General features: G+C 32.6%; 4 protein-coding genes and 2 long non-coding RNA genes across 9 annotated transcripts; 3 read left to right on the forward strand and 3 right to left on the reverse strand.

Annotated features, from left to right (window-relative positions):
• The first annotated feature begins 8,826 nt into the window (after nucleotides 1–8,826).
• On the forward strand, nucleotides 8,827–9,287 carry LOC120176799. Its single transcript, XR_005521352.1, has 3 exons — nucleotides 8,827–8,846; nucleotides 9,032–9,065; nucleotides 9,160–9,287. It is a non-coding gene; the product is annotated as an uncharacterized LOC120176799 (long non-coding RNA).
• A 17,556-nt stretch (nucleotides 9,288–26,843) lies between these two features.
• On the reverse strand, nucleotides 26,844–48,855 carry LOC120176800. The gene is made up of 3 exons (XR_005521353.1): nucleotides 48,727–48,855; nucleotides 33,458–33,467; nucleotides 26,844–26,855 (listed from the first exon to the last, which is right to left on the reverse strand). It is a non-coding gene; the product is annotated as an uncharacterized LOC120176800 (long non-coding RNA).
• Nucleotides 27,344–30,268, forward strand: LOC120176798 (esterase CG5412-like). Its single transcript, XM_039183131.1, has 6 exons — nucleotides 27,344–27,651; nucleotides 27,763–27,861; nucleotides 27,972–28,013; nucleotides 28,280–28,409; nucleotides 29,474–29,575; nucleotides 30,089–30,268. Exons 1-6 carry the CDS (start codon nucleotides 27,427–27,429, stop codon nucleotides 30,112–30,114), a joined length of 624 nt encoding a protein of 207 aa, XP_039039062.1. The 5' UTR covers nucleotides 27,344–27,426; the 3' UTR covers nucleotides 30,115–30,268.
• On the forward strand, nucleotides 46,090–52,504 carry LOC120176797 (pyridoxine/pyridoxamine 5'-phosphate oxidase 1, chloroplastic-like). The gene is made up of 14 exons (XM_039183130.1): nucleotides 46,090–46,240; nucleotides 46,330–46,512; nucleotides 46,623–46,661; nucleotides 47,100–47,267; nucleotides 47,362–47,467; nucleotides 47,920–48,086; nucleotides 48,199–48,441; nucleotides 48,569–48,657; nucleotides 49,736–49,786; nucleotides 49,873–49,963; nucleotides 51,165–51,269; nucleotides 51,406–51,476; nucleotides 51,747–51,842; nucleotides 52,276–52,504. Exons 1-14 carry the CDS (start codon nucleotides 46,115–46,117, stop codon nucleotides 52,340–52,342), a joined length of 1,602 nt encoding a protein of 533 aa, XP_039039061.1. The 5' UTR covers nucleotides 46,090–46,114; the 3' UTR covers nucleotides 52,343–52,504.
• Nucleotides 52,505–54,419: 1,915 nt separating this feature from the next.
• On the reverse strand, nucleotides 54,420–57,832 carry LOC120176773 (transcription factor bHLH145-like). Of its 2 annotated transcripts, none has more exons than XM_039183119.1 (4): nucleotides 57,689–57,832; nucleotides 56,741–57,316; nucleotides 56,428–56,580; nucleotides 54,420–56,340 (listed from the first exon to the last, which is right to left on the reverse strand). In XM_039183119.1, the coding sequence occupies exon 4, from the start codon at nucleotides 56,321–56,323 to the stop codon at nucleotides 55,262–55,264; it is 1,062 nt and encodes a 353-aa protein (XP_039039050.1). In that variant the 5' UTR covers nucleotides 56,324–56,340; nucleotides 56,428–56,580; nucleotides 56,741–57,316; nucleotides 57,689–57,832; the 3' UTR covers nucleotides 54,420–55,261. The 2 variants fall into 2 exon arrangements, with proteins under 2 accessions (XP_039039050.1, XP_039039049.1); XM_039183118.1 differs by lacking the exon at nucleotides 57,689–57,832 and adding an exon at nucleotides 57,495–57,528.
• A 4,094-nt stretch (nucleotides 57,833–61,926) lies between these two features.
• Nucleotides 61,927–65,523, reverse strand: LOC120176777. Of its 3 annotated transcripts, none has more exons than XM_039183125.1 (6): nucleotides 65,237–65,523; nucleotides 63,486–63,576; nucleotides 63,154–63,314; nucleotides 62,731–62,758; nucleotides 62,397–62,533; nucleotides 61,927–62,233 (listed from the first exon to the last, which is right to left on the reverse strand). In XM_039183125.1, exons 1-5 carry the CDS (start codon nucleotides 65,504–65,506, stop codon nucleotides 62,421–62,423), a joined length of 663 nt encoding a protein of 220 aa, XP_039039056.1. In that variant the 5' UTR covers nucleotides 65,507–65,523; the 3' UTR covers nucleotides 61,927–62,233; nucleotides 62,397–62,420. The 3 variants fall into 3 exon arrangements, with proteins under 3 accessions (XP_039039056.1, XP_039039055.1, XP_039039054.1); XM_039183124.1 differs by having other exon boundaries at nucleotides 61,928–62,235; nucleotides 62,427–62,533; nucleotides 63,154–63,311; XM_039183123.1 differs by having other exon boundaries at nucleotides 61,928–62,235; nucleotides 62,427–62,533.
• Between the last annotated feature and the right edge of the window lie 6,566 nt (nucleotides 65,524–72,089).

Consider the following 72,089-nt stretch of genomic DNA (forward strand, 5'->3'; position numbering starts at 1 on the left):
TGTTTTGCTAATAGAATGATATGTTTATTCTTATTAGATGTCCGGACATAATAGTTCTCGAAGTGAAGCGGGAGATGATAGGCCCACTGAAAGCAGTAATTCACCTACCCTGGCTAGGCAAGGTGAAGAACATGAACCTTCTGGAGTGCCTATAACCAATCAAGTTGTGTTCTTTAGAATGTTAGATGCGGTATTGACACATTTTCAACATCCTGCTACTTAAACTCCGAGAATGAATGTTGCGAAGGAGTTGAAAGGATTAGGAGCTTCAGATTTCAAAGGTGAAGCCGATGAAGGTCATGTTGCTGCGGACCTTTGGCTCAATGATGTAAAAATCATATTAGAAGGACTCCACTATTCTAATGTGGAGAAATTAGACGGAGTCATCTCCTTGCTTCGCGGGCAAGCGAGAATTTGGTGGACTAATGTTAATGAGGATGACCAATGATCAAGTAACATGGTCTTTGTTTCTTGAAGAATTTAAGAACAAGTATATATGAGACCAGTTTATCAGGCAAATGAAGCAAGAATTCTTGAATCTGAAACAGATGAATCGCACAGTGTATGAGTATGAGTGCGAGTTTAATAAGTTAAGTCGTTTTGAGTCTGAGTTGATTCCAACAAAGAAGGATGTGTGTGAGTGGCTTGTAGAGGGCTTGCGCCCAAGGTTAAAGGAAATGTTGATAGTGTTGAACTTGTCCTCATTTCAAGAGGTAGTAAATCGTGCTAAAGCTCTGGAGAGAGCTCGGAATGAAAGGTTTGTGGATCAAAGAACTCAACCATCTAAAAGAACTGGGGCTTCATCAAATTTTACACCACCTAAGAGAGGTAGAGATTCTAGTTTTCAATCTCAAGCACAGTCAGAGTCGATGGCATCCTTCGCTAGAGAACCAAATCAGATGAGAATTAGACCGACCCAATCTGTAGGGTCTGGTGTTGGGCGAATACAGCAAGATCAAATTAGACAATGTCCACTTTGTCGAACAAGCCATAGTGGAATATGTAGAGTGGTTACTGGAGCTTGTTTTAGATGTGGAGAAACAGGGCATTACATGAGGGATTGTCCGTTGAGGACCGGAGAGCCTATGCCTACACCGTCAGAGCAGTCCGCTTCAATGTCTCAGAGAGGTTGTGGTAGAGGAAGAGGTAGAAATCAACATGAACCTCTACTCAACAGGAAATACACTCCACTGCTTCGAGTGTATAATATTAATACCAATGAAGATTTTGATGATCCAGAGATAATAACAGGTACCTTTCTACTGTATAATAAATATGTTATGATATTGATTGATATGGGCTTGCATATTCATATATTAGTAGTAAATTGGTGAGAGAATTGAGAATTGAGAATAAAATATATTCTACTGTTCACGGTACTGCTCATACAGTATAAAACTATTCATATCGTATACTACTATTCATAGAAACATTTTTGCCTTAAATTTGTTATAATGAAACATAATTCAACGGTATATTATCGTATTTTCTTAATATAAGTCCAAATGTTTTGTTATTTTATAAGAATATTGTTTTAAAAAGTCAATGTGACATCTCGAACTCGTATCCGGGTCGAGTACGGGTTGGGTGTTACAATATATTTTTTAAAATATCTTAACTTGAAATATATTTAAATATTTTACTATTAATTTAAAATAAATATATATATATATATATTACTCTCATTTTTATTTAAAAATATACATAATATTTTATTCTTATCTTTACTTAAAAATATATTTTATTCTTATTTTAAATTAAAATATATTTTATTATTATCTTAAATTTTAAAAATATATTAAAATATTATATATGTTTTAATTTAAAAAAAGAGTAAAATATATATTTTTATATTAAATTAATAGTACAATATTTAAATATATTTCAAGTAAAGATATTTAACAAAATATATTTTTACGTGATGATAAAGATAATATATATATATATATTTATATCAAAATAAAAATAAACTATATTTAATAAATTAAGACAAAAATAAAAATATTTAATAAGTTAAAACAAAAATAAAGAGATAATTTTAAATTTTAAGATATATAACATATTATTAATTTTGAGTAAAGCATTTACATACTAATATACAATATATATACCATTTGTTGTCCAAAATATGTCAAATGGTTATCTTGGCTCAATGGTTTGACTTGCATTATTTCACTTACTTAAAAATATATTTTATTTTATTTTAAATTAAAATATATTTTATTATTATCTTAAATTTTAAAAATATATTAAAATATTATATATTTTTTAATTTAAAATAAGAGTAAAATATATATTTTATATTAAATTAATAGTACAATATTTAAATATATTCAAGTAAAGATATTTAACAAATATATTTTTACGTGATGATAAAGATATATATATATATATATATATATATATATTATATCAAAATAAAAATAAACTATATTTAATAAATTAAGACAAAAAAAAATATTTAATAAGTTAAAACAAAAATAAAGAGATAATTTTAATTTTAAGATATATAACATATTATTAATTTTGAGTAAAGAATTTACATACTAATATACAAGATATATACCATTTGTTGTCCAAAATATGTCAAATGGTTATCTTGGCTCAATGGTTTGACTTGCATTATTTCACTCAAGGGTCCCTATGTTTGAATCCCCCATTTTCTTTTTTGTTGCTTTATTTTCTTCACCCTCTTATTGGTAGAAATAAATATATTAAATTAAAAATAAATTAAAATAAATTTAGTCTTCCAATCAAATGATAACACGTGTCGTGACAAGGGTGTAACCAATGACACATGACACCTCTTGATTCGTAGGTAAATTTATTTTAATTTATTAAAACTAGGTTCAAATTGAAATAATATATAAATAACATGGAATATTTGTGTAATTATACCATTCAGATAAGTCTGTTAACGGATGTTAACAGTCCACGTGTGTTTTCAGTCATGCCTATTAACAGTGATTGAATAATTTATAACAAATGATAACGTTTGTGACTGATTTATGACTATTGACACATCAACGGTGAAAACAAAAACATACCCAAACATTAGTGACCATTGGAGTAGTTTACCCTTACATAAACTATACCAAATATCATTAAATTATTTTTCCTTTTTTTAACCATCTATCTTTTAATTTTGTTAATCAGACAATATAATTATTTAATTTTTGTTAATAAAATCACTTTTCTTTGATATTTAACAAATTAGGTGATGTGATAATTAAATATTTTAATATAATTATACATTTAGTTTTTAATATTTATATATTCTCTCAATTTAGTCTTATTTTTAATAAATTAAAATAAATTTAATCCTCAAATCCATTGAGTCGAGTTTTTTTAATAAAAAAATCAGGTTTGAATCAAGTCAGTTGAATTTTTTAGAGTATATGTTCGGGTCGATCTAGGTCTAGGGTGAAAAATACTTGACCCAACCCGACTTGAAAAATAATATAATTATACCTTATATATTTAAGTGTAATTACAATAATACTCATATTTATATTTTTTATTTTCAATTAAGTCTCTTTTTTATTGAATAAAATTAATAATTTTATATTATTTCAGGTGGATCAGGTCTTATCTAAAAAGTCGAGTTGGATTTCGAGTCAGGTAGCAAAATACCATAGAAAATTGTATAAAACATTTACAGAACAAAATACCGCTAATACATATATATCAAGACGGTACCAAATATAACAGAAAGGTATATAAAAATATGCAGTGGTACAAAATTAGGAGAAGTCGACCCTCCTGATGCCAAGTCTGCTAGCCTATTATGCTATTATCTGAAAATGTTAAAATTTACGGAATGATCTAAAAAGCTCAATGTTCTCCTTACGGTGTATAAAAACATACATATAAAATATTTCAGTAAAATCGGTTTATCAAACATGTTTTAAAAACATGAACATTATCTCCGTCTGATCACCAGAATGTGTAGGTTCCCCATAACCATACACCTATGTTGAAAACATTTTGATGTTTCGATGTAATAAATTAAGATAAATGAATTTTAATATTTTAAATATGATTTTCTAAATATATTTGATACAATTATTCGAATATTAAAATATTACTCCAAATCTTTCAAAGTTCAATTTCAATCCTTACTAAAGTATAAAATTGTGTTTTAATCTTAAAATATTTTTGAAATGATTTTCACAAAGCCTAATATCAATTTTTCAAAGTAGTGTATCGATGCACTATCTAATACATCGATGCACCCTTAAATAAATTGAATTTCGAATGTATTTTGTGTACCGATGCACAAGGCATGCATCGATGCACTCCTAAATAATTTGAACATCGAATGCATTTTATGCATCGATGCACTCAAGGCTTGTTTGAAACATCGAATGTATTTTATGCATCGATGCACCCCTAGTGTACCGATGCACTAAGTCTTCCAATAGTCTAAATATTTGAATTTTATACAAAGTGTATCGATGCACATTGTCTATGCATCGATGCACCATACGCTCCCAACTATTTTATTAATTGTTTTCACACAATAACGACTCTATTGACTTCACTAATAATCCCCAACGTTCAGAAGTGATCCAAGGTGTATTTAAACAAGCTTAGGAGCCATTGATCAATAACAATCATCAAGAATCAAGAGAGAATCAAAGAGAAAGCATCAAACCTCAAGTTTGAGCATTTTAAGCCTATTTCATTCAATATTCATTTTTCTTTCAAGAACACTTATTGTGCTCAATTGTATTATTCTTGAGAGTTCTTTCTTTGTTATAGAATTGTGCAAACATCTTGTCTTATGAGGATTTTCTTGTAAGTTTGCAAAATTTGTATTGTTCTCTTTGGGAGAGAGTGTTCTCAAGAATTTGGGGTATAATTCTTGAGGGATTTGTAAGGTTACTCTTTGTCCTCAAAAGAAAGACAAATTAGTGAATTTATGGAAAATCCTTAGTGTGGATAGATAAGGTAGTGGACGTAGACTTGGATTGAGAAAGTCGAACCACTCTAAATCGATGTGCAAATATTTTCAATTTTCTACAAAAGCTTCCACCAAATTTTTTTATTGCCAATTCACCCTCTCTTGGCATATTTCGTCAATCAATTAACTCAACAATTGGTATCAGAGCCTCACTCATTTGAAGGTTTAATCGTCTCTTGAGTAGATTCGGGAAGAGTTACATTGATAATCCAGTCAACAATGGCCTCTACTTCAAACTCCGACTTCGGTCTTGATTCATTGCCCGTCAACAAACCTCCTTTCTTCAATGGAGCTAATTATGCTTATTGGAAGAATAGAATGATGTATTTCATTCAAGCAAGTGACATGGGAGCATGAAATATCATAGAAGACGGATATATCAAACATTCCACTCATCTAAGATTGTGGAGTAAAGGAGAGATAAGAATGTCCCAGCTCAACTCCAAAGCTATCCATATTATTTTTTGTGCTCTTGGACCGGATGAATACGTGAGAGTTTCATCTTGTACAACCGCCAAGTAAATATGGAATAAACTACAAGTCACTCATGAAGGCACAAATGAGGTAAAAGAATATAAAATTAATCTTCTAACTCATAGCTATGAAAATTTCAGGATAAAACCAGATGAAGTTATCAAAGCTATGACAGATAGATTTTCCACGATTGTCAATGGTCTCAAATCATTTGGAGAAATCATTCCAAATGAGAAGCTTGTGAGGAAGTTAGTTTGCTCTCTTCCAAAATCTTGGCAATCAAAGAAGAAGACGATTATCGTGGCTAAGAACTTAAAATCCTTAACTCTCAATGAGCTAATAGGTTCTCTCCTCACTTATGAAATGATGCTTCAAGATGAGGTAGACCTCGAAAAGACAGATGAGATAAAGAAAGAGACAAAAGATAAGAAGAACGTGGGAGTTTCTCTCAAATCCACAAGAGATGAGAGTGATTCGGATGAAGATGACGAGGAAATGGCATTATTTGTCAAACGGTTCAGAAAATTAATGAGGCCCATCCGAGGAAGAAAAATCAAACGAAATAAATGAACCAAAAGAGAAGAAACTGATCATTTGCTACGAATGCAAAAAGCCAGGGCATGTCAAATATGATTGCCCACAATTAAAAAAGAAGGGTCAATCAATAAGTACAAGGCTCATGTGGCTACATGGAGCGATGAAGAAGGCTCTGATGAAAAGGAACAAGAAGTTGCAAACTTGTGCTTAATGGCTATCGGGGAAAATTCTCAGGTAACCTCTAACTCATTTGATTTAGATGATTTATCTTATGATGAGTTATTAGAGGATTATAATGGTTTGGTTTCGGATTATAAGACTTTATTTTCAAAATATAAAAATGATATTTCAAAATTGAAAAAAGAAAATAGTCTTATGTCCAAAACCAACAATGATCTTGAAAGTAAGATCAAAGAATTACAAATCAAATTAGATGAATTTGAAAAGAAAAATATTGATTTGTATAACTTACTTTCAAGAGTAAATGGCGATCATCAAAAGAAAATTGATGATCTTAAAGCTTCTTTTAATAAAGTTGATCCAAAACATTTTGAAAATGGAGAAAGTTCAAAAATCAACTTTGTTAGAAAAAGTTTTAAAATCTACAATCATAGAGGTCCCAAAGAATCTCAAATGGTAAAATCATTAGAAGTATATGGGTTCCTAAAGGACTCATTACTACTAAAGATAAGGATATCCTACAAAAATGGATACCCAAGAGGACTAGGATTTTGGAAACTAATGAATATGGACCTAAAAGAGTTTGGGTACCAAGAATTAGAAATTAATCTATGTTTGTAGGAAAAGGAGCATTGCTACAAGGCAAGGGAAACAAATTCAAATTCATGGTACCTTGATAGTGGATACTCAAGACACGTGACCGGAGATAAAAGCCGGTTCATAGAGCTTAACACCAAAAATGGAGGAGATGTGACTTTTGGTGATAATTCAAAATGTCACATTGAATGTATAGGTACTATAGGTAATACCTCTTCCATACAAATTAAGAATGTTTTATATGTGACTGGATTAAAGCATAATCTATTGAGTGTTAGTGAATTATGCGATAAGGGATTCAATGTCATGTTTGAAACTAATGGTTGTAAAGTCACTGACATTGCATCTAATCGGATTATGCTTGTTGGTCATAGAATAGGAAACATATACATGGTGCATTTAGTTGGTTATGGCATAGGAGTCTAGGACATGCTAGTATGAGTGTTTTGCAACGGTTAATTCAAGGGTTGCCTAAGCTAAAATTTGATAATGATAAAATGTGATGCTTGTGCGAAAGGAAAACATAGAAAAGCTTCTTTTAAGTCCATTAATGATGTATCAACTAGTAGAGTATTACAATTGATCCATATAGATCTTTTTGGGCCATCTAGGACTACTAGCTTGGGTGGAAAACAATATGCACACTACAAGAAAATATACCTTTAATGAAACACGAACAATGACACACGCTAATTTATGACTTGCAAAAAACGTGTGTCATAAAAAAATGTCATGTTTTTTAAAATCTGAACGATTTATGACTTACAATAATGTGTGTCATATTTAAGTCATAATCCAAAAAATTTATCAAAACACGGAGTACACTTTTAATTGTGTGTCATCTATAAAAGTCGTCTTTTAATTTTTTCCATATTATTTTCATCATTTCCCGCTTCTAGTCCTGGCCTCCTCGATAATCAATTCATGCACGCATATGTTTCCCCTTCTCTCTTTTTCCCTCCTAGATGGTGAGAAGAAAAAGAATGAAAAAAGGTTCAACATGGATAACATACAAATAAATTATGATCAGTTCACACACGCATATGGCTCTCTCACTCGAGTCTGGACAAAACTCGGCCTAACTTTGGAGAAAATTTTGGATCTGAAACAGAGAGAGTATGAATCGCCACCATGATCCAAACCCTTTCAATGAAGAAGAAGTTAATCCATTTTCAGTACTCCATTCCTCTTTTCATTTTATAGTTTTCCTCTTTTGTCCATTTCAGATTTGGATTCTTTCTATTTTAAGTGTGCGGTAGTCGGTTTCTTGACTTTCGAGGGTGGTTTGGGAATAATTTTTTGAGAATATTGGATCTAAGAACAATGCTCGCTAACATTTCGGTGATGAAAGGGCTTCTGATTGTGGATTTTTTTTCATTTTGTTGTAATTAATGAAAAACTTAGGATTTTGCAGCCGAGACTTTCAGTGTGTAGTTTTTTTAGATGGATTTCATTTTTGAACCTTAAAATGTAATATATATTAAAATGTTAATACTTATTTTTCATATATTGACTATAGGTTATAAATTGGTTATATGATTTGGAAATTTATGGACCATATAAGTTCAATATAATCTGAATGTGAGTCTATTTCTTCGTTATTAACCATGAGATCATCTATGTAATAACCTTGATACACTCTAGTCATGTTTATAGTTTATGCCATGTTAAGTGTTGTGATTTGGATAATTAATGCTTTATTTGGTATGGTTCATGTCTCTTGGTATGGATGTTGCTCTTGTCGTACTTGGTTGTGTTTAGTTTTTTAGGTGTGCATTAAATTTAAATATATTATACTGGTGTTATTTATTGTTACTTATTTTAGAGTCATTGCAGAATGGTGGTGGTGTTGCTCCTGCAAGACCACTGGCATCTTAACCTCTGGGTTTTGGACAGAAACATGATGCTATTTTAGATATACCCCTGGATACAATGGATGTAATGAAGTTTATGTTTCCTTTACATTTCTTTAAGATGAACACTCAAGGGATGGCTGATTACTTTAGTTTATTGATATTGATAATGGCAGGATTCTAAGAAAAGAGAAAAGGAGCTTGCTACTTGGGAGGATGGTCTTAAGAGGAGGGAAAAGGTTATTTTTAACTTAGAGCTTGTTTAGAAGCATAAATGACTTGCTTTCCTTTTCCCTTAAGTAAAGGCTTGTTCACTTGATTATATTCTGTGATGCCTCCTTTCTCGTGCTTTGAATTAATTGTTCTTATGATTTGACTTTCTATTTAACTTGTATTTCTCTATTTTTTTCATTTTTATTTTCAGGATATAAAACGAAGGGAAGATGTTGTTTCCCAATGTAAGAGAACTGGAGCACAAGCAATTGTTTACCTTTACTTTCTTCTCAAGTGGTTTTATAGAGTGCTAAATCCTCCCTTTTTTTGGTATATCAGCTGGTGTTTCCACAGATGATAAAAATTGGCCGCCAATTTTCCCAATTATACATCATGATATAGCTAATGAGATATCGGTTCATGCTCAGAGGCTGCAATATCTTGCATTCGCAAGTTGGCTTGGTGTGTAGGTTTTTTTTTAGCTTCTTATTGGATTTTTCTATACTATCTTCATCCTGTCTTTTTAATGTAAATTGTTACGTAAAAGATAACTTATAAACTTTATTGAATTTAAGTTTTTGCACTTAATTTTATTGTTATATTAGGTGCAGTTTGATAAAGTGAAAAATTAAGTGCTAAAAAGCTAAGTATTGAACTGTATTGCAACTGTGGTGTTTTCTTTTATGTTAAATGCTTTAAATAAAGATTGTGAACGCTAAGCTAAGCTTCCTCCCATTAATTTAGTTCATTTGTTTTTGTTGGAGCCTGACTTCTAGTGCTTAGTTGACGTTAAGTATAGAAGAAAGAAAGAAAGATAACAACTATATGACAGAAGTGAAAAAACATTGAAGGGGTATTACACTTTGATGTAAAATCTACTGAATTATAATTCAAAGATTGAATAGTTTCTTGCACAATTGTGCCGCTATTAGCATTAAAATATATATCCCATATATTATATTTAGCTTTAATTTACTAAGAATAATCATATGTTTTATAATGTGTTATCTGATTATCTTTGTTATTATTAGATCCTGATATTTGGTATTTATAATTGTCAGTGTTATATAGCATTATAGTAAGAAATCTAAGAAGTTGGACGAGGGGAAAATAATTCATGCTACACATACTAGTTTTTAGTTAATACTTAGTTGAGAAAACATGAACTGAGCATTACTAGTTTACAACTGTATTTGTATACCAGTTTATACATGAAAGTAGTGATGGAGAGTTTTGATTTTTCAATTATTAATTGAATCTGTCATTTATTTTATTCTCTAGTCCTTAAAGTTTTCCTGATTTAGCAAGCATTTAGGAAGAGGTTTTCCCCATTTTTTTGCTTAGTTTTTGTGTTAGTCATGTTGTTGATGAGCCAAATTTTTTTGAAATGTCCTCCTTTTAAGTTCTAGATAAAGATTAAGTGACTTTTTTTGGGCTGGTGGTATTTCAAGGACTCGAAAATTATAGAACAGATTGACCGAGATGTGAAACGCACTCATCCAGACATTAACTTCTTTTCTGGAAACTCGTAGCTTGCAAAGTCTAACCGGGTATGCATTTTCTTTCTTGTGATTTTGTTGTTTAACCCTTTGGACTCAAGTTTTGATATGAGAAACAAAGCCATTTCCGACTTATACCTTGCTCATTTAGGATGCATTGAAGGACATATTAATTGTATTTGCCAAGTTAAATCCAGGTATAAGATATGTTCAAGGGATGAATGAAATTTTGGTACCTCTATTTTATGTATTCAGAAATGATCCCACTGAAGAAATGGCAGTAAAGATCTCATTGTCTTTCATATCTAGTCTATATTATTTGTTTTAATGTTTTTCTTCACGTGAAACTTGTTGGTGCAACCAAAAAAGTGTTTTCTGCTTATGGAACCTTCCACTTTTTTTAGCTTTGAGATTTACATTTTGTTTATCGTTTGTGTTCTTGTCAAACCTGTCTTTGCCCATTTCTATCTGCAACACTATTGCCACCAACTCCCACTTTTTTCTTGTCTCAAACAACATGATGAAGAAAATTTTCATTTACTTAGTTGACACTTGCTTAAACTCTTTATTCTTCTTGAAACACCTATATTTAACGTATATAGAGACATGGGTTTGAACTTAGGAGATATCACCCTACAAGGTGTATCCAAATACTACTTGATTTTTTTTAATTTAACACACCCATTTCAGATACATATTCGCATGTGACATGACATCATATTTGAGTCTTGAGTAACAAAATGATGCATACAAGCCATACATTTTTATATGCTCCAAAATTGATGCATATATTTCCGTATTGAACTCTTATATGCCGCTGCAGAAGTTGACTCATTCTTTTGTTTTGCTGAGTTACTGAGTGGATTCCTTGATCATTTCTTCAAGCAACTTAACAACAGCAATGTTGGAATTTGTGCCGCAATTACCCGGTTGTCACAATTTTTGAAAGAATATGATGAAGAGCTTTGGCGTCATCTAGAGATCACAACTAAAGTAAGATATCATTGCAAAATCCAAACATCTTGTTTTATTGCTTAGATTTTATCTTTTCATACATTTCTTGTCATCTTCTGTATCTGGGTCATGCTTACCTATTACAATAACCCCACCTAGGGGGACAATTAAGCCAATTTGAACTGTAAAAGCTCGAGAGCTCTACTTAAAACTCCAGACCTCGAATGTGAATATATTGTATGCAAATGAATTGCTTATATATAATATGATATATATATATTTAGTATTATGAGGCATTAAATATAATTTAGTTTGATTATTTGTCAATATACAATATATATATATATATAATTTACGAAATACAATCACGACACACGAATGAGTGTCATCTTTTTTAATGACGTGTGCTTCAATGACACGTAATGTAAGTCATACATGCGTGTCATAAATTTATGACACACAAATGTGTGTCATCTTCATTTATGACGGGGGCTTCAATGACGCTCAATGCGCGTCATAAATACGCGTCATAAATATGTGTCATAAATGTGTGACATAGATTTATGACACACAATTGCGTTATCTGATATTTATGTCGGTGGCTTCAATGACCCGAAATTGTGTGTCATCTGCACCCATAGATGACGCGCAATGCGCGTCATTAAAGGGGTTTTTTCTAGTAGTGGCATTTGTCTTGGTAGATGACCATTCTAGATATACTTGAGTTCTATTCCTAAGTACTAAAGATGAAGCATTAGAAAAATTCATCACGTTTTCAAAAGTAATCCAAAATGAAAAAGGATACTCCATAACTAGTGTTAGGAGTGATCATGGCACTGAATTTGAAAATCTTGGATTTACTGAGTTTTGTAATTCTAATGGTATTAGCCATAATTTTTCAGCACCTAGAACCCCTCAATAAAATGGAGTTGTTGAGAGGAAAAATCGAACTTTAGAATAAATGGCTAGAACCATGCTTTGTGAAAACAATTTGCCAAAATATTTTTGGGCGGAAGCCACAAATACCGCTTGTTATGTTATTAATCGAGTAATGATTAGGCCTATTTTGAAGAAAACTCCATATGAACTTTTCAAAAATAAAAAGCCTAAAATTAGTTATTTTCATCCTTTTGGATGTAAATGTTTTGTTTTAAACAACGGTAAATAAAATCTTGGCAAATTTGATGTTAAAAGTGATGAAGGAATTTTTCTGGGTTATTCCTTAAATTCTAAAGCTTATCGAGTATTTAATAAAATAACTTTAGTTGTAGAAGACTCTATACATGTTGTTTTCGACGATAATCCCCTTCGAGGAAGGATTCTTGTGTGAATGATGATGTATGTATTATAAATACAAATGACGTTAGACATGATGTTGGAGAACCATCATCAAAGAAAGAAACGAAATATGAGGAAACTCAAGATCCTCTCGAGAATCCAACTATTGAAGAAAGGGAAGTCTCTTACCCAAGGGAATACAACTATGTCAAGGATGGTGAAATAATAGGTGATCCATCCAAAGGGGAAACAACTCGATCTTCTCTTAAAAATATATGTAATTATGTTGCATTTATTTCATGCATAGAGCCTAAGAATATTAAAGAAGAATTAAATGATGAACATTGTATTATGGCTATGCAAGAAGAGTTAAATCAATTTAAGAGAAGTAGAGTATGAACATTAGTTGAAAGGCCTAGTAATAAATCTACTGTAGGTACTAGATGGGTATTTAGGAATAAGCTTGATGAAAGTGGTAATATAGTGAGAAACAAGGCTAGACTTGTTGCTCAAGGGTATACTCAAGAAGAAGGCATAGACTATGATGAAACATACGCTCCGTAGCTAGGATGGAAGCAATTAGAATGTTATTAGCATTTGCATGTTTCAATGAATTTAAATTATATCAAATGGATGTTAGAAGTGTATTTTTAAATTATATCAATGTTATTAGCATTTGCATGTTTTTAAAGCATAAAGGTACAGATTTATTAGTAGTTCAAAATTATGTTGATGATATAATATTTGGTTCTACTAATGATGTTCTTTGCCAAGAATTTTCTAAGCTAATGCAGAGTAAATTTGAGATGAGCATGATGGGGGAGCTCTCATTTTTCTTGGGACTCCAAATCAAGCAAAGAAAAGATGGCATCTTCATTAATCAAGCTAAGTACGTCAAGGATATGCTCAAGAGGTTTGGACTAGAAAATGGGAAACCTCACACCACTCCAATGAGCTCATCAACAAAGATTGACAAAGATGAAGGAGGTAAATGTGTGGATATTAAATTGTATAGGTCAATGATTGGCTCTTTGCTCTATCTAATCGTAAATAGAATGGACAATATATTTAGGGTTTGCTTACATGCTAGATTTTAATCATGCCCTAAGGAATTACATTTACTAGCTGTTAAGAGGATCTTTAGATACCTTAAGGATACTCCTAGTTTAGGACTTTGGTATCCTATAGACTCTAGCCTTAGCTTGCATGCCTTCTCTGATGCGGATTATGGAGGATGCAAAATAGATAGGAAAAGTACCTTCGGTACTTACCAATTCCTAGGAAATATGCTGATTTCTTGGTTTTCAAAGAAACAAAATTGTTGCATTATCTACTACTGAAGCGGAATACATTTCAACCAGTAGTTGTTGTGCACAAGTTTTATGGATGAAACAACAACTTTTTGATTATGAAATTGAAGTAGGTATCATACCTATCAAGTGTGACAATACTAGTGTTATTTGTCTCACTAAAAATCTCATCCAACACTCTAGAACTAAGCACATTGAAATTAGACATCATTTCATTAGAGATCATGTCGCTAAAGAAGATATGGTTCTAGAATATGATGATACTTTGCACCAATTAGCGGATATCTTTACAAAACCTTTAGATAAAGAAAGATTTTGGACACTTATGAGAGAATTAGGTTTGACCAACCTACCTTGACTTAGTGTTTAAAATAAGTTTAGCACTTTTAATTAGTTTTGGAAAAAGCTTATAAAAATAATACTTTTTGATTGCATTCTTTGCTATTAGTTAGGGGGTTTTTATGATTCTTAATGAGAATTAATTATATGTTCAAATATAGTTTAAGAATATGATTTGATTGATTAAACATAGTTAATTTTCAATATATTAGTTTCCAATACCACTAGAGCCAATTAATTTAGCATTTTTAAGTGTTTATAACGGATTTTTGACATTTTTGTGCTTAATGCATCGATACACTAGTTAGTGCATAGATGCATCCCTTGAATGTTCATCGATTCACGTTGAAGGTGTATCGATTCACCTTGAAGGTGCACCGATGCACGCCTTAATTGTGCATCAATGCACTCTACTGTGCATCAATGCACTCTGCTGTGCATCGATACACCAGTCGGGTTTTTGGGTTTAAAATGCTTATTTTCTTCATTCCTTCAAAATCCCAAAACCTCTCAATCTCACACCGTTCGACCCTCTTTCACCCTAATCTCAAATTTACTTCAAAATCAACGTTCTAAAGTCAGAATCCAATGGTTCTTCAACTCCTAATCCTGCATATATCATTAAAATCGTGCAAACAACATCTCATTCTCACAAATTCTGAATTTTCAAGGTAATATTTCAAAAACCTCTATTTTTTATTGATTTTTGAACTTAGGACTATTTTTAATTAGTTCTAGGTTGAACAAATTATCGGGCATTAATTGTTTAATGTTTAGAAACTAGATTTTACAACCAATTTCATCAAAAACACATACTTTTTCAAACTTTATTTGAATTTTGAAAAACAAATTGAAATTTATTGATTTAATTAATGTTTTTGATTAAATTATGTTGTTTTCATAAAAACTATATGTATTATAATCTTTAAACATTATTTTTCAAATATTTTTCAAAACTTTGCCCATTAGGATTCGGTTTAGAGAACTTTGACTATTGCGGACTCAATTGAGTTTTGGGATTGATTATATTGAATACATGTTCTTAAATTGCAGGTTACCTATTCCATTCCGATTCTTAAACCATGTCTAATCCTAAACGACCTAGGACATTGTCTAGTTGCTCAAGCCAAAACCGACCTCCTATTCCTCCACCTAATCCAAATCCAAATCCAAATGACCCAAATATGACCATTCTGAACTCATGTTTCAACATACCTGGTCGTAGACAGGATCTCTACCATATGTACCATACTTGTTTTGAGTCATACAAAATCCGGGAAGAGCGTATCCCTTCAATCCAAGCTATGGAAGATATGAATTTTCAATATCTTCCTACTTTTAAATCCTTTAAGTTTGATAATCTCTTTAAACTCAAACCTATTGTTTATCAACAATTAGTCTGCATATTCTATTCCAATGCGGTATGTGTCCAAAACGAACATCGATCCAAAACCATAGGTATTTGTTCCAAGGATAATTCATTTTTATTGACTCCAACACATTTGCTACCCATTTTGGATTAGATAGCTTAGGTTTATATAATAAAAAGGAGACTGTGGAATTACCCTATAAGTCTAAGGATAGCGTTAGTACCTTACCATCTCATCACAATCGATTTCTACATTTGTTGATCTCTTGGTGGTTTCGACCATCCGGAGGTAGGTACTCCTCCCTTAGGAAAATAGATATATGGTGGATACATTGTATCCAACATAATAAGAATATTAATCTGCTACAGATCATCTTTAGTGAGTTAGTAGATACCATAAACATTGTTCCTTCCAAAAATATTAAAGCATTGGTTTATGGTTGTCTCTTAGTAACTTGTTTATCAAACTCGGTATTATGGTCAATCTTGATATTCCAATCCCTCTCCAAAACCAAATCAATTACACTTCCTTAAAGAAAGCGGGATGGAAACAAGATAAGGAAACTAGCCAATGGGTTTATCGACCTACTGAGCAAACAATGGGAGCAAGCTCTTCACGAGCTCCACCTCCTCCGGCACTGACAGCGGACGACGATCCGGAGCTTCAGCAACTCATGCAAGATATTGACGATATTGATGATGAAGCACCCGAGGACACATCGGCACAGCAAGAGGATCAAGTACCCCCATACTTTCGATCATTCTTGGGGAGATGCGTGAATGTATGGATGATCTCACACTTGAAGTGCAAGAACATTATCCTCCTCCTCCGATCCTCCTATGGACGACTAGACCTATCTTGACTTAGTTTACTTAAATTGAACCCCGAACTCCAAACTTTGAATTATGAAACATTTTGATGTTCATGGATTATTTTTATTTTAGATGTTTGAATTTGTTGGATGATTGGATGTTTGAACTAAATATTTGGTATGTTTGAATTTTCTTTTTGAGCTTAATGTTTATTTTTTCATATTTCCATATTAGTTGCATTATGACCAATTTTGTCATTTCACATTTATTTATGAATATTGACTTATGAAACTAATGGCTAACATTTCTCTTGATTGTGATCTTAGAAGCTTAAGCTATATCTATAAGTATCAATTCGCTATGTTTTTTAAAAACCTTATTTAAAAACGTTTTATAGAGTCTTTTTGATTTAACAAAAAGGGGGAGAATAGAGTAAGGGGGAGATTTCAAAAATTATTTTATTAAAATTACTCAAATGTTTTGTTATATCAAAAAGGGAGAGATTGTTAAAAACATTTTGATGTTTCGATATAACAAATTAAGATATATGAATTTTAAGATTTTACAAATGATTTTCTAAATATTTTCGATACAATTATTCTAATATTAAAATATTACTCCAAATCTTTCAAAGTTCAATTTCAATCCTTACTAAAGTGTAAAATTGTGTTTTAATCTTAAAATATTTTTGAAATGATTTTCACAAAGTATTTCGAATAAAAAATGAGCCCAATATCAATTCTCAAAGTAGTGTACCGATGCACTATCTAATGCATCGATGCACCCTTGAATAAATTGAATTTTGAATGTATTTAGGAGTGCATCAATGCACAATCTTAAAATATTTTTGAAATGATTTTCACAAAGTATTTCAAATAAAAAACGAGCCCAATATCAATTTTCAAAGTAATGTACCAATGCACTATCTAATGCATCGATGCACCCTTGAATAAATTAAATTTCGAATGTATTTTGTGTACTGATGCACAAGGCATGCATCGATGCACTCCTAAATAATTTGAACATCGAATGCATTTTATGCATCGATGCACTCAAGGCTTGTTTGAAACATCGAATGTATTTTATACATCGATGCACCCGTAGTGTACCAATGCATTAAGTCTTCCAACGGTCTAAATATTTGAATTTTACACATAGTGTACAATGCACATTGCCTATGCATCGATGCACCATACGCTTCTAATTATTTTATTAATTGTTTTCACACAATAACGGCTTTATTGACTCCACTAATGATCCCCAACGTTCAGAAGTGATCCAAGGTGTATTTAAACAAGCTTAGGAGCCATTGATCAATAACAATCATCAAGAATCAAGAGAGAATCAAAGAGAAAGCATCAAACCTCAAGTTTGAGCATTTTTAAACCTATTTCATTCAATATTCATTTTTACTTTCAAGAACACTTATTGTGCTCAATTGTATTATTCTTGAGTGTTCTTTCTTTGTTATAGAATTGTGCAAACATCTTGCCTTATGAGGATTTTCTTGTAAGTTTGCAAAATTTGTATTGTTCTCTTTGGGAGAGAGTGTTCTCAAGAATTTGGGGTATAATTCTTGAGGGATTTGTAAGGTTACTCTTTGTCCTCAAAAGAAAGACAAATTAGTGAATTTGTGGAAAATCCTTAGTGTGGATAGCAAAGGTAGTGGACATAGACTTTGGTTGAGAAAGTTGAACCACTCTAAATCGATGTGCAAATATTTTTCCATTTTATGCAAAAGCTTCCACTAAATTTTTTATTTCCATTCACCCCCTCTTGGCCTATTTTGTCGATCGATTAACTCAAAAACCCACCTGTACACCCAGTAAGGGCATACCCTGTGCATAAAGCGGATAAGCTTGCGGGAAGGTCTTAACATGTGCACAAAGCATAGGAGCCTGCAGTAAAGACTTACCTTGAGCACAAAGTCAAGGAGCATGCGGTAAGGACTTACCCTGAGCACAAAGCCGAGGAGCTTGCGGAAAGCAGTAAGGTCTTACAAGTCATATACTAGGCCTGAGATACTTCTTCCAATAAGACCCCAATGACAGAAATAACATGTATATAGTCAAATGAAAATGATAGTTTAATTCATTAAAACATGAAAATATTTCATTTTCAGAAATCAGATACAAAAATACGATAATCCAGAGATCATATCAAAATATACAGTAAATCAAATATCAGATAAACTGTGTTCAGAAAATCAGGTATTGTGTCGTAAAAATATTCAATATTATCAAAAATCTCAAACAATTCAGACATATAGTTGAAAATATTAATGTAACACCAACAGGAAACACACATGTATCGGTCTGAGTAGTCTGATAGGGAAGCCTACTATTGAGTCTGTCGATCACGATCAGCAACAACACTAGATCTATGAATCAAAAAATCTATATCGGAATCCTAATATGAATAATATTAACCTTTATTTAAATAATTTATGGAAATCTATGGGTAACTCTCGTAGAACGCGAATTGATCGTATCTGACGGACAAAAAACACAGGATCTAATTGACCCTCGGTCAGGTAAAACACGAGTACCTTTATAAAAATATCTTCTTGTATCAATTCCATAACCAAATCTCAAATAAATAAGCAAAAATGCTAAAACAATACTAAGCATTTTTGGGTTAATGAGCTCGATTCGGGGCTTTTGGTTTAGAATTTGGCAAAACAGACTTCGGAATCAGACTCAAAACGTGAAAAAACATTAAATATGATTTTTCAATAAAATTGAATTTTTGGTTAAAGTCAACGGTCAATAGTCAACGGTCGGATTGGGTCGAGCAAGAGGGTCGGGTCAGCGGGTCGAGTTGGATCGGTCTATTTCCAAGCAGTCCACCAAGTGGTGGACTTTCCCCACGCGTAGGGGTGGCTTGTGGGGGCGCGTGCGGGGCTTTACAGGGTATGGAAAATTAAAAAAAATTCTTAAGTGTGTTTTAAGGGGTTTTGAGATACTTATCAAACTCAGTTCACAACGGTGAACGGCGGAGAGGTCGATTTCGAAACGTCGAAAACTTGATATCCTCACCCCCTCACACACCGACAACAACAGATATAAAAAGGACATCGGTAGACTCGGACGACGCAAGGAACACGATGGTATGGGAAGTGTCGAAAAAGAAGCAACGATCGACGACGAAACAATGATCAAAGATTTGTTTCTAAAAGAGGAAAAATATTAAACTGAGAGAAAATAAAATAAATAAATAAATTTCCTGATTTTGGGTTATATAAACCCAAAAAAGTAAATGGAAAATCATGCCATAGGTTTTTCATCTTTAGTTGCTTTCTGAATTTGGATCCAAATCTAATCAAAATTTCACTTTGATCCCCGAATTAAATCAAAAGTCAATTTAGTCCTCGAAATTTTTTTAAGAGAATTTTAGGCCTTATTTTGGGATGCGTCAACTCTCCCCCTTAAAAGAAAATTTTTCCTCGAAATTTACTTGATGTAAACAGATGCAGAAATTGAGCCTTCATTGACTGCAATGTCTCCCAAGTAGCTTATGAGGGTCCACGGTTACTCCATTGAACATTTACCATCGGAATATACCTATTCCGATGTATACTCTTATCCCGATCTAAAATCTGAATGGGCTCCTCCTCATAGGACAAATCAGGTATCAAATCTACCTCCTCAACCTGAATAATGTGACCAGGATCTGGACGGTATCGCCTCAACATGGAGGTAACTCAAGCTAATAAGCAACAGGTCTGACTTTCTTCAGAATACGATACGGTCCAATAAACCTCAGACTCAATTTACCCTTACGTCCAAATCTCAACACTTTCTTCCACGAAAATACCTTGAGAAAAACTTGATCCCCAACCTCAAACTTGATATCCTTCTAGCACTGATATGCGTATGATTTCTACCTATCAAATGCCTCTTTCAGGCAATCACATATCAATCGGACAATATCCTCATTCTCTTGAACTAACTCTAGACCAAAGTCTTTCTATCTTGTAACTCTGTCCAATATATAGGAGTATGACATTTACGTCCCTACAGAGCCCCGTACGGTGCCATGCGAATACTTGTCTGGTAACTGTTATTGTAAGAAAACTCGGCTAAGGACAAGAAATCTTTCCAACTACCATAAAAGTCAATCACACAACCCCATAACATATCCTCCAGCATCTGGATCACTCACTCAAACTGGCCATCAGCCTGTGGGTGAAAAGTTGTATTGAAATTCAAACGAGTACTCAGAGCCTCGTGCAAAGCCTTCCAGAACCTGGAAGTGAACCCTGAATCCCAATCAGATATGATATACAACCGAACACCAAAAAGTCTAACGATCTCATAAATGTACAATCTAGTCAGCTTGTCCAAAGAATAATTAACCAAACAGGGATAAAGTGAGCTGACTTGGTAAGTCGATCAACAATCACCCAAATATAATCTTTTTTGGAATGAGTCAGAGGAAGACCAGTAACGAAGTCCATCGTAATGCACTCTCATTTTCACTCAGGAATCTTAATTAATTGTAATAATCCAAATGGATGTTGGTGCTCTGCCTTAACCTGATGACAAGTCAGACACCTCGCCACAAAATTTGAATTATTCTTCTTCATGCTAGTCCAAAAGCAGCGCTCCTTGAGATTTTTGTACATTTTATCCCCGCCAGGATGTATAGTATAAGGACTATTATGAGCCTCCTGAAGAATAAGTCGTCTCAACTCTTTATCTTTAGGGGCATAGTAATGACCGTGAAAGCACAAACTACCATCATGATCCAAATTATACTATGAACTCGATCCCTGCTCAACTTGTTCAATAATGGGAAGCAAAGAGCCATCCATGAGCTGTTTGGCCTTAATTTCCTCAGCCAAAGTGGGTTTAACTTTCAACTCTTCTAACAGACTATGTTATCAAATAAACTCAAGCTGACGAACAAGGATCTCAGATCGGATATCGTCCTACGGCTCAAGGCGTCGGCCACCACATTAGTCTTCCCTAGATGATACTCTATCTCACAATCATAGTCCTTTAGAAGCTCCAACCAGTGACGTTGTCTCAAATTCAACTCTTTCTGAGTAAGAAAATACTTCAAACTCTTATGATCGGTATAGATATAACACTTTTCTCTGTAGAGAAAGTGTCTCCAGATCTTCAAAGAAAAAATCACGGAAGCTAACTCCAGATTGTGAGTGGGATAGTTACACTCATGCAACTTTAACTGATGTAATGTATAAACGACAACCTTCTCATCTTGCATCAAAACACATCCTAATCAAGAGTGAGAAACATCACTGTAAACAGAAAAATCTTTCCCAGACTCAGGCTGAATCAGCACTAGGGCTTGAGTTAGAACAATCTTAGTTTCTCAAAGCTAGCTTGTTGGTTCTAAGACCAGGTAAATGGAACATCTTTCCTCAATAGTTTCATTAGAGGAGCTGCCATAATGGATAACGCCTTAACAAAACGACGAAAGTAACCATCTAAGCCCAAGAAACTATGGATCTTAGAGACGTTATTGGGTTGCTTCCAGTTCAGAATATACTTCACTTTACTCGGATCTACCAGGATACCCTTAGTAGAAACGATATGTCCAAGAAAAGTCACTTCGTTGAGCCAGAACTCACACTTACTCAATTTGGCATATAATTTATTTTCCCTTAGAGTCTGTAGAACAATCCTTAAATGTTCATCATGTTCTACTTCAGTTCGAGAATACACTAGTATATCATCAATGAACACAACTACAAACTGGTCCAAGTAAGGTCGAAACACCTGATTCATCAGTTCCATAAAAGTAGCAGGGGCATTAGTTAACCCGAATGACATCACTAAAAACTCATAATGCCTATACTGAGTACGGAAAGTAGTGTTTGGGATATCAGAATCTTTCACCTTGAGTTGATGATAACCAAACCTCAAGTCTATCTTTGAAAAGATAAAGCCTCTCAAAATTGGTCAAACATATCATCGATCCTGGGCAGAGGATATTTGTTTTTAACCATGAGCTTGTTCAGTTTCCTATAATCAATATAGAGTCTCAATGTCCCATCTTTCTTCTTGACAAAGAGAACTGGGGCTCTCCACGGTGATACACTGGGTCGAATAAATCTTATATCTAACAACTCATGGAGTTGGACTTTCAGTTCCTTAAGCTCTTTTGGGGCCATACGGTAATGAGCCACCGAAACTGGGGTGGAATCAGAATATACTTCAATCTTAAACTCAACTTCTCTATCCGTGGTAATCCATGCAACTCTTCAGGAAAAACATCAGGAAATTCCTTAACAATCCATACGCCTTCAATGTTAGATCGGGAACTCCTAGTGTCCAAAATATAAGCAATAAATACCTCGGAACCCTTCATGATCATCCTCTCAGCTACCAATGACAACACAACATTCGTCCAAAATCCACGACGTTCCCCGATCATTACAATCTTTCGATTATTCAAAGTCTTCAGAACACTCTCTTGGTCTCACAATCGAGATTAACCCGATGCTTGTTCAACCAATCCGTGTTAAGTTAAACTCCTCCAAAGGTAACTCCATTAGGACGACCAAAAATATTTTCCCATGGATCTCTATAGGACACCCTTTATAAATACGATCTAACTCTATGTACTGACTTACGAAACTCTAAACTGTCACCAAACTCTTAATATTATAAACCATGATATTAAGACCCTCAAAAACGAAACTACTCCAATAGCTACCAAAAACTTCAAAATCTTAACAACAGACATATTACCAGGGACTCTAACAGCTCTCCTAAACATGCAAAAGACAACCCTATTAATGGCATCCTCATCCATATTAGTTTCCTTGTCCTCAGTGACAATAGCGTCTCTCGCAGAGTAACCGGATCATCTCTAGAAATAGACGGATATATATATGAGACAGAATGATCTCTAGGTGAAATAGGATCATCTATCAATAGAATATCGAGTCACTCACCCTTGACCACGGCCACAACTTGGCCTACGACCTCTAGTTGCACTCATCGAATAAATATATAAGACTATACATAAAGATTTTGAACATAAGTTAGACTAGCATCAGGGATTTCGAATATATTTAAAACTCTTAAATAAGGTGACACGGTTTTCTAAAAATATCATAAAAATTCAGATTTTTGGACTCATTCACAGTCCGAGTGTTTAAAACCGAAAGCTCTGATACCACCAAGTGTAACCCCTAGACCAAACCTGGACTTTAGCTAAGCAGTCACATATCGCATTCAAAATTTTATTTCATATTTAAAACAACGTTAAAATCTATAAGAAATATTCATATGATAAACATATATGTATACATATGTTAGAAAATTATATAAAACATATACATATCAAATTACAGCAGAAAACTATATAAAACATTTACGAAACAAATATCGGTAATACAGATATATGAAGATGGTAGCAAAACACATGTTACAAAAATATAACCGAAAAGTATATAGAAATTTACAGTGGTACAAAATTAGGAGAAGTCAGCCATCATGATGCGAAGTCTGCTATTTTCTGAAAATGTTAAAATTTACGGAATGAGCTAAAAATCTCAGTGTGCTCCTTACGGTGTATAAAAACATATAGATAAAATATTTCACTATAATCAGTTTATCAAACATGTTTTAAAAACATGAACACTACCCCCGTCCGATCACCAAAATGTGCAGGTTCTCCAGAACCATACACCCACATGTACACCCAGTAAGGGCTTACCCTGTGCAAAAAGCAAATGAGCTTTCTATAAGGTATTATCCTGTGCACAAAGCAAAGGAGCCTGCAGTAAGGACTTACCCTGAGCACAAAGTCAAAGAGCCTGCGGTAAGGACTTACCCTGAGTACAATGTCGAGGAGCCTACGGAAAGAGGTAAGCTCTTACAAGTCATAGACTAGGCTTGAGATACTTCCTCCAATAAAACTCCCAATGATAGAAATAACATGTATGTAGTCGAATGAAAATTGTAGTTTAATCCATTAAAACATGAAAAATATTTCATTTTCAAAAATAAAATACGAAAATACGGTAATCCAGAGGTCATAGAAATATAAAGTAAATCAGATATCAGATAAAATGTGTTCAGAAAATCAGGTATTGTGTAGTAAAAATATTTAATATTATCAGAAATCTCAAATAGTTCAGACAAATAGTTGAAAATAGTAATCTAACACCAACAAGAAACACACTTGTATCGGTCTGAGTAGTCTAATAGGGAAGTCTACTACTGAGTCTGTCAATCACGATCAGCGGCAGCGCTAGATCTTACGAATCAGAAAATCCCTATCGGAATCCTACGGAAACCTACGGGTAACTCTCGTAGAACACGAATCGAGTAGGTCTGATGGACGAAAAACACCGAATCTAACTGACCCTCAGTCAGGTGAAACACGAGTACCTTCATAAAAATAGATTCTTGGATCAATTTCATAACAAAATCTCAAATAAATAAGCAAAAATGCTAAAAATACTAAGTATTTTTGGGTTAATGAGCTCGATTCGGGGCTTTCGAGTCAGAATTTGGCTAAATGGACTTCGGAATCGGACTTAAAACATCGAAAAACATTAAATATGACTTTTTGAAAATTTTGACTTTTTGGTTAAAGTCAATGGTCAGTCAATGGTCAATGGAAGGACCGAGTTAGATTGGGTTGGGCAGGAGGGTCTGGTTAGACACGGGTCGGGTCAGATTGCCCTATTTCCAAGAGTCCACCAAGCGGTTGACTTTCCCCACGCACAGGGGTGGCACGTGGGGGCGCTTACGGGGCTTTACAAGGTCGGAAAAATTCCAAAAAAAAATCCTAAGTGTGTTTTAAGGGGTTTTAGACACTTGCCAAACTCGGTTCACAACGGTGAACGGCGGAGAGCTCGATTTTGAAACGTCGAAAACTTGATATTCCTCACCCCTCGCATGCCGGCGGCAACGGAGATAAGAAGGATACTGGTGGACTCGGGACGATGCAAGAAACAAAATGGTGAGGAAGATGTCGAAAACGGAGCAACGATCGGCGATGAAACGCCGGTCAAATATTTGTTTTTAAAAGAGAAAAATATTAAAGAGAGAGAAAATAAAATAAATTAAAAATTTTCCTTATTTGGGGTTATATATAAAAAAATGGAAAATCATGCCATAGGTCCTCCATATTTAGTTGCTTTCTGAATTTGGATCCAAATTTAATCAAAATTTCACTTTGGTCTCTGAATTAAATCAAAATTCAATTTAGTCCTCAAAATTTTTTAAGAGAATTTTAGGCTCTATTTTGGGGTTGTGACACGTATACTCGTAAAGATGGAGTGGAAAACAATTTTTTTTATAAATCTAGTATAAGATAGTATTTGTCCAACGATATTCTTAACCTTTTTATATTAAAGGTCCGTACCTCTGGTATTTTTAGTGTTCAAACCTAAAACCTCAAAAAAAAACAACAGGAATTCATTTGTCAATGAGGTAGTTGGGGTTCGTACAGTGGAAAACAATTTAAATATAAAAACATATATATTAAATTTTATTACACACGAAGTAAATAAAATATTTTATATAACATATATAAATTTATTTAATAAGTTATTTTGAATGAAATGGTAATTGATTTATATTTGTAATTCATTATTTTAGTGTTCAATTTTTAATTTAATTTATTTATATAATATTTTAAAAATAATAGATAAAAATAGTTTTATGATAATATCACTATTAACATTTAAATAATAGATTTTCAATATTTTCAAAATTGATTTGATATTCAATTGTCTTTATGAAATTTAAATTATATTCAATTGTCTTGATTAATTAGTGATATTAACTCAATCACAATTTAAATTAATAATATATTTAGTGATTTTTAACTTGATTCGTGAAAATAAAAAAATGATTTTTTTATACAGATGATGAGGAACCAAACATAAACTAAGGGGTCATTTGTTTACTGTTGAATGTTGAACCGTTTAGCATTCAGCGTGTTTGATTTTCACCTCTGAATGAAACAACAAAACACTGCTGAATGATTCAACATTAAAGTACATTCTGAATCATTAAGCATCTGATATTTTACCATAATACCTATTTTTTCACATATCTTATTAAACAATTATATTTTATAATATAATAAATTATTATGAAAGTAAAAATGAAAATATTCATAATTTAGATTGTACATTCAGAACTATTATCAAACAATATGTCACATTCAGAGTCAATTCATACAGAGCCTTTGAATCATTCAGGTCATTGAATCATTTAGCGCTTAATCATTTTATTTTATCCTAAAAATTCCAGCAATTTATCATCGAATAGAAATTTATTAAGCCGTGACCATAAATTCCAACAAAGCATCGGAAATAATATATCCCAGTTTTGGCTATTATTCGCAAAGAAAAAACTTTAAAAATAAAGTAAAATATATTTTTGACCCCTAATTTTACCAATATAATTATTTTAGGCCTTAAAATTATATTACATTCGTTTTGGTCTATATTTTCGTTTTTTCTGCCTTTATTTTCTTTGATTTATTTGTTGTTTGGATTTTTTCTCTCTTAATAATTGAATTGTAATCTTTAAAAAACATAATCAATTAACTAAAATAATAATTTTTTATTAATATGAAGTAAGTATTAAATAATATTTGTTCAAAAATAACTCTCAACTATTTGACATTGAACGCTCAGACCCATAATATTTATGATGTCCGAATTCGAGATCTCAATAAATAACAACAATAATTGTACCACCGATATCGTTTGATTCATGCACTAAATTAATAATTGAGTTACCTAAAATGTAAATATACCTATAAAATTATACTACCAACTTTATAAAACGTCCATTTCATTGACTTAGCTTTCCACTAACCCCTTTTCCCAAATTATCATGTGATCCGTGAGATGTCGTATTCGCATAGCAGCCGTCAATCTACCGGCACTCGCACGCGTCAAGTCGTCTGCCCTTCTTCATTACATTCTCGACCTTAGCCTATAAACCTAGCAACCCATATTTGAATTCTCTGGTCAAAAGAAGGAAACTCAGTGTACACGTTTTTTTTTCTTCTTTTCGTTTTAAATCTGTGAAGGAAAATGGGAAGTGAAGCAGGGATTGTGAGGAAACCAAGATTTCTCGGCCTCCATGGATTTAGAACAACTGGAGCGATCCTCAAGAAACAGATAGACACCAAATGGCCTAAATCGGTATTGGATAAGATTGATATTGTTTACCCAGATGCGCCTTTCCCATCTCAGGGGAAATCCGAGGTTGAAGGGATCTTCGATCCTCCTTATTACGAGTGGTTTCAGTTCAATAAGGTAAAAATCAAATAACAATCACACGTTTTTTCCCCCTTAAATTTTCTTATTGTGAGTTTTTCAAATGAATACAAACATGGGTTTACCTTTCTTATTTTTTTGATATCGTAGGATTTTACGAGTTACACAAATTTCGACGAATGTCTTGCTTATATCGAAGATATCGTAATTAAACAAGGACCTTTCGATGGTCTCCTCGGATTTTCGCAGGTTTGTTCTGTTTGGTTGCCGAGAAATTTGAAGGAATCCTTTTATGTTCAATATATGTTCTATTCATCCAAACATCAAATTGTTTCTAATCTATTTGAATAATCATCTAGGGAGCCATCTTGTCGGGTGGGTTGCCGGGATTGCAAGCGAAGGTGCGTTGAAACTGCTCATTCTGTTTTTCAGTTTTATTTTTAATATTTAAAATTTCGGATCATTTTAAATATTATTTTTTATATTACTTTTTAATTTTGACTTTTCAAAGATAAATTGTATTTTTTTAAACATTTTTCTATATATATTTTTTAATTAATTTTTCTAAAAAATTAAATTTCAAATAAATAATTGTTTTTATTTAATATTTATAAGTCATTTTAATTTATATTTAATGAACGTGGGTGGCTTTGGGCCATTATTGCAGGGTGTGGCTCTTACAAAAGTTCCCAGGTTGAAGTATCTGATAATAGTTGGAGGGGCTAAATTCAGGAACGAATCGGTGACACAAAATGCTTATTCTTCCCCCATTCAGTGCCCATCTGTTCATTTTTTAGGTACAATAAATACCCTTTTACTCTTCTTATATCTTCTCCGGTCCTTTATTTCCCAAAAACTTCGGAAATTTAATTGCACTAAACGATGTTGATATTTTATAATAATATCTATTTAATTTTTCAATCTAGAAAAAAGTAATATACTAAATAGTTTTTTTAAATATTATAAAAGTAATTTACTAATTTAACAAAACTAAAATGATTTCAAATTTTAAAATTATACGTTTTTCGCGTGTTTATACATATATTGAAATGTATGCTGGTCGTATTTGTTTATGTTATGAAGAATCATAACTCATATTATATATGTGAATATGTTAAACATGTATGAACATAGTTTGCAAATAACAACAAAATATGATTGTGATCCATTTTCCTCATAGGTTGTATTGATTTATATCACATGTTTTAACTGTTTAATTGAATCTTTAAAGTTAGGTTTGGTTTTTGAGGCGGCTGTTGTTATAGATCATAAAAGGCTAAACTATACTGGTAGTTTCATTTGTTTTTTGTCTGATTGAATTTGATCATTGATTGCAAAATTAAGTGTGTTTGGTCCTTACATTATTATTTCGTTCGGTTTTAGTTCGGTCATTAATTTTCGTTAACCCCTTAACGAAAGTGTTACGTGGTAATTTAAATTTTTTAATTGTCATATAACACTTTTGTTAAGTGGTTAATGAAAATTAACGAAAAGGATTAAAACAGAACAAAGCGATAATGTAAGGAATCAAACACAATTTTAGAACCGATAGCCAAATTCTATTGGAACGAGAATAAATGTAACCATCATACAATTTATCCATCATAAAAATGCTAAAACAATTATATACAGTTAACCATAATTTAATTTGGTTGGTTTGTGTGAAAATTCAATAAATTAATTAATTTAAATCGTGTATTCAATTGCTTATTAGTTTGTTCTCTTTTTTTTTACTTTTTAATTTAAGTACTATATATTTTATATTAAAACCGATACCTATTTTTTAAAAATAAATTAAATATAATTTAATAATTAAACTTATTCTCAATTTTACAAACATATATGGTATATATGTATGCAGGGGAGACTGATTTCCTGAAACCTTACGGATTGGAGCTGTTGGAATCGTGTGTGGATCCTGTTGTCATTCAGCATCCAAAGGGTCACACTATTCCCAGATTTGGTAGGCTTTATATTTCTATTTTGATCCAGCCTTATACGGGAAATACTCACGTGCGGCGCCTAAGTATGCGGTTAAAATAAGGTGGTATCAATTTATTATTATTTTAAATAATAAAACCGGTAAAAAAATAATCGAAAACATCATTTTGTTGACCGATTATAATTACCTATATAGGTAAATTTGATAAAAAAAATTTGATTAAAAAATGATGTTTTAGGTAATATTTTATTGAAAATATCATTTTTTAACTGAATTTTTTTATCGTATTTATTTATATAGATAATTAGAATCGGTCAAAAATGATATTTTCGATTTTTTTTAATTTTATTATTTAAATAATAATAAAATCAATATCATCTTATTTTAATCATATACTAAGACGTCGTACAGCAGAACTGCCTGTCTTATACTCTTCGTCTAGAATTAATAATATATTCTATTATGTATCAATGTTACATCACCTGGCTTGTTAACGTGATTGATGAAATCTTTTTCTATTTAATAAATGTTCAGATGAAAAGGGATTAGAGATGATCTGAGCTTTCTGGTGAAGATTCAAGAAGATATTTTGTCTCAAAATCAAGGAAAGGATTTTTGCCATAAAGAGGAACAGAATAGCCTAGAAGCATAATATATAGTTAATATAGTATTACTGTATACATTAAAATATATTTAATAAATTTAGTTTAGCGTTATTGGAAATGTTGACTAATAATAATGTAATAAGTCTAAGTCATGAAGAAATATTAAAAAATTAAGCAACCGACAAACTTAACTTGTCGGTTCGTGTCGTTCCAAATTAAAAATGTATCGATCCAAAATGATATAACAGGTAAAACTATGACAAAATCGGTATTGAAATGATAAAACCGGTAAAGGGGTACCGGATATATTTAAAGTTTCGGTACTTTAATATAAGGATCGACATTTCGTTAATTTAAAAGAGAAGCAGTTTTAGCGCCTATAAAGTGTCGTTACTTTAAAAAAATGTATCGATTCACAACGATATAACAGGTAAAAATATGATAAAACAGGTATCAAAATGATGAAACCTGTAAAACGCTACCGGATATATTGAAAGTGTTGATACTTTATATAAGGATTGACACTTTGTGAATTTAAAAGAGAAGCAGTTTTAGAGCTTATAAAGTGTCGATACTTTAAAAAAAATGTATCTATCCACAACGATATAACAGGTAAAATTATGATAAAACCGGTATCAAAATGATAAAACCGGTAAAACGCTACCATATATATTGAAAGTGTCGATACTTTCGTAAGTACGTGTAATAAATTATCGATACTTTCAAAGAAATACGTAATTATCCTTCCGAAAGTATCGACACTTGACATAAAAGTATCGACACTTTTGTATTTGTATCGATTAAATATAAATAACATATACGATGAAAATATAAAGGCCATAGCTAAATATCCTCTGAAAATATATAGAACGGACGAGTTTTTGAAATCGAAGCGTAATTGTTGCTGCATTTCAGAAGGCGTTTCTAAAGCGAAGTTTGTTTGTTTGTTGTTGCAGTCGAATCGAAAAGTATGTTGTCGAAATCCTAGGTTTTTATTATTACAATAATCGCAAATAGGGTTTTTATGTGTTGTTTGGGGTTTTGGAGTAAAGAAGCATTTGAGACCGATTGCAGGTAGAAAGTGATATTCAAGGTAAAATATAAATGTCGATACTTTTATTAAATATTATAGGTAGAAAATGATATTATAGGTTGTATAAATGTGCCGATATATTTTGTAGTGGCCATTCAAATTCTTTTGAAGAAAATCGTTTTACCACAAGAGTATTTATCTATATTTGTATATTGAATAAAGTGTATGTAACAAAATAATTTGATTTGCGTAAACTGATATATGAAGGAAAAATGGAGTCAATGAGTTGGAAAATTGTTGGTTGCGCAGATGACTTTGAAATTGAGGCCAAGACTCGAAAGCAACCAAAGGGTGGATATATGTACTTCTAGTAAGTATCAATATCTTTTTGTTATTATTGTTGAAATGGTAATTGGATTAAAGTATCGATAAACTTTAAATTGATTACAAATTTTAAATGTTGACAGTATGGCCGAATGCAAAAGGATGAAGGAAGATGGCACACAGAGCGGTTCGGTATGTAAAATGAAATTGACATTGAGTATTATTTAGTGTTAATGTATTAATTAAGAAACGTTTATGTTTAATATTAGGTGACAAAAGATGTGAGGTCCAAATGGAATTCGATGAGTGATGCTGAAAAGGAACCTTACATCACACAGTCAAGGAATGATAGTAAAGAATACAAAGAACGGAGGAGAGCACATGAAAATAAGGTATTCATTAAACTTGTAAATACGTTGATACAAAATATATAAGAACTATAACATTATATATTGTTAAAAATGTAGGAAGTGTCGACAAGATGCAGCATTAAAAGGGTGAATTCATTAATTAAACACCTTAAGGAGAAGGGTCAGTTGAATGTGCTGGGAGAAATAGGTTTTGGATCATTGGTAGGAGTAAGGGATCGACCTATTCGGAGGGAATTGTGTCGATCCTTGATGGCGCAATTTGATGTCAGACAATGTATTGCTAAGTATGGTGATTTTTCATTTCCTCTCGGGATCTCATGTGTTGCAGCCGTATTGGGGGTAGAAAATGAAGGCAAAAGTGTTGTAGAAGTCTGTAAGAGTAAGGACTGGAAAGCACTTACCTCCAAATATGGTTTGAAGCAGAAGGTGACATATGTTGAAATTGAAGAGGAAATAAAAAGTGGATCTTACGGGGGGATGAGCTGAAGGCCAGAGTTCTATTATACCTTGTCGGTATCTTTCTTTCTCCAACGGGTGATACGTCAACGAACAAGGAATATATGAAGCTCATTTGCGATGAAGGCTTGAAGGGTGAATTCAATTGGGCTGAATATATCCATTCGAGATTGATTGAATCAATAATCACCTTTAAAAAGGGCAGCCAGAGATACCTCAAAGGGTGCATAGCAATCTTAGAGGTAAATGAGTTGAAGAACTTTTTTTGTGTTTTTATATAAAATGATAGTATAATTATTATATAAAAATATAAATTTATTATAAATGCAGGTTGCACTGTTCGATTTTTGGTCGGGCTGTGAGGCAGTGTCGGCTTATGAAAGAACCGGAGTGGCACGCATCCGTGCAAGGGGGAATGAAGAGGTGGTTAGAGTGATGGTGAAGTTGAAGTTGGATAGAGCGAAGAAGCAACAAAGGGTAATAAATGTAATTAAATAATATTAAGAATATAATCAATGTCTTAATATTGTAATTTAATTTTGAAGGTTATTGGCAAGGATGTAGAGGAGGTAGTGGAGGCAGAGGAGAAGAAATGAGAGATGGTTGTATTGGGGGATGACAGTGAGGGGTACGACGGTGAGGGAAAACAGAGTCGAAGAGAGTCGAAGATACACTTGAGAGAGTCGAAGATACACTTGAGAGGCATAAGGGGGTAGTGGAAGGAAAAATAGATGGAGTGGTGAAAGAAGTAGATGTGTTAAGGGGTGATCTTAAGATGGTGACGGGTGAAAAATTTGAGGGAGTGGTGAAGGAGGTTGTGAAATTGTGGAGTGAACTTACGATGGTGAAGGGGGTGGTTGATAAATACTTGGATGAAGGAGATCAATTGAAGGGTGAAATAAAAGAGATGAAGAGATATGTAGAGAAAAAATACGATGAACTGAAAAAATATGAAAAAGAAAAGAGGGAGGAGGAAGAAGAAGAGATGGAAGAAATGAGGAGGAAGGAAGTCGACGTCATTTATACACTGGAGGGTGTTATAGCAGCATATTTAGATTCGGAATGTCCTGCACCCCAGAAGAAGAAGCAGAAGGTAAGTTGAATAAAAGAAAACTTAATTTGATCTTTATTATATTGTTGTGACAAAAATTTGTATGCAAAATTGTAGGTTGAAAAAGCGGATATTCCAAGCGAAATTGATGACATCGAAGCTACAATTTGTGATTATTTATGGAATAGTGAGTTAGAATCGGGGTAAGTGAAATATATTGCTTTGTGAGTGATATTTAAATATTTCATGACAACATATTAATCCTAATGATTCATACAGATATTTTGTAATCTCAATGGGAAATCAATTCGCTACTGTATACGACGTTGCAACGTTGAAGCCTACGGAATGGGTTGGCGGTGTGGTAAGTAGAAAGTAGAAAATGTTAAAACTTATTGAATATGTTCTGATTGTGTAATTAATTTTGTTAGGTTATTGATTTGATCGCCTGGACAGTATGCTACGATTCTCAAAAGTCACTCCGGAGGATTGGCTACCTTCCATACCACTTAGCGGTGAGTTAAATTAATAAATGGAGATAAGTAGTGTTATAGACGGTAAATTAATAATGTTTGTTGCGTAATTGCAGTATCAGGCGTTGGATGCCAACAGAAAAGAAAGTGTTGAGAGTATTGCTACCTTCTGGGGTCCCATATTGGATAACTATGTGAAATTCACCGACTATGAGAAGGTAAGACACCATACCAATTGCAAATGATGTTTTCGGATATAGAATGTTGAATTTTGTCAAATTGGGTGTGAAATTTGTTGCAGATCATGATCACAATAAACTACCATAATTCACATTGGTATCTGTTGGTGTTGGATATGGTAGATCGTATTGCAACAATATATGATAGTATGTTTACATCTGTAGCAGCTAAACAGAGAGTGAAGGATGCTAAGAGATTGGTATGTATGTATGTATGAAAGGACATTATGTAAATTATAATGCATAATTTTTTGGATCATAACTTCTTTTTTAATGCAGATTAAAATATTAGATTTTTATAATAAGAAACGCATTTGGGTTGAATACTGTGGATCTCTAGGAAAGTTTCCCTTGAAAAATTTCAAATTTATCGAGTATAAGAAGAATAAGCAATTGAATGGGTATGAGATGTTATCATAAATAGAAAGCTTAATTTATGCAGGATTCATCATAATTGACATGTGTGGTTTTCAAATTTTGTAATAGACATGATTGTGGCATGTATGTGATGATGTGGATGGAATCGATCGGTTCTACAGGGGCAACTAGTGATTTTGTAGCTGGAAAGAAAAATTCGTTTGTGGTAAAATTGTTAAAATTCGTAGATTGAATGTTGTAGTTTACAATACTTAACGTTCTGACAATTTGAATATAGGTTGTTGGAGAGTGGGATCGATCGCGAATATTAAACGATCTCGTAAGCCACAATCAAAATCAACGAAGACAGGAGATAACAAAAGCTGCCATGAGACAAAAGAATAACAAAAGGGTGCAATGATGTAAATGTTAGGTTAATTTTGTGTAAGATTTATAATTTTGTATACGATTTATAATTTTGTATGTGAATGTAATTATGAATGAGATGAGAAAAGCTAGCAGTAGGTTGTTGTACATGTTTCTTATACACATTAAGAGTCATGTTGATACTTACGATATATGGAGATTGTTGTCTGTATTATACCAAATGTCATCATAATTGTCATCATGTGCGAGACTGAATAGCCATTCCATATTGAGGGTATGTACAATAACTACAAAATTAACTTTAAAGTAAAAGGTAAATTTACAATATGGCAAACAGGGTGCAACCATAAAGTGTCGATCCCAGAAACATCGAAACCCATAAGTATAATGTAATAGGTAATTTTTCAATCTAACCGGTATAAGTATACCAGTTTTATGAGAGATTAGGTGTAACATATGTATCGACACTTTTTAATTTTGTGTCGATACCATTGGTCCAGAATGAATGGCAAACAGGGTGCAACCATAAAGTGTCGATACATATATAAAAAGTGTCGATCCAGAAACATCGAAACCCATAAGTATAATGTAATAGGTAATTTTTCAATCTAACCGGTATAAGTATACCGGTTTTATGAGAGATTAGGTATATAATATGTATCGACACTTTTTAATTTTGTGTCGATACTATTGGTCCAGAATGAATGACAAACAGGGTGCAACCATAAAGTGTCGATCCATATATAAAAGGTGTCGATCACAGAAACATCGAAACCCATAAGTATAATGTAATAGGTAATTTTTCAATCTAACCGGTATAAGTGTACCGATTTTATAACAGATTAGGTATATAATATGTATCGACACTTTTTAATTTTGTGTCGATACTATTGGTCCAGAATGAATGGCAAACAGGGTGCAACCATAAAGTGTCGATCCATATATAAAAGGTGTCAATCCCAGAAACATCGAAACCCATAAGTATAATGTAATAGGTAATTTTTCAATCTAACCGGTATAAGTATACCAGTTTTATGAGAGAATAGGTGTAATATATGTATCGACACTTTTTAATTTTGTGTCGATACCATTGGTCCAGAATGAATGGAAAACAGGGTGCAACCATAAAGTGTCGATACATATATAAAAAGTGTCGATCCCAGAAACATCGAAACCCATAAGTATAATGTAATAGGTAATTTTTCAATCTAACCGGTATAAGTATATCGGTTTTATGAGAGATTAGGTATATAATATGTATCGACACTTTTTAATTTTGTGTCGATACTATTGGTCCAGAATGAATGGCAAACATGGTGCAACCATAAAGTGTCGATACATATATAAAAAGTGTCGATCCCAGAAACATCGAAACTCATAAGTATAATGTAATAGGTAATTTTTCAATCTAACCGGTATAAGTATACCGGTTTTATGAGAGATTAGGTATATAATATGTATCGACACTTTTTAATTTTGTGTCGATACTATTGGTCCAGAATGAATGGCAAACAGGGTGCAACCATAAAGTGTCGATCCATATATAAAAGGTGTCGATCCCAAAAACATCGAAACCCATAAGTATAATGTAATAGGTAATTTTTCAATCTAACCAGTATAAGTATACCGGTTTTATGAGAGAATAGGTGTAATATATGTATCGACACTTTTTAATTTTGTGTCGATACTATTGGTCCAGAATGAATGGCAAACAGGGTTCAACCATAAAGTGTCGATCCATATATAAAAAGTGTCGATCTTAGAAACATCGAAACCCATAAGTATAATGTAATAGGTAATTTTTCAATCTAACCGGTATAAGTATACCATTTTTATGAGATAATAGGTGTAATATATGTATCGACAGTTTTTAATTTTGTGTCGATACTAATTTAAATATCGAGTGTTTTCCCCCGTTCATTATATATAGTATACAAACTCTAAATCGACAAACCCTAAACCTAAAGACAAGCAGGCAGAAGAGAACTCTTCCTCTCCGAAAAATACTAGCGTTATCATAACAGTGACGATCAGATATTCAGGTAAATGTATCGATATTTTATGGGTTTGATTGATTTATATATTGGAGTTTTTTTCCTGAATGTGTTTGTGTTCCATTGTAATAGCATCCAACCAAAATGGCTCCAAAACGTCAGCGTCAGAAGCGTGGTCTTTCTCAATGCTCTTCTCAACCCAGTTCTTCTCAACCACATCCTCCTTTTGAAATAAACGATTCTTCTGAGGAAATCAGGTCCTTCGAAACTCTGAACTTTAGATCTAATATGGAGAAACAAAGATGGCAGACGAGTTTTAAAGTAAAGAAGATTCGTCCCGAACGTGTCATTGACCTGGGTTTCTTGTTTGATGATAAATATGCATTTAGTTTTAAATCCATATTTACATCTTGGTGTTGGCTTGAATTCCTTGGTGTAGAACCAAAATATTACCCTAAACTAGTTAGAGTCTTCTACAACAATGCTTCCTTACAGCACGAGCCTAATAAGACTAATATAATAGGAATTAATACACATGTCATGGGGAAGGATATATATATATCTCCAGAAACTATTGCGGAGGGTTTAGGTGTAGCGAATAAAGGGGATTCAGATGAAAATGATGTAGATTGGTCTACAATTAAACGGGTTGCTAGAAATAGCCCAATTCACCTAGATGTAGAGTCGAGAGTGTTCCACAAAATGCTCACATAGTATATCCGGCCTAGTGGGGGAAAACATTCAACTCTTCGAGACAGCGATTATTGGTGGATAGCAAAGTATAAATCCAAATCCAAAACGGCTCCAAACATTGCTAAACTCATATTTAATACAATTGTATATATGGTCACAAAGGGAGCAACAATTTCAACTTCACTACCATATGGATGTGTCATCACCCATCTGTTGAAGAAGAAAGAAATTGATTTTTCGCATGACACCCCTGTTCGATTAACCCGCAAGATTGACATGTTATTTATTAAAAAAGCGAGATATGATTTTGTTGAAAAACTCGGTTGGAAGCGTGTCAAGGAGGTCGGATTAGATCAAGAGAGGGAGGAAATGGACCCCATTGGCCATGAAGAAGAGCAACCAATTGGAGACGCAATGATGGAAGAAGCTCCAGAAGCTCCAGTTGCAGAGGATGTCACAATTAAGACCGTGATGGAATACATGGTCAATTTTCGGGAGCATATTGATTCCCTTGTGAGTGGAATGCGAGCCGATATTTCATCATTGTGCGATGAAGTCTCCATGTTGCGTGACGAATTACGTCAACGACATCAAACGAGTTAGGTAATTCATTATTTATGTTTCTAAACATTTACACGTTCTGAAATGTATTTTATTTTCTTTTAACAGATGTGGACAACCAAGCGATCAATGAAGATGAAGCTGACGATGAAGATAACGATGATGATGATCCAAACAAGTATATCGTGTCTGCAATGCCGCCTTCAAGAAAACTTTTAATTTTTGATCTCAATGGTGTCCTTGCCTATATCCCAAGACTTTCTGCAGGTTTTAATTATATTCTTTTGTATCCATTATTTTAACATATAAGCGTATAACTTTAATCTCATTTTCTTCATGTTGTAGATGTTGTCCTCATAACAGGATTATTTGAATTTATGCAATTTTGTGTCGACAATTTTGTTGTTGCCCTTTTGTCTTCAAAGATGAGGTTAGAACATGTTTGGAGCAATTGAATTACTGTAGTCAAAATCGTTAATATACATTTGAATGTTAACATTCAAACTTGATTACAATCTCAGGCATAACGTCGGCCGTGTACTTGAGAAACTACCTTTATTTTCTGAGCATTTTCTATTCGTTTGGGTAAGATGAATGTTATTACAGTTTGCTGACTTTTCGTTGTCTATGATTCCTACATATTTATGTTCGACTGTTTGTGAACAAGATCAAGCAAAATGCAAAACATACGATAATGTTACCTACAGTAAAGATCTCAATGATGTTTGGAACGTGTGTCCTGATTTTAACGAGCTAAATACACTTTTGGTCGATGATTCAGCGGAAAAAATGATTTATAATCCGGTAAGTTGCATTTATGCAATATGGTTTTCCAGTTGAACAGGTGTTCAGACATTGATTATTTTAACAACTTATGTGTTTATTTAGAAATACAATTACATATGTCCACATACCTTTGACGCTGCTTCCCATTCGAACGACAATGCTCTAGGTATGACACAAATTTATTCATGCTTATGCGAATGTAGTTAATTGTTAGTAAAATTGCACATCATTAGTTTGATAATTGAAATTATTTATGTATGTCCTCAGAAAAAGGCGGAAACATACGAGAGTATTTGGAAAATTTGTTGAAGGCCCCTAATGTTCCGGACTTCGTTAGAAATAACCTTTTTTCATCGGATTAATTTCGTTTGTCGGTACATTATTTGAACATTGTTGTGTATGTATCTTTTGGTTTGATTATATTGTGTGTATATTTTCATTAATTATTCCATATTTGCTTCTCTGTATACATATACATTTGAGGATTGTTGAAATAGCAATATTAGTTATTAATGTATTTTACATCTGCTTGCAAATGTATCGAAACACATTATTAAAGAATTGTTTTCCATGATATCCACGACAAAGTTTTCATACTTAGAAATATCAGTATATTTATAATCGTTTTCTATAATGTATCCAAACTTAAAGCCTCCATAAAGTGTCGATCAATATATAAAAAGTAACGACCCCAAAAACATCGAAACCGATAATTATATTGTAATGGGTAAATTTTCAATATACCCCAAAAAATATCATCATAAAGTGTCGATACCTTTTCAAAAAGTGTCGATTGAAAAAACATCGGAACCCATAATTATAATGTAATAGGTAATTTTGTAATATAACCGGTATAGATATATCGGTTTTATGAGAGAATAGGTCTACAACCTATATCGATACTTTTTAATATTGTGTCGCTAATTTATGTCCAGAATGGATGAAAAAAGTGTCGATACCTTTTCAAAAAGTGTCGATTGAAAAAACATCGGAACCCATAATTATAATGTAATTGATAATTTTGTAATATAACCGGTATAGATATACCGGTTTTATGAGAGAATAGGTCTACAACCTATATCGACACTTTTTAATATTGTGTCGCTATTTTATGTCCAGAATGGATGAAAAAAGTGTCGATACATTTTCAAAAAGTGTCGATTGAAAAAACATCGGAACCCATAATTATAATGTAATAGGTAATTTTGTAATATAATCGGTATAGATATACCAGTTTTATGAGAGAATAGGTCTACAACCTATATCGACACTTTTTAATATTGTGTCGCAACTTTATGTCCAGAATGGATGAAAAAAGTGTCGATACCTTTTCAAAAAGTGTCGATTGAAAAAACATCGGAACCCATAATTATAATGTAATAGGTAATTTTGTAATATAACCGGTATAAATATACCGGTTTTATGAGAGAATAGGTCTACAACCTATATCGACACTTTTTAATATTGTGTCCATACTTTTAAGTAACGCGGGTTTTCTTCCTTCATTCAATATTTATATGTACATGTTTCTTATACACAATAGGAGTCATGTTGATACTTACGATATATGGAGATCGTTGTCATTCCATTTCGTCTTCAAAAAAATCAGTTGATGTAGGCTGTGTGCTTGTACTCAAACTGAGCTTGACTTGAGGACATGTTAGTTTGTTATGTCCCTCACCGTTGTAGTACCCACATCGCCTAATTTTCTTCTCGACCTTGTTCTTCGGCACTTCTTTTCGCTTGCATTATTTTCGTTGAGGGTCACGAACGTTGTTTACTACAATGCTCTGGTTGACTGAATCATTCAAACCAAACGAGTTTTCTAATTCTTCTATTAGTTTTTTCATCTCATCTCTTGCGTTTTTGAAAGACTCGTCTGTCTTTGATGCAATGTAGCATAACCTACTTGACGTTGAACGTAGAGCAGCAAACCTTGCCATTTGCATCACTTCTGGAGACACATTCATGTCAACATATCTGGGTGCAGAAACCTTCGCATCATTAGTCCACCTACTTTGAATCAAAGTCCCGGGAAAATATGTGTAATCCAAGTACTTCAAAATGTGAAGTTGATGGCGACACGGAAGTCTAACGGTCTCGAATTTTTTGCATGAGCAAATTAGAGTTTTCGTACGAGAATCAAAACTAATTTCAAATTTCCTATTTTTTCTGCGTACTTTGACAAAATATAATGTTGACATTCATCTAATAAGGACTTAATCTCTGTCTCAATCCGGTACAATGTCTCCCGTATAAGTTCATATTAGAACGCACGAAAAGATTCGCGGGTAAAAATCGCAGCGGCATGGCTTTCAAGGTCGACCAGTTTTGTGATCTGGAAGGGCTTCGTATGGGAACTTAAGTAATCCGCTTTCAACTCGTTCATACGCATTCTACTAATTCCATCTTCAATTGCACGAACAACATCTAAATATGTCTTCTTGTGTTTCAGTGCAATCGCTAGTAAAGCATTCATAGACTCGCACCTTTGTGTTGAGCGAATATTGGCAAAGAAATGACCGGATAGATATGCTTGTGCCCATAAGTGTCGTGTATTTCCCTTCTCAATCACCCATGGATGCTTTTGGACGTTGAATTCTGAAACAACCGAACGCCATTGAATATCAAATTCCTCGGTTGTCCACCAGGAAGCCATGCATTTTGATAATGCTGCTGTAAACTTTGGGTCACCAATGTTAGCTTGTGCATTGCGAGAAATATGCCAATTACATAATTTGTGCTTAGTATAAGGGATAACAGATTTGATAGCCCTCTGTATTGCCCTATCCTCATCAGTGACAACTGAAATAGGTGATTTATTCATCATGGCTTCTAAAAAATTCTGTTGCGCCCACTCGAAAGATTGAGACGTCTCGTCAGCGATTATGATAGTGGCAAACACAATTGTGTTATGGTGATGATTGACGCCAACAATAGGCATAATTGGTCGACCATACAAATTATCTTTGTACGTTGTGTCGAATGCAATTACATCACCGAAGCATGTGTAATCCGATCTTGATGTAGAATCTGACCAAATAAGATTATACAATGCCCCCGATTCGTCTACCGAGTATGTCATAAAAAACCCGAGATCATCATGTTTCTTATAATCAAAGTAGGCAATAAGCACATTCACATCCCCATCGACGATTTCCTTTTCTTTTACCTCTTTGAAGTGCATTGTAGAGGTCTTTATGTGTAAATCCAACATTATGATAACCCCCTGCCTGCTGCGTTAAATAGTTCATTACTTGTGACGTGCCAACACCGACCTCTTTCAATGTTGTTGCCTCATCGATATCAGCCTTACTTACAGCTCTATTAGAACGCATAAATGGTGTCATAGTAGGTGTGCACAATGCATGATTATGTTTCTGATCAGACTTACTTATAACCCACTGATCGTTTGTATTTGTTGCTGTAACTAAGACTCTAGTCTTACATCCTGTTCTTGTGACTGGCGTATGAGCACGTTGACGATCAACAATATTGACTTTTGATACTCGAAACCCTTCTTTAGAACAACAAAATTCTTGTGTCTTCACATTCCCTTCCACGTCAAGCAGTATTGTTCTCTTACGTGCACTAAACCCATGTTCCTGTACGAATCCATTGTAAAAGTACCAAGCTTGATCACGTGAACAGAAGTGCTGACCAACCAATCTGTCAGATTCATCAACATTATGTACTTCATGGCATTCCTCGGTTGGCTTAACATTGTCTACATCAGTATGATCTATGGCAAAAATTTTGTTGTGCAAGTTCAGTGGTCCCGGAGTTGATGGAGATGTAAGCAAAGGTTCATTTTGAACATGTTTCAGTCGTGCTGCTTTAATAGGATGTGGTCTTGGTAGTGGTAGTTAAAGGGTGGGTACAACATTAAATTCGTAGTACATATTTAGGTATGTACAATAACTTCCTAAATATGTGTCAATACATTTTCTACAAGTATCGACCAAAAAAACATCAAAACCAATAATTATAATGTAATAGGTAAATTAACATATCAGGTAAATTTTACCATTTTTTCATAATGTTACCTTATATGTTGAAAGTATTGATCCTTTTTATAAAAATGATCGATACTTTACAATATAATAGGTAAAAATATGATGTAATAGGTAGCGCTTATATTGTAAAGTATCTATCATTTTTATAAAAGTGTCCATACTTATTTCACTGTGGAAAATATTAATTTAAGGTTATCTTTTGAGTGAGTTTTAAGATATATCAATTTAGTAATTATACGCGTCTAATGATTTATTTTTTATGTTACGATATATATTATTATTAAATTAAAAACAATAAACATATATATTACATATTTATTATTATATTTTGTTAATATTGTTAAATTTAAATTCTAAATAATATTTTATAAAATATCAAAACAATCAAATATTTTTTTATGTAAATGAAATTATTAAATTAATATTGTAGGTGGAAAACATGAAACACTATTAAAAAAATTGAAACATAAATTACATACCTTTAAAAAAAGTATAGATCCTTTTTATAAAAAATATGGACACTTTCAACATATCAGGTAAATTTTACCTTTTTATCATAATGTTACCTGATATGTTGAAAGTATATATAAAAAGGATCGATACTGTACAATATAATAGATAAAAATATGATGTAATAGGTAGCGCTTATATAATGTAATAGGTAGCGCTTATATTGTAAAGTATCTATCCTTTTTATAAAAGTGTACATACTTATTTCACTGTGGAAAACATTAATTTAAGGTTATCTTTTGAGTGAGTTTTAAGATATCAATTTAGTAATTATACGTATCTAATGATTTATTTTTTATGTTACGGTATATATTATTATTAAATTAAAAACAATAAACATATATATTACATATGTATTATTATCTTTGGTTAATATTGTTAAATTTAAATTCTAAATAATATTTTATAAAATATCAAAATAATCAAATAATTTTTTTGTTTAAATGAAATTATTAAATTAATATTGTAGGTGGAAAACATGAAACACTGTTAAAAAAGGATTAAAACATAAATTACATAACTTTAAAAAAAGTATCGATCCTTTTTATAAAAAGTATGGACACTTTCAACATATCAGGTAAATGTTACATTTTTTAAAAGAGAAGAAGTTATAGCGCCAATAAAGTGTCGATACTTTATAAAAATATATCGATCCATAATAATATAACAAGTAAAAATATGACAAAACCGGTCTCGAAATGAAAAAACAGGTAAAGCGCTACCGGTTATGTTGAAAGTGTCGATAATTTATTATACGTATCGACACTTTTGGAATTTAAAAGAGAAGAAGTTATAGCGTCAATAAAGTGTCGATACTTTATAAAAATATATCGATCCATAAAATATAACATGTAAAAATATGACAAAATCAATCTATAAATGACAAAAGGTAAACGCATATAGTGTCAATACATTTATAAAAAGTATCGATCTAAAAAATATCGAGACCGATAATTATAATGTAATAGGTAAATTTGCAATGTTACCGGTATAAATATATCGGTTTACTTATAAAATAGGTCAATATAAGCGTTACCTATTACATTATATAAACGCTACCTAATATGTTATTGTACTTGATAATATTTCCGGTTAAATACCTATTTTATTATATAAGCGATATCTATTACATTATATAAGCGTTCCCTAATATGTTATTGTACTTAATAATATTTCCGATTAAATAATATAATATAACCGGTCTAAATTTTAACCGATCACTTATTTAACCGATCACATCGTATATTAACCGTTTTTTAGGCACTGCACACCTGAACTACCCTTTACAAATAGGCAATAACGTAATCTATCATCCTATCTAATAAATTTCTGTACTATTTTATTTTAATTAGTTTATTAATAAATTAAATATATTAATAATTAGATCTATTGAAATGTAATATTATAGACTTAAAAAAAAGTTAAATATTCGAATTCTGATGATTGTAAATTGAGCGAGTTGAATTAGGAGGATCGTCTCATAATGGACTTCAATTAAATTTAATTTGAATTAATTAATCAATAGATTAGATATTAATAATTAATTTAAAAGTAAATTAAATATTGATGATTATAAAAAATTATTAGATTAAAATTAGCTTTTTTTTTCTTCAATTTCGCTATGAGTTTTATATATTATCAAAGATGTTAAGATTTAGATTTTAGAGGGCATCCCAGTTTGTACCTTTGAGTGAGGGTATTTCAGTATTTAAATCAATAGGATAGAACCTATAATCAGAAACAACTTAAACGACACATGGTTATTTATGGGTTTAATAAGCGTAAAATTCACCCTTTCCCCCAAAAAAAGATACAGAGATAAATCTAATGGAAACTGTTTATGAATATGACCTGATGATAATTTTAGAAATATTTTAATTTTTTGTCTAAATTTAAATTAGATTGAATTTTATATTTTTATTATTTAAACAAGTCATTTAAATTTTATTTAAATTTAATAATCATTAATGAATTAAATAAAATCATATCAATTGAAATTAAAAATAGTTTGATCTATGTATCCATATCCAAGTAAAAGAAAATTTTTAATGTCACAATAATTTGATGGCGGATAATTAAATTTAAATATACTTACATATAATTGTATAGATATCTATCAAAAGATTTTTATGATTAAAAATAACATGTACGCTTATTGTGGTTTAAGAGTAACTTGACATACTTATCTATCAAATTATTTTAGTAATTAAAGAAAATAAAGATATTTTTTAGAGGTTTTGAGTTTGAGTAGCGACAAATGTAGAAGGAGTCTATATTCATTGTTAATTAATAGAAAAAATTCTAAAAAGATAATACATTCTAATTACCCCAAACTAATCATAAAAATTATATAAATATATATACGTATGACCGATCATTATAGCTTACGAGTAAATTAAATTAATTACACTTTTTAATTCTTAAGACATGAAATTATAGTGATAAAATTATATAACTTTAAAATTTTAAATAATATAAGTTTATAATTTATACTATTAGACATGAAAAAATATTTGGATTCTCACGTGTAATTATTTCATGGAATTACATAGTGATAAACACATTCACATTAATATAATTTCTCATATTTTTTTATTAAGATATCAAAAAATAAATCTTAAAATAATATTGAATTATTATTATTATTATTCTAACTCCTAAATAAAAAGCAAGTGTTAAAAGATAAGAGAAGAAAAAAATAACAATGAGGAGAGTGTTGGGCAATAGCAGAAAGTTGATATGCTCGCTTCTCGGCCAAGCACCGGTCTCTCTAGCATATTATAAGAGCTCTCATTCCAAACCATCCACTCCTCTCAGTCGATTCTCTTCAGTTAAACCTTGTCATTCTCTCCATATCTTTAATTCTCCTTCTTCCCCTCAGTTCATCTAGTTTAAAGCTAAGTTTGTTTTGATTTACAGAGTTTTCTGGCTCCCATTTCGATCTCAGCAATCCGAGTGTTTTGTTCGAAGTCCGGTGAAGTGGGATCAATGGCTTCTTCGGTTCAAAATCTGGGTTCTATTTCGTACCTCGCGCAACGAGAAGCTACTGAGGTTGATGAGACTCTCATGGGTCCTCTTGGATTTAGTGTCGATCAGCTTATGGTTAGTTAAGCGTTTTTGTTTCTTAAATTTACGTTGCGTCGTTATCTATTTATTTCTTTTGGGTTTTTGTTTGAAAGCTTGAATGGTTACAGTTTATGTGATTTTTCCAGGAATTGGCTGGTTTAAGCGTTGCCACATCGATTGCTGAGGTAATGTCTATTATCATTATTTTCATTTCGTTTTTTGATTTTTCTCGGTTTCTATATGCTAATTGAATTCATACAACAATCCATATTTTTTGAGTTTATCTGAGTTTGCTGAGCATGTTTCTGACCTGGCATTGAATTGATTTCTCCTAGGATGTCAAATACTCGAATATTTATTGTCCAGTTGACAATTATGATGGAATTGTATAAGATTATACCCCTTTTTTCAGTGTGGAACTGCAAAAAGGATATTTTCTTGTTGCCAAATTCCTATTTTTTGTTTAAGATTTTTGCTTAACTTGTGTCTGACATGACAGTGAATTGGTTTCTCCTAGGCTGTAAACACAAATATTTTTGTTCAGTTGAGAATTCTCGAGGTTGTGTAAGTTTATACCTTTTTTCCCAGTGTGCAATTTCAAAAGGAGCTTTTTCTTGTTGCAGGTTTATAAACCAAGTGAATATAATCGTGTTCTTGCTATTTGCGGTCCGGGAAACAATGGAGGTGATGGTCTGGTTGCTGCCCGTCATTTTTATCACTTTGGGTATAAACCGTTTGTTTGTTATCCTAAGCGAACTCAGAAACCCCTTTATTCTGGTCTTGTCACTCAGGTATGGTACTAGATTTCTGGTTGTAAATTTAATGTTATTGAACTTTGAACAATATGGTTTATTTGAGTTGTTCTTCGATCTTCTGGTTCTGTAGCTGGAATCTCTGCCAATCCCTTTCCTGTCGGTCGATGAGCTGCCTGTGGACTTGTCAAAGGACTTTGACATTCTTGTAGATGCTATGTTCGGCTTTTCTTTTCATGGTAAATACTTGATAATTGTGCTATTTTATTCTTATATATATATTTTTTCAACTTCATGTTTACATATGTTCTTTGTTACGCCACGACAATATTTTGATCTCGTGCTACTTTGATTCTCCTATTCATCCCCATTTATTTTGTATTATAGTGTAAGATCTTATTTCTTATTACCACTACCAGAAATTTTGTATTGTTCTTTAATGCAAAATAATTTGTACATATCTCAATTTTCTTTAATGAACAAGTCTATACAATCTGTGCTCCTGTCAGTATCGCTTATTTAGTGGTGCTATCAGATCGTGTCTTTATATCACATTTCTTTCGGTTAGTTTTAGACTTGTAGTTCACTCATTTTGTTTATCTTATATGTGTGTATATCTTTTCATAATTCTTGTTAGATTTTCAGTAACTACTTATTTCATCCTCTAAATTCATCATTTTTAATCTTTCAGGAGCACCAAGGCCACCTTTCGACGAACTGATCCAGAAGCTGGTTAATTTACATAGTTATCAACGAGTGCAACAAAAATCCCCTGTTATTGTGTCTGTAGATATTCCATCCGGATGGCATGTTGAAGAGGGTGACGTTGGTGGTGAAGGAATTAAACCTGACATGTTGGTATGTCTTTTTTTCTGCCTTTGATTCTTCAAAAACTTCTTGTTGTTTAAACTCACACATAGGCACCCCTTTATATCAAATATCAAAATAATGCAATTTTCTAATTTCAAAGGTTTCTTTGACTGCTCCAAAACTATGTGCAAAGAAATTTTCCGGACCTCATCACTTTCTGGGTGGTAGATTTGTCCCACCAACTATTGCAGAAAAGTATAAGCTTTGCCTTCCCCAATATCCTGGAACATCTATGTGTGTTCGCATAGGAAAGCCTCCACAAATTGACATAGCAGCACTCCGAGAGAATTATATATCTCCAGAGTTCCTTGAGGAGCATGTGGAGGCTAATCCCTTGGATCAGGTACGGATTCAAGACAAACATGCTATTTACTCATTTAGTTTATTTGAAAAACCTTTTGTTTTCATTCGTATTTTCTCACAATAATTTATAGCATTTATTTCTTTCAAAATGTAAATTTGTCTTACAGTTTCGCAAATGGTTTGATGACGCGGTGGCTGCAGGCCTAAAGGAACCAAATGCTATGGCATTGTCGACAGCTGGAAAAGATGGAAAACTGTAAGCTTCTGGTTCTTCTGCAATCATTCTGCTTTACTAGTGCACGTTTTGTTTTTCTTTTCACTAAACTCCTTGAAGGTATAAAATATGACAATTTGGATTCTTGCTGCTATTGTAAGGTTAAATATTATCAAGAAATAAGCACTTTTTTTAGACTTGTTGTTATCTAATGGAGGCACTCGTTTCCGCTTCAGGCATGGATCCACAATAGGAGAAATGTGGGCACTTGCTCCCAATGGGATCCTTGAGAAAATCTGGGAACTGACTAAGAAGTGCCTAAACATTTTGAAGAATTTTGCTTTTTCTTCTACTAAATATGATATTCATGCTTATTATTTGAGGTATTTATTAGAATATTCCTTAGAATTTTTATTGCTATTAGCCAAACCAGAGTTTTAAATATTAATGTGAATTTCAAGAAGTGTCTCTGGTGTAAGTATCACATATTAAACTGCCCAAATAGTGGAAAAAATGGACCAAGATAGTAATTTTTGTACTTATGAATATATAGACTAAAGTAAGGTTTAGTATTACTAATTGGCACTATATTCATTGAAGTAACTTCAGTAATGAAGAATCACTAGCTTAACTGATTGAATTACTTATAATGAATAGTCTCGACTCTATGCTGTAAGAAAACATATGTTGAGTAGAAAACATTTATGCTTAACATTATGAAAATATGTTGAAAGCAAGTGAAAGAATTTGTTTTTACAAAATATGAGCTTGGTTAATCTTATATCCCAGAGTTTCCTTAAGTTTAGTAAAATTGTATTTCTTATGAAACTGGAAATGAAAATCCTTTAGGTTGTGAATGTTTTTTGCTTCTTCCATCTAGATTTTGTTAAAATTTTGTGTATGCCTGTAGTTAATGTAATTTTACGAGTGCTAGACTGTTAGTCATCTTCATCGGATTCTGCCATTCTTCATTTGGTTTAAACCAATGACGGCCTTGTCTAGTTTCATCTTGAAATAATGTAATTATTTACACACTAATAGCATTATTTGGTACTTACATTTTAATGTTAATTGGCCGACTGTTTCTCATCTTTTTTTACCATCTTACCTTCTGCTGCAGCTCATCGAGAATGGTATTGCTAAAAGGAGTGGACAAGGGTGGTTTTGTCTGGTTAGTATTCCTTCGTCATTGTCATGTAAAAATCTTGTTACAGATTGTTGGGTGATATTTCTTACCTTTTTTTTTACTTTAAGCAGGTACACCAATTATGAAAGTCGGAAGGCGCGTGAATTATCAGAAAATCCTCACGCAGCACTTCTTTTCTACTGGGATGGGCTTAACCGACAGGTAGTACTTCAGATTCTGGCTTGAGCTTTTCCATTACGAAAATGTTGATGTTATAATGATATTTATTAAAAATTTCTCGTAAAGATGATTCTTTGCAAAAGCATGGTTCATATTCGATCATATAACTAACATTTGTATCACTGCATGCTAAAACTGAAATTGTTGATTTATCATTCTGATGCCAGTTTCTTTGTCGTTTCTTTTTCTACCCTTGTTTTGTTTTATGGGAAACTTCCTGAATGAATATTGAACAATTTTAAATATTTCTTTTAACATAATTCTCATTAGGATTCAGAATGGTTCATGCGAACCATTGAACTATTTTATATGCATATTCTATTTATTTTCAATACTGAAGTTTCTTGTGGTGAATATGGATGTTTTATCCCCATTTGCAACCGGCTTCTGTTTACCGTTGATTTTTTGTTTCAAGAAGCAGGACAATTCCATTGCTATCTCTTCATTTTTCTCTAAGTACTCATTCCACTACATGGTTGGATATCAGTATGGAGAAATGACCCTTGAAGGACACCAGATATATGGAAAACTTACAAAAAAAGAGCGTCAGATACATGTGCATGCATATGCAACTCTCACTCCGAGTCCAAGTAGTATAGGGACAACTAACAAGTGTAAAGTTGAACTGAAGTAGTAATTACCTGTGAATTCTGGGTATTGATTCTTTAGACTTTTGTTCAGTGTTGTAGAGTGGACAGTAATCATCATTCATCAAAATAATATGGTGGATGGTGAGTTTAGGTAAAACGGTTTAGTACTTATGCACAAGACTTTTTCTTTGTGTGTTTTGAGAAAGAGAGGGAGAGAGAAGTCAGTGAATGGTGAGCTAGATGATAGTTGTTTTCTACTCGCGCAAAGGTGCCTTCCCAAGGGATTGAAAAATTGTTGAACAGTACGAGATCCTGCTATTGCATGGTGGTTGCTACTTCTGAATTCTGATCATGCATGCCAACCCAAAGACACAACTAACAGCTACTTTAATGCATTGAAATGTTTCGGTGTCATGAGAAAATTGTTTTTGACCTTTAGACTTGTAACTTGATTCATTGAACTCTCAATTTCTGATATAGTATTGAAGTTTGCTGCAATGCGGAACAAATTCTGATTAAGTAGTAAAAACTTGTATCATGTTGATATGTTTCCATGATGAAGATTCATGGGCTATAATGAACTCTGATTTCAGGTAAGAGTGGAAGGATCTGTTCAGAAAGTTTCTGATGAGGAATCAGAGCAATATTTTCACAGTCGTCCTCGAGGAAGTCAAATCGGAGCAATAGTAAGCAAGCAGGTCTGTGACTTAACATTCTCTAAGATGTTTGGAAACGTGGATCATATGTCCATAGCCTTTTATTGCCATTAATATCAATTAGAAATAAAAAATGATCAGTTTAATAAGAAATTAAGTTCCTGATTTCTTGTTTCAGAGTACTGTAGTTCCTGGACGCCATGTACTACACCAGCAATACAAAGAACTAGAAGAAAAATACTCCAAGGAGTAAGTTTTTGGGTTTTCAAGGTTTGACCATAATAATTTTATTTTGTGCCAAATTCTTCTATAAACAGTTGTGCTACGTGTGGTTTTATTGGCTTGATTTCTGTGAATCTCTTTCCCAGTGAAGTGCCTGATCTGTTTACTTCTATCTTCAATCATGATCTAGAGTCTCGATCCAATATGTTCATCATCTCAAATGACCACTGATATGGAAAAGATTTCATTGGGTGGAAACGGAGAACGAAAGATCCCTTATGATTTTTCTTTATGCAGGGTTATGATTCCTAAGCCTAAACACTGGGGAGGATACAGACTTCAACCAAACCGTTTCGAGTTTTGGCAAGGACAGATGTCCCGATTGCATGACAGGTTGTTTACTTCCATTGTCTTTTGCTATAGTGCATAGAAAGAGAACTTTATCACTCAAAGCTCTTCCCGGACCACCCCCAGTTCCCATCCGAACACAACTTATGTTGTTCTGGCTCCATTTTTCTTTAAGTACCCATATCCAACACCCCTATCTTTCCGTATCCGGATATGGATATGGGAATACGATCCTCTAAGCCCTCCCCTTCAAATATGTGGAAAACCTTGAAAAAAAATGAATATACCCGACACATATAATCCGAGTACCATGGCATACAACACCCTCATCTCTAAAAAATGTGACAAGGAGTAACAGAAGTCTATATTTGTGCTAAAAATGTGAATTTTATACTAGATCTACCTTTCACTTCAGGCAATTGTTGATTAAATTTCAAATGAAAGTTGGTGTTGATAATAATGTGTGGTATTTTGGCAGGTTGGAATACTCCCCTCAAGAGATAGATGGAAAACGAGTTTGGAAAATTGTTCGTTTGGCCCCCTGAGATGGTATCATCACACTCAAGTTCATTGTGGTTTTCACAAAGCTTGCTGCTTAAGAATATGTATTCTGTGTGGCAATCTGAGGGGTGTGTGTGACATTTTACAATACAGTATTGACTCATAAATACCAGAAAGATGGAAACTTAATTTGGGTTTTGAAGATATGGATGAATGGAGGAAAAACAGAGAGTTGTAGCAAATTTTCAAGTGTAGCAAACAAATTTGATACCTTTTGTAATCTAAAAAGTTTGAAATTTTTAAGTGTTCCTCCAACATCTATCTAAAACCAGAACCCATGGCTTGCCTTCATCAAAACCGATACCCAACTTTGCCATATCCAATTCCATCTTCCCATCTTTAATGTCTTTATGAATATTGTTTAATAAAAAAGATATTTATTTTTTGCATTTTTTTCTTAATGAATAAATAACTCTTTCGATGGGTATGTTTTAGTTATTTGGTTTTTAAGGAACCTTAAAAGGAGGGTAAATTTGATTGTATATCACTGAACTTGAGTTTTTATTGATTTATTGAATTGTATATAAATCGATACAATTATATGTGGTATTAGACTTTAGTTTCGTATAATTATACCATTAGATTGTTAATCCACTAACAGTAGAATAAAATAACAATTTAATATTAACATTGTGCTGACGTGAATGTTAAAATTCTATTTTTCTATTTCATCTCTAACTTTTTCATAAAAATTAAGTTTTTCATTTATATTTGTATTCATCATAAAAAATTGTCATTCCAATATCTTTTATGATTATCCAAGACATTAATGAACTCGTTTCATTATCTTTTATCATGTTTTAGTATAAATTTTTCTGAAACATTTTAAAAACTCAATTAAAAAAAATCACTATTTTGGGTTCAAGGACTCTCTCGTATTTGATAAGATTTGGGTGGGTGTTTGAGAATCCAATCGATGAACCTTTATATAGGTTTTCGTCAGTTTTGAGTGACTTTCGTGAAAAAATAATCTAAAGAGAAAATATGAATAAAATGTGAAAGTTTTAATACTGATCTTGCGACGAGTGACGACTAGTGATGAGCAACGATTGATCATCTATGAAGATAAAAAAAAAGATAAGTGTCTAAAGTTGAAGTATTTTTTTTAAAAAAAGATGAGTGTCTAAAGTTGAAGTATTTTAAAGTATACTGACAAAATTAATACATAAATTAAAAAGTTTATATTATCCTAAAAACAACATTTTGAGCATCAATATATATACTCCAAAATAACGTTAATTTAATCATGTCATTACATTGACATAAATTTCCATTCATCTCTATATTTCATTCATCACTTAATGATTTAGGGATATAATTACGTACAAAATTAAAATTTAGTACTACAATTATTTCAATTTATATTAAAATAAAAGTTGGGTAAACTACACGATGAGCACATAAATTATAATTTTTCTTCTATTTTGATATTTATTTATTTTTCAAATTCATACTTAATGTTTAGTTTAGATTTCATTTCGGTACTCTATCATTAAAAACTTAACATAACTGTTGTACGTGACAATTTTTATGGGTAGATTACATGATTCATCACTCAACTATCTTCTCAATCCTAATTTTATCACTAAAATTTAAAAAATTTAATTTAATTACTCAACTTTCAAATTGTTCTTGTTTTAATCACTATAGTTTATTTTATTAATAATTTTTGTAACATGTCATTTATTATTATTATTTTATTAATACATAATTAAAATCAAAAAAATAATTTAAAAGTTAGAGTGATTAAATTAAGAGTAATTTAAAAGTTAAGTAATTAAATTAAAAAATTAAACTTCAATGACCAAAATAAAAATGAAAAAATAGTTGAATGATGTAATTTATCCATAAGAAAATGATACCAAAACGAAAAAAAAATCGTTAGGGATTAAATGTTTAAATATCAAAAAGAGAGAAAAGTAAAAAAACGAGACAAAAGTAACCATTTAAGTATTAGACGTGTGATTTACCCTAAAAAAATTTGTACCATTTCAATACAAAAGTAGAAGTTCGCCACAGGAAGTACTTTTAATGGTCCCATCATCTTACATGATGATGCAAGAAGCTAAGCTATAAAAGACGTCACTGTCTCGTACATGATAAATTCATGTATGTGACGTAAATACATAGGTTTGAAGACAAATACATAACACCTCATACCATTTATATAAACCTTTAATTACATCCAACCATGAATGATGTCATCGTTCCAAAAATCACAGCTTTTATCAAAGCTAAAACCCACCCTTGAAAACCCCGTACGATAGCATAGCACCAGGCCACCGGCACACAAAAGCAACAACAAATACATAAAGAACCTTTAAGGGTTACGAATGTATTTCGAAAAGATATTGAACACGCAAACATTCAAGACAAATAAACAACTCAATGTCTTGGGACCCCTATTCAAGCAAGTTGTTGGATGATGAAATGGAAGATTGGCTCAGTTGCTCGTGCAACTTTCTACATCAAAGAGAAAAAGGAAACGCCACAAGGATTAGGCTTGACAACAATACAAAAAGAAAGTGAAGATTGGGACCCAAAACACCTAAGAGGCGTGCACTTAGCCCACCCTTTATGAGGGTCCCTTTCCAATTAACCAATCTTCTGATGCCGGACTGTGGCTGTGTTGTTCCTTTCTCTAAACCCCAAGACTAGTAATGATTCACAATCCTTCACCATCATGCTTTCTCGAGATACACACAGAGATTTCAAGCCAAAGGTGCTGGTTTCCAGCTCAAATCATTCGAGAAAAGACGCAATGGGACTCGAGATCATCTGTAATGCATGCATGCATCTCCAAGCACAACTGCGTCAACTTCATTTATTTAGCTCGCTCCATTACCAACGACTAATTATGACTGATGTTATACGCTAACACTACTAATATGAACGGTGGCAACTCATATAGTACCAAGTCCCAAGGTTTCGGCTCTGCGTTTCAGGGATTTTAAGTGATAAATGGCATCATCAAGAACCATAATAGCATCCTTGTCCTCAACACCTGGAATTAAGCTTCTTAATACGCTCACAGTCTCGCGAATTTTATCCGCTCTCATTCTCTTGTTATCTGAAGACGAATCCATTCCATCAGATCCTGAATTTTGGCCATTGGCAAAACTGGAATTAGCATCATCCTCGGGCTCGGAATATCTATTATGATTCACTGAACAAGTATTGTCCACAGGGAATTGCATGTAACTATTACTGTTATTGAGCAGTTTTCGCTTTTTGGTTAGACCAGTCGAGCTAGCAACCCCTTCAGCACCTCCCTCATATTGCTCGAAGTAAGCTGTCAGAGTGCTAGGGGAATGACCCGTGCTTGTAACTTCTTCATCCTCAGTATTATCACTATCATCATCAGAGTAAAGCAGCGCATTGAGTTCTTCAGTGTCCTCACGCATTTCACTTAGCACATCAGTCCCATTTTCGTCAAATACACCTTTAAATGTTGGTCCAGGGTGAAGATTTTGGCTTACTTTAGCCAAGGGAACCTCCCTACTCAATTTACAAGCAAAAGGCAATTTGGGACCCAAAGAACCGCACTTGATAGGAGTCCCAAAAGCAGAACTAAGCATCACTGTAGTTTGAACACCAGATTGGTAGAAAACAAGGAATCTCTTCTGAGCACACCCAGCCCCTGCCTTGGGAGCGATGTTTTCCGTACCATTCCCATAAGTGAGAGTTGGGAGTCTCTCTTTCAAGAAAGTGTTTGACACAGGTGCAAATACCTTGTCGGAGCGGGGTAAACAGTAACACCAACCACGGGACTCGTTAACTTGGCCAACCCGCGAGTGAGATAAATCACGACATCCATAAAACGGTGAATTCCCCGTAGCAGAGACCATATTAGTGCCAAAGTTTATGAATTGAGGATTATTACTTTGCTGCCCCAAAGGATTCAATTTGGGTGATTGCCAATCAAATTGCTGCAGAGGAAACCAGGATCCGCAGCCTTCTCCCATCCAACCAGAACAATCACCTACGAAAACAACAAAATCAATATGGAAAATGAAATTCCGAGAATAAAAAGTAGATATTATTAAAACCAAGTACAAGCAATACATACCAGTAGTTGAATGTTGTGGCAGTAGAAATAGCAATTTACTTGAAGTTTCTCTCAAAAACAAGGGGAAAAACTAAGAAATCCAGCTTAACTTGAACACGGAAATATAAAACCAAATTACGTAACCGGCTTAAGCAAATGACGGAAATATTCAGCCTGGCAAAAACAGAAGGAATCCAACAAATAGCTTTGCATAAACATTCTTATTAATCATCAGTAACAAAAAGAACAAGAACGAGAAACCCCATACATTAAAAAAAAATGTAAACAGCATAAGTGTATAAGAAAATGGAAAATAAGGAACGAAAAAACTAACCTGGCAATCCTGAAGAGGTTGAAAGCATGCTATAACTCTAACTACAATGGTGGAGCTCCCTGCAATACCATTCTCGTACTTCAATGCCCGAAATCTAGTTTGGCTAGCTGCTTGGCACACCATAACTACGTTCCCTACCCTTCAATATTACAAAAATCGAGAGATATTCCAGTCGAAGACTTGTTTAAAAGCCGTAATCCAGATCGATAAAACCGAAATACCACTACAAAAACCACCCCTATTAAAATCAAAAGACTAAGTCTTGGATTAGAAATTTGAGAAATGGGTTTGAAGGTTTTCAGCTGATCCTTAGAAAGTAACATGGAACGACAACGAAAAAAATGGATCCCATGGAAGATTAATAAGATGACAGGTGAGTAGAAATGAAGGGTACTTGCTAATATGGATTACTGAATTACAGAATCACTCTACAATACAAGTTCAAAGGGATAACTTTTCTAAACACATCAACGGAAAGACTCAGCCACCACCGCATACTGTTCTTTATTCAACTACAATCGCCACAGTTCAGTTTCTTAGTAACTTGTTTACCCCAAAACAACCTGTTCAAGAACCCTGCAATGGCCAGTATATCCATTATTTTAACATCATAAACGTAATTTATAAATGAAAATTCATAGTATTAAACTAATGCAAGACAAAAAAAAAGGAAGAAGACGACAGTGAACAAGTAGAAGAGTTAATTCTCTTAATACAACTGTAAATAATGAGAAAAGATACGAGCTTTCTAAACCTTTAGGATTGGATCTAATTAGGGTTTCTTCCAGAATCCAAAAAATAAGAAGAAACTAGATGAAATCAAAGCTATAAAAATTAGCAAAAAAAAAATAAACGTAAAAAACAGGACACAATAAAATTAAACAAAAAGAAGAAATTTAAACCAATTAAAACGGATAAATTGAAAATGAAAAGCATGAGACGACTTACAGAACTGGATAAAGCAGAAGAAAACCCCAAAACCCAAATCGAGAAAACAAAAGAAGATACTTCAAACTGCGTCAATCCTTAAGCTAGAGAAAGAGAAACACTGGAAAACGGAGAGTGAAAAGGTCGAGAAATATGGAACGCACGGAAGCTTAGATTACGATTATTATATAGAAAATTAAATTGACACATCAAAAAATATAAATAAATAAAAAATGGTGATTAAAACTTTGATACGTGCGTGCGTAAGGAGTGCACGCAAGGTATTAGTGAACAATAATGAATCATCCCGTGGAGGTTAATTTCGTTAAAGAAAATTGATATTTATAATTAGTTTTTATTTACTTTTAAAAAATATAATTATTTTATTTTTATTAAGATAAAGAGAATTATAAAGTAATATATTCTCTAAGTAATCTCAATCATTTGACATTGAATGTCTATTCATCTTTGTAGTCGTCTATTCATCTTTGTAGTCGTTGGTACTTGTGACCTCAGTGGTTAAAAGAATCGTTATTGTTCTTAGATGTTACGGGTTTGATTACCAACTACTGTAAAGGTGAATAGACGACTATACACAGAACTTTCATCATGTCGAATCCTAGTTTTTTCCCCTCTTTTCCTCTATAGGCCACAAATCCTTTTTATAATTTGATTTTATTTTACGCGTATATTTATATTTTATAATTTAAAATCATGCATTTCTTTCATATATATTTGATTTTAAAAATTTAATTCAAACCTCAAATTTTTTTTTTAAAAATTTAATTCAAATTTCAAAAATTTTAGTTGGACACTAATTCTTTGGAAAAAAAACTAAACCCTTCAAAATATTAAAAGATTTTAATTTAAACCTATAAAGTTTTTAAAGTTTTAAGTTGATTTTCTCAAATTATATTAACAAATTTTGCCGCTGAAAAATGGAATGATTTTCGCCATTAAAACTAGTTTAATCAAAGCCCACAACATTTTGTTTGCAAAATAAATGATTACTCCCCCATCTTTTTTATTACTTGACGACCCAATGGGATTTTCTAATATAAATTTATGTTTATAATTGTTTCATTAATAATGTAAGAAGGAGTGGATTTCGATCAATTAAATATAAATTGCCATTAACTCCATATTTTAAACAGAACAATGCATATATGTACCAAAAGTGATTTCATTAAGAATAAATTTGTTTAAACTAATTCACCTTACTAATAATAAATATTTAAATTAATAGATTTAAACAGAACAATTAATTATACACTTATAATTATAATAATGATAATAATAATAATAATTATTATTATTATTATCATCATTATTATTATTATTATTTCCTTTTCCCTGCAAAGCAAAAGAGCTTTTTTGGGAGCGGCCAGTGGATACTATAAATAATAATAATAATAATAATAATAAGGTAATTGAGTTTTGATTGGTGTGACATGGATCCAATTTGGTTGTGGATTCTCCAACAAAACATTCCACGCGTAGAAAGCTTAATACATTACCCCTCCTATGCCGCACTACAATGGAAATTATTTATATATAAACCTTCTTCTTTTTGCTTTTTATAAAACAGTCACCAATATAAAGTGATAATGATTAAATAAATGTCCAGATGTAGTTCCACTTGTATTTCTTCCTCATTAATTACAGTTTGATATTTGAGTTAATATTCTTAAAATAAATTTATCAAATTAATTACTTAATCGTTGGATCGAATATCAATGATTATAGAAAAAGAAAAATATATTTAATTCTGTTATTATTTAAAAAATTTGGGGATTAAATAGGGCAGATTAAATTAGGCCATGAAATTGGAGTTGGAGGCTTACCTTAATCAAACACGTGCAGTTGTTGCAATCTTATGATGATTTTTAGCTTTACATTATTTCCCCATTGATACATCCATAGGTATTACTTCCCTTCATGCTTCAACATTACTCTTTTCAAACATATAAATTAATAAAGATTGTAGTTTATTAATGGGCACTAACATTTGTATATTAGTAATTATAAGAGTAATTAACAAACCCGCTAATCTCTCTAAAAAAAAATCCACAAATCACTCCCTGCTTCGACATTACCTTTTTCCAAACACAAAACCTACTCATTTACTTGAATTTGAAATCATGACTTTTTAACCCCTAATTAATTTTTTAATAAATATTAATTATCTTTTAGTAAAAAAAGAGTCATTCTTGTAATTTTAACTTGATTTTGTTTTTATTACACCCTTAAACCCGACTCATGTGCATATCATAAGGATTAAGTTTTTTTCATGGGGAGTTTTGAGCATGGATTTGCTTTTGTTTTTCTCCGTCTTAATTATTTACACAGTACTTAAGCTCAAAATTATACACCTATAACAGTAAAGTAATTATGATGTTGACTTTGATCAATAATCCTTAGCCCCACGTAATAATCATGAGATGGGTTAGTGCATAAGTTGGTATTAAAGTCGCATTATCATTATTGCTACTTATTAGTGAAGGAAGACCAATCCAGTTACCCCCAAGACTTGGCTAAAATCGAGGTTACTTCAATCAACTAAATGCCTGTCCTTGTCCAAACAAGATTTTTCTTTATGTTCCCTAAAAAACAGAGGCCTAATTAGATGAAATTATGTGAAGGGATAATTAAACCATAGAAAATAGAAGATTGAGGATTAATTTCACTAATTTAAAACTGGTATGCCATAAAAAGCAAACCATGAAATTTATATGGCACTTTATGAAATGGTATTACTCCCAATTTTTGGCACTTTATAAAATTGGGAGGATAAGACGAAATGGCAACTTCATGTGTATTTATTTGGCACTAAATCTGCTCTCTTTTAACTTCTCTAAGATTAACTTCCTTTTCTAATTCTTTTGATCTTTGTGAAATCTTGTCATGATTTTGTAATATGCATGGCTAGTTAGTCTCAAGAAATCAGTTGATTGTAAATCAGATTTGTTTAACGTGAAGGAACTCGTTGGCAACAACAACAGTGAGACACCAAAAAATAAGTGTTTATGTAGTTCAGGGTGTTCAAGATCCTAATCAAATTTGAGAGATAGACTTCATGGAGGCAAGAGCCATACAGATAAAGCACCTATGGCTATTGGCAGCCCAATATCTATTGCGAGCGCTGATTTTCTCGTAATGATAGTGGCAGCCCATCAAACAGTTTTCATTTGGCATTAAGTTTGTTCTCCACATTAAAACCCGGGGTTCTAGTAATGATAGTGGCAAGGGGAGTTTAACTTTTGTGGGAACCCTTGGCCCTGGTACACCGGGACCTACAGACCGTTTTGTGGAAGCAACCTACAATGGTAGGAGGTCAAGGGGTCCTTCCATTTTGGGAGGTGGTCGTGGCATCTCTTTGAATAATAGGATATCCCTTGATTTAGAGTCACAATTCTATGTTGGCCAGAAATGTTGGCGAAAGTTTCGAAAATTTGAAGGCCATCACACCATCACTCGAGGCCGTGACTTCTTAAGTCATAAGAAGAAGATGACACGTGTTTTTCTAAGTGAAGAAGAAGAAAAAGAAATTGACGCATTCTTTTAAATTGCCACGTAAGTTTTTTTTGTTATTGAGAAAATAAAAATTAACAGCTGAAGCACTAAAATCAAATGGATAGATTACATAAGGGACTAAACGCACTTAATTTTTAAACTGATGACCGAAACCGGTCAAACCGAAAATAAAGAGGACTATTCATATGGTTTACCCTAAAAACTATGTAGAAAGCAAATACTATTAGATATAGGAATTTTAGTTAACGGTAAATCGGTTCAAAATCAATTAATTAACAGAATTAACTAAAAACATTAAATATATTATATATGTTAAAAACATATTTTAAGTTCAAATCTATTAAAATTTAATACTCAGTTATTTTCTAATCACACTTGTTAAATTATCAAGAGCTAACTAAAATTTAACCCAAATAAAAAATACCTCTATTAAACTCAAATTAATCTAACTAATATATATATATATATATATATACATACATACAAACATATATATATATATATATATATATATATATATATATATATATATATACATACATACAAACATATATATATATATAAATTCGGTTCGGTTAATATTTAAAAAAAAATCAGTTCGGTTAATAGTTAAAGGAAAAAATCGGTTAATTCGATTTGATCGGTGGCCGAACTAACCGATTGAATACCCCTAATTAGATATATAGAACAACTGCCCAAGGCATTTGCATATGCTGATCACACGATGCCAGAGGAATTTGAATTGCACAAGAAATATTTTAACAAATAAATTTACAAAGATAAAATCTACAAATCCGTAGAGCACAAGAGAAAAGAAGAGAAGAGAAAGAATGTTATTCATGGTCACGCAACCTACGAAACACCAAGCTGCATTTGACAGCGAGAAAGCATATATGTACAACAGTGAACTCCTCCGATATCACACTTTGGTTCTCAAATTATATTGCAAGTCAGAGAAGTTTTGATATTACCTCACAAGAAGTCCAGAAGGCTTTTGAGGCGGCTCTCGTAAGTAAAGGGTTTTGGTATATCCTGTTTACAACAAACAATAAATGTAGTGTCATCATCAGCTTGCTCAAGAATTCATATTTATGCTTCTTGAACTCGGGTAAGATCCCCATAACCCATATCCAAATATGTTCTACAGTATATGTAGGAATCGAGTTTAGTTGTCAAGATCAAAATTATAACCTACCCAATTGCAGTTGCCCCCTTCCTATCAAAAAATTGCAGTTGCCCCCCAAGATGCCACATTATAAATAACTTTACTTCCATCCCAAGCTTTTTGAAGCTTTCCCCTTTTCTTTTTAAGGGAGAAGGTCTCGCTCAGCGCTACAAGAAAGTTCAAATCAATGTTCAGAATTCCTATTCCAAATATGGACAGAGATATTACAGACCATAAAATAAAAGATAATTGCGATGGAATATATAAGTTCAATACGGACATGGTATCTTAAAACTTTTGGTAATATCGAGGGAAGAGTATAATTTGATACTAAAACTCACTCATGCAGGGAAAAAAAACTCACCTTGCTGAAGTTGATTTGGGCTCAAATACTGGAGAAAAAGAAATTATCATTAGCATCCAGAGATGAATATTCCTATGTTATTCGGACTTGGGTGTGAGTGTTCGCTTTAGGTATATGTAGTTCTTTTCTTCAAGTTTTCCCATGTATTTGGAGGGACTTAGGATGGCATCCTCATACCTATGTCCAAATATATGTTGGATATGGGTGAAAAATATGGGTACGTAGCAAAATGAAGAGTCCTAGCAACATACAAAAACATGATTTCATTCAGTTCACCAAAGAGTAAGACCATAGAAGAACTTTGATATAAATTAATCAAAATTCTTGCATAAGCATATTATTATGTATGAATGACTACAGAGAGAAAAAAAATTAAAGTCCGAAATGATAGTAGCATAAACAAAGAGCGAGAATTCCACATACCTTAGTCTGTTTAAGGGACAGCAAGTATGCAGCCATAAAACATGAAATGCCTTCTACAATTCCCTCCTGACTGACGAGAACATAATCTTCTTGATCCAAATCAACATTTTCATCTTGCCAAAGATCATTTGCATTGACCATGTCCCAAGAACTACTGACTTCTGGTTCCAAAGAAGAATTCCAACAGCATCAAGGCTACAAAGATCATTTTCAAGCCAATATACGATACCAGTCTAAAGCCTGAAGTTCTATATACTGAATAAATCCATGACCATTTAACAGTTAAAACGACATATGCTAATAGTTTAAAGCGGACCATCTTTGACACATACCAGAAATGTTTTCTGGAACTGGGACCTGGATACATTCTAGATTTACAAGAAAGTCAGAGCATTGAACTCCAGACTTGAGAAGATCACGCAACTGCATTTTTTAAATAAAGAGGCACACGCATTAGATATCCAAGTTATTTTGAAATATTTGATAGGAAAGCAAATGCCAACTTTATCAGGTATTTCACATTAACTGGATCTAGTTTCTGTCAAGTTTTATCAGGTATTTCACATTAACTGGATCTAGTTTCTGTCAAGTTTCTAATTTTATATACATACTTTAAGTCATAAAGCTATCTACACAATGTTCTTTTAAGATAAAGCCAAAGGGTCAGAGCATATTAAATCAAACATAAGGGATTAGGGATCACTGTATACAAGTAGGATTTTAAAATTTACTGCAAATAAAAATATGAAGGTTAACTAGAGAACTACAAAAGTGGAATAAGAGCTTAATTTTGATCCATGAGATCTAAAAAAAAGGCAACTGCAATTCTGCAAAGTGGAATACCATGGATAACAACAAACAAACAAAAACACATCACTCTCTGAAGTGTTATTCAACCATCAGTGGGTGACAATCAATTTCTTATCTTTCACAATCATCTCCAACAGTAAATCAACTTCTATATGAAGAGGAAGAAGGTTTCGGTTACTACTTAATTCACAACTTTGGGCTCTGTTTTAAAACATTATTTATCAAATTTGAATACTTCGGATTAGTTCCTAACATGTTATCATTGAACCAAAAACTCTACTACCTCATAAAACAAATCTTATGATGGAAAAGTGGTAGTCTCTTCTCTGTATCATTTTCATTTCTCTATTTCCTTCAAACTAGATATTTGTACATAGAGAAATAAAGAAACACAAAAAGGAGTATGACAAATGAGATGGCATCAATGAGACAGGATACGAGGAAAATGAACTTTAAAGCCATAAAAGCCTTTATTTTAAAGAATTATACTAGGTGATGGCTGCTTTTGTCAATTGATTGACTCCTCCCTTCAACCCTCCGTTCTAGTTCCTTTTTTCTTTCTTTTGGTTGAGTGAATGCAAACACAGATTATCTCAGCTTTCAATCATGAACACGGTCTCTCTATCTTATAACAACACACTTATCAGCCTAGCCCACACTCAAGAATGAAACAATCATCATAGCAAACCAGCAAGCTCCTATCAATAACTAAGACAATCCGAAATCAAAGCTCAAACAGCACCTATTGTCCACAAAAAACAACTCCCTCCAAGGCTCCAGCGTCCAAGCATGCAGCAACAGGAAACTACTATACCTAGACAAGAACCAATGCAATCCAGCACAAACGATACCATTATCCAAATGAGAAAAATTCCATTAGCTATAAGCTTTTTGTCTCATGCAAGCTGGGTATGAATAGGATAAGAGTAACTCGTCACTCAAAGAAGAAAGTCACGACACACATAATCCTCAGATGAATTGCTTAAACCTAGCCGAATCTCAATTGAAATTTCAAGTTTACCCTCTGAACGTAGAATTCGACATAAACATATAAGTTCAAACAAACTAAATCTTCCGAAAGACCGTAACAAAATCACCCAAATAAAAACCAATAGCTTCTATAAGCTAAAAATTATTATCAACAAGTCTCACTTATATTTCATTCCCTTCTGTTTCCATAATTTTTATTAGCATCCAAGCAGAAATCTGAATCCACAATCAAATCCTAAGAACACTAACAACAGACAAATGAACAAAAAGAATTAAACAAAACCTCATCGGCTTCTTCATCTCTTCGAAGACCGACGCCTCTGACATCCACTTGAGGATTCACTTCATCTTTACCATCGTCATCTTCATCGTTATCATCAGTTCCATCTTCACAGTTACTAAGCGAATGGAGAGCTCTCTTGCACTCCTCCAGCGCAGCTTGCAGAGACTTCCTCTTGAAACGAATCGGGTATTTCTCTTCCACAAATTTTCCCTTCAACTGACCCACTTCCATAGCTATTGATTCGTTGCTCGAACCTGATTCCTCTATCATATCGCCAACCCTAAAAACTCTACGGTAAATTCATTATTTAGTCACCCAATTATTTCCGTGGTTCCATTTTGGTCACCTAATTATTTTTTTAAAAATTATACTTAAAATTATTTTTTATTTTATTTTAATCACCTATTGTTAAAAAATAAATTTACCCAACAATCAAAAAGAATCTCACTATCCCTCGAGAAAAAGACTTAGAAAAATAAGAAATCAGATTAATTTTTTTAAAAAAATTGGAATTATAGTCCCATAAAGATATGGAAATAAAAAATCAAGGAAGTCAAATGAATTTTTATTTTACTTTAGTTTTGGAACGATGGCTAATAACATTAGAACAACTTGTGTTTTATTGTAGGCTAACATACACCCACAATCACTTAATGAATGAGTGATTTTATTTTAACTATTAATCTTTTAATTTTATCAATCAAATTATTTAACTATTTAAATAATGCTAATTAAGTCATCTATTATTAACATTTGACAGATGAGATAACGTGACAATTAGTAAATTAGTATAATTACACAATTTTTTCCTTAGTACTTATACATTCTATCACTTTTTTTCTAATTTTAATTTAATTTAATAAATTTAATCATATAATCAGATGGTGAAAACTATCACCATTTGATCAGAGAATTTTTTTTAAAATTTAATTTATTTAATTCAATAAATTTACGTGTCACTATCTGATTAGATAATTAAATTTATTAAATAAAAAATAAATTAAAATTAGGATCAAATTGATTAAATGTGTAAGTATAAGGACCAAATGTATAAATATAAATTTTTTAAATGTCACGTTAGTTCCTCCGTCAAATGTTAACGGCATGTGGCTTGATTTACAACATTTAAATAGTTAAGTGATTTAATTGACAAAAATGAAATATCGATGGTCAAAATAAAATTTCCTCATAGTTAAATTGCCATGCTTGTAGTTTCCCCTTCATTTTTTTCTAAATCTTTTAAAATTTATGAGATTCAAATTAAAATACATAAAAACTTAAAAGTTGTAATAAGAATTTCTTAAAATTTTAAAGGGACCAATTAAATATTTCAAAAGAATTAAAGGACTTTAAAAAGTTTCACCAAAGCTTGAGGGCCAAGGCCAATCTCTCCTTGATCAACACTTATGGTCCATGCATAAGGATCCATCCCGGATTATCAGGTTAATTCCATTTGCGATTCTAACAAAAACATAATGCCATTTACCTGAATCAAAGAGTACCTTATAGATTGCTCTTATATAACATTTAATCATTAAACTATATTATATTTTTATTAACCAAGCATTCAAAAAAAAGAAGAAGAAAGAAATGATACACATGTATATTGAGAGTGGGAGGGGTTTTTGCCCCCTTCTAAAATTTTTGGTTTAATAATATTTTAGATTTTTTCAGTTTAAACTAAAATAAAATTAGACTTTTGCCTCCTTTAATTTTTTTAGATTAAATATATAATAAATTTCTATTTCTTTGAACTTAGATACTTTGTATGTTCCAGTATTCAATTTTAGCTCCATCACTGAATATATAGTAAGTGAAGAAGAAAAAGAAGACAAAATTGTATCGCTATTAGCATCATAACTTAGAATCTAGATGTGGTGGTATTGTCGTGTAGTGACGTAAGTTCTGCACTACACGACAATAGAATATATCTAAATTTAATGTAAAGCTAAAATTGAATCTCTGTTATGGTTTATTATTATTATTATTATTATTATTAATTGCATCATTTGTTCTCAAAGTATGATCATCATTTTAAATTGACCCTTAAACTTTTAAATATTTCAATTTCATCCCTGCAATATGATTATCATTCTAAATTAGTCCTCAAACTTTTGAACATTTAAATTGCATTCCCAAACTATGGCATTCATTCTAAATTGATCCCTAAAATTTTTAACCTTCCAATTTGATCCCAAACTATATGTATATGCTAATCACATCCCTTCTTAATAAAACTGTTAGGCCAAATTATATTATTCTATGTTTAATAAAACAAAATTTAGGTTAAATTATGGTTGAAACTAATTACATATTTGCATGAATTTGGGGATAAAATTGAAATATTCAAAAGTTTGGGATCAATTTAGAAAAAGGTTCATATTTTAGGGATGAAATTAAAATGTTCAAAAGTTTAAGGACTAATTTAGAATGAGAGTCATAGTTTGGAGATAAAATTAGAATATTTAAAAGTTTAAGGACCAATTTAAAATGAGAGTTATAGTTTAGGGACATATAATACAATTAAATCTAAAAAATAATAATTTTATCACTACACTACAAGTCTAGACGAATATACATCTTAATACAAAAGCAAATTATGTTAATCATCTTTCAAAATTTGCAGACCTATTCAATAAGAGCTAAATTTTTTTAAAATATTTTTTTGATAAAATTAAAGTTGCATAATATTAAAAAAAAACTTGCCATGATCACAACCCTGTCGATCTTGGAGAGCCCGGGGTCTCCATTAGAAGATACTCGGGATCCCAAGAAGCAACGCAACATGGATGAGTAGGGGTGTTCATTTTTCAGTTTTAACATAATTAACTGATCGAACCGAATTAATTCGGTTAATTTGGTCGACTACCGAATTAGTTCGGTCGGGGAACGGTTAATAATTTTTTTAGAATTCGGTTAATTAACCGAAATTAAAATTAAAATTTATTATATATAACATATGGGCTCAGCCCAAACCATTTAAAACCCAATTAATAATTTAAGATCCAATAACTTTTAAACCTAAATCAATATTAATTAATTAAAAAATCCATATAAAAGTTTTATGTTATAATTGTATATTATTTAAATTAATTGTAAATTGTTTTTTGAATTTAAAAATATACATTTTTTATATAAATTAGAAAATTTTAAAAAAATTTGGTTAATTCGAAAATTAACTGAATTAATCGAAATTTATTCGGTTCGATTAATATTTTTTTTAAAAAAATTCGGTTCGGTTAACGGTTAAAGAAAAAAAAATTCGATTAAAGAAACAAAAAATTCGGTTAATTCAATTGATGGTAATTTGATTCGGTCGGCTACCGTTTTAATTGAATGAACACCCCTATGGGCGAGGAGATGGTCCAATCGAATGGAGAAAAAGTAATGGCCATGGAAGCCGAGGAGGAAGCTCTTGAAGTAGGCAACGAACATAATCCTTATGCGAAGAGGAAGGATGGAATATGGCTAAACCCTCCTATGCACACATGGTTACAGCAGGTGCGAATGGGAAGAAGGCATTCATAACCCTAAGTGAAAAGGACAAAGTAGAGGTTCTTCATGAAGACTGCATAGTTGACGACACATGACCAATCACAACTATACGATTCTCTGACCGAGTCCATAACAAGATTACTCAATGCATGCAACATGCACTTATTATCCGACTACTAGACAAAACGATTCGATACAAGACCTTGATAGCTCGAATCCAAACGCTATGGAAACCACTAGGTGAACTACAGCTGGTAGACTTTGATAATAATTATTACCTGGTTAAATTCACAAACGGCAACGACTATATCAAAGTTCTTACTGAAGACCCTTGGACAATATATAGGTGCTACTTGACGGTGTAACCCTGGAGCAGATCGATTTCGACAGATGAAAAACACCCAACGCAAGTCCTCGTTTGGCTGAGATTATCGGGACTTCCTTTCCGATACTATTCCAAATCCTTGTTCCGCAGAATTGCTGATGCAGTGGGAAAAGTGGTGCAGGTGGACTACAATACACAAGCAGGTGGTAGAGGAAAGTTTGCCCGTCTTGCAATTATTGTCGATCTCAAACAAGCCGTTGAAATCATGCATTGGGATAGATGGGTTCATTCAAAAACTAGAGTACGAAGGTTTAAATAACATCAGGAGAGATAGATGGGTTCATTCAAAAACTAGAGTACGAAGGTTTAAACAACATCTGTTTCTCCTGTGGAACTTATGGACATTCGACGGAGGTTTGCGGTAAACTGAAAGATAGAGAAGGAACAGGAAACTCAGGGGAGGTTGGTGACAAAGGAAAAAGCAGGCCCATCGATGGAGTCTCGTGGAGACGAGCTGTCTGGTCCATGGATGGTCGTGGAAAAAAAGAAACGAAGACCGAAAGGTGAGGTGAAAGGAAAATCAACGGTGTTGGCAGAGTTAGATATGGAAGACAAACAAGATTACAGGAAGGAAGAAGGTTGGGTATCACGAAGGAGATAAATGGGAGACAAAAGTCGAAAGGTAAAAGTAAAGAGGATTCACCAAAAAGCAGCGGAGAGCAACAGGCACGCAAAGCTAACGATAATACTATGATCTCTACCCAGGGAAGGATGAAAAACCAAGGATCCAGGGTCCTGGACGAGGTGAACGTGATAGCTACGGTGGAAGGACAGACTATGAAAACTGCTATACATGACACAAACCAAATGCCAGGTAACCATAATGCAATCTCTATAAAAGAAAAAAGTCTTGGGAGATAAAATGACAAAAGGGATAAAAATAACCAATCCACACAGTGGGGTGGTTAAGACCCACAAGGAAAACATAAGACAAGGAGCAAGGACGGTGAACCATGATACTATGGCGCGTAACTGGGTACACAATTTGTCGATCACCATTTTTTCTATTTTAATTTACAACGGGCCTCAAGCCCCATGCCAAAGTAAAACCTAACCAGAAAATAAAATTCAAGACCCAATTAAACCCAAAACCCGACCCATACACGAAACAAGACCCAAAACCTAAAATACCCGACCTAAAGTCCCAAATTAGACCGACCCGGGTCTAACCCTATCCCTAGGATAGTCATCCAATTCCCCCCAACCAATGGCCACCATTTTCCTGCCCCAATGCTAGAAAAAAAAAACCCGTGCAAGACACCATCTTCACCAGCACTCAACTCTGCATTAGACAAAGACAAAAGTTATCATTTCTTTCCCCCGTAAATGGGTATAAAAACCCCAAACAAAAAGGATGTAAGCTCTCAATTTTTTGATATATACATCCAGAATCAAAAAATAGAATTTAAAGGTTATTATTTTTCCTTACTATTTCGAGTAGTATTAATTTTGTTTTCCTGCTTGTTTCGATTGTTTTCTTGCTAGTCTCGAATATCAGTTGAGAAATCTTTTCCGATTTTCGATTGAAATAAAAAAGAACATTCTTTTTTTCTTCAAGAAAAAAAATACAATAACACAAAAAAAAACTCTCCTCTAGTTTCGAAACAACAACAAGCACCAAACAAAATCCTCTCTTGTTTTGAGTAACAGAATACAAAAAGAAACTTTTTTCAGTTTCAAAATAAACCTATCCAAGCCATTTTTACAGTAAAAAATACGAGAAAATTAAAAGAGTAGTAGATCGGAGTCTTACCTGGGTCGTTGGAGGTGTCGTCGGAGTCCGGGGAAGCCGAGGAGTCGAGTTGGTTTTGGGCAGTTTAGGGGTCATTTTTGGTGGTTTTTGTAACACCCCAACTCATACTCGACCCGGATACGAATCTGTGGTGTCACATTGACTTTTCAAAATATTACTCTTACAAAAAAGTTGAAAATTCAAACCTTAATTTAAATAAAACAGTAATTACATTACATAAACACAATAAAAAAGATTTACAAAACCGATCAGAGCATACTTAATGCAATCCTTTGATTACATACCAACAAAATAACATATAACAAAAGTACATATTGCTTAAATTAATTTTGATCTGATCTTCAACTGATCGATGCTGTCTTGTTCGCTTTTCCTAACTTGAATCTCCTTATTTCTTTGAACCTACGTGTGAAATACTCGCACGCTAAGTCACATACTTAGTGAGGCATATATGTATAATGAAATAATAATAATAATACATGTATTCACATATTTTCATCATGTATAAGAATTATCATATATCAAATAAACAAAATAACATTATCATGCATTTAAACAATAATAATATATCATGTTATGCAATATTGATTCATGTTATATCTTTTAATAGCCCATGGTACATTATTGAGAACTTAAGGTATGTGAGTGCATTGAGGTTGTGCACAAATGATGTTACCACAACTCGTATAAATTGCACCGAAGTGTCGCATAGAATGTTTCGAACCACATATATGTCCTGAAGGACCACGTGAGTTGTCCCGAAGGACCGCGTAGAACCCTCGACTCTTGGCATGCCAGTTATACCCTTAACTCTCATATCACATAACATGGGCTTTACCATTTCTCACAATTCTCATGACTTATATCACATAGGCATATAATCTCATAGCTTCTTGTCACATAGTTCATATAACACTCTCATATAGTCACTTAGATCATTATCGTATAACACATATCACATAGGTTCATATCATGTAATGCAAACAAGATATATTTACACAATACAAATCATAATCAAGCTTATACTCATGCAATCATGAAAGCAAAACATGAGACACGACTCATCGCAAATCTAGTTTCCATATAATCATATGTCATAATAATATGCACTCACCTTAGCCTCACTTAGTCCAATCAACTCCTATTACTCTTTATCTCTCTCTTGATCGATCTTAACTCTTTGACTATTCCGGAACTTGCTTATGTTCGATATCTACATA

The sequence above is a fragment of the Hibiscus syriacus genome, unplaced genomic scaffold (assembly GCF_006381635.1).
Source record: "Hibiscus syriacus cultivar Baekdansim isolate YM2019G1 unplaced genomic scaffold, ASM638163v2 tig00112254_pilon, whole genome shotgun sequence".
In the NCBI taxonomy this organism is placed as follows: Eukaryota; Viridiplantae; Streptophyta; class Magnoliopsida; order Malvales; family Malvaceae; genus Hibiscus; species Hibiscus syriacus.

Bases quoted from the DNA above. Each gene is read 5' to 3' on its own strand.
- LOC120176773 (XM_039183119.1), bottom strand. From the start codon at position 56,323: ATGGGAGAAGGCTGCGGATCCTGGTTTCCTCTGCAGCAATTTGATTGG.
- LOC120176777 (XM_039183123.1), bottom strand. From the start codon at position 65,506: ATGATAGAGGAATCAGGTTCGAGCAACGAATCAATAGCTATGGAAGTG. The intron at 62,759-63,153 runs GTATGTGGAATT...CTTTTTCTCCAG, and splicing joins TGTCCCTTAAACAGACTAAG to TATTTGAGCCCAAATCAACT. The intron at 62,534-62,730 runs GTGAGTTTTTTT...ACTTTCTTGTAG, and splicing joins CCCAAATCAACTTCAGCAAG to CGCTGAGCGAGACCTTCTCC.
- LOC120176798 (XM_039183131.1), top strand. From the start codon at position 27,427: ATGGGAAGTGAAGCAGGGATTGTGAGGAAACCAAGATTTCTCGGCCTC. The intron at 27,862-27,971 runs GTTTGTTCTGTT...ATAATCATCTAG, and splicing joins GTCTCCTCGGATTTTCGCAG to GGAGCCATCTTGTCGGGTGG. The intron at 28,014-28,279 runs GTGCGTTGAAAC...CCATTATTGCAG, and splicing joins TGCCGGGATTGCAAGCGAAG to GGTGTGGCTCTTACAAAAGT.
- LOC120176797 (XM_039183130.1), top strand. From the start codon at position 46,115: ATGAGGAGAGTGTTGGGCAATAGCAGAAAGTTGATATGCTCGCTTCTC. The intron at 46,662-47,099 runs GTAATGTCTATT...TTCTTGTTGCAG, and splicing joins TTGCCACATCGATTGCTGAG to GTTTATAAACCAAGTGAATA. The intron at 48,087-48,198 runs GTATGTCTTTTT...CTAATTTCAAAG, and splicing joins GAATTAAACCTGACATGTTG to GTTTCTTTGACTGCTCCAAA.